The 72,089-nt window shown below is 25.7% G+C and overlaps 5 protein-coding genes across 9 annotated transcripts; 3 read left to right on the top strand and 2 right to left on the bottom strand.

The window, feature by feature from the left end:
• Positions 1–3,279: 3,279 nt before the first annotated feature.
• Positions 3,280–8,060, bottom strand: LOC112593583 (serine/threonine-protein kinase fused). The gene is made up of 10 exons (XM_025338053.1): positions 7,672–8,060; positions 7,490–7,591; positions 6,730–6,875; positions 6,451–6,648; positions 5,939–6,388; positions 5,709–5,871; positions 4,785–4,958; positions 4,354–4,723; positions 4,086–4,276; positions 3,280–3,420 (listed from the first exon to the last, which is right to left on the bottom strand). Exons 1-10 carry the CDS (start codon positions 7,915–7,917, stop codon positions 3,355–3,357), a joined length of 2,106 nt encoding a protein of 701 aa, XP_025193838.1. The 5' UTR covers positions 7,918–8,060; the 3' UTR covers positions 3,280–3,354.
• A 599-nt stretch (positions 8,061–8,659) lies between these two features.
• LOC112593581 lies at positions 8,660–12,376 on the top strand. 2 transcript variants are annotated; one of them, XM_025338052.1, is made up of 8 exons: positions 8,660–8,918; positions 9,069–9,375; positions 10,205–10,439; positions 10,505–10,713; positions 10,780–10,856; positions 11,596–11,734; positions 11,910–12,062; positions 12,234–12,342. In XM_025338052.1, exons 1-8 carry the CDS (start codon positions 8,869–8,871, stop codon positions 12,243–12,245), a joined length of 1,182 nt encoding a protein of 393 aa, XP_025193837.1. In that variant the 5' UTR covers positions 8,660–8,868; the 3' UTR covers positions 12,246–12,342. The 2 variants fall into 2 exon arrangements, with proteins under 2 accessions (XP_025193837.1, XP_025193836.1); XM_025338051.1 differs by having other exon boundaries at positions 8,869–8,918; positions 11,910–12,106; positions 12,234–12,376.
• Positions 12,377–14,966: 2,590 nt separating this feature from the next.
• On the top strand, positions 14,967–16,462 carry LOC112593831. The gene is made up of 3 exons (XM_025338417.1): positions 14,967–15,068; positions 15,150–16,349; positions 16,430–16,462. Exons 1-3 carry the CDS (start codon positions 14,967–14,969, stop codon positions 16,460–16,462), a joined length of 1,335 nt encoding a protein of 444 aa, XP_025194202.1.
• Positions 16,463–18,556: 2,094 nt separating this feature from the next.
• Positions 18,557–55,688, bottom strand: LOC112593502 (cerebellar degeneration-related protein 2). Of its 4 annotated transcripts, XM_025337901.1 has the most exons (8): positions 29,075–29,682; positions 26,704–26,895; positions 24,802–24,914; positions 23,636–23,784; positions 23,296–23,542; positions 23,011–23,108; positions 21,900–22,053; positions 18,557–20,282 (listed from the first exon to the last, which is right to left on the bottom strand). In XM_025337901.1, exons 2-8 carry the CDS (start codon positions 26,792–26,794, stop codon positions 18,960–18,962), a joined length of 2,175 nt encoding a protein of 724 aa, XP_025193686.1. In that variant the 5' UTR covers positions 26,795–26,895; positions 29,075–29,682; the 3' UTR covers positions 18,557–18,959. The 4 variants fall into 4 exon arrangements, with proteins under 4 accessions (XP_025193686.1, XP_025193687.1, XP_025193685.1 ...); XM_025337902.1 differs by lacking the exons at positions 26,704–26,895; positions 29,075–29,682 and adding an exon at positions 55,292–55,688; XM_025337900.1 differs by lacking the exons at positions 26,704–26,895; positions 29,075–29,682 and adding an exon at positions 47,419–47,632.
• A 3,668-nt stretch (positions 55,689–59,356) lies between these two features.
• On the top strand, positions 59,357–71,684 carry LOC112593641. Its single transcript, XM_025338142.1, has 7 exons — positions 59,357–59,442; positions 64,817–64,902; positions 67,789–67,989; positions 69,446–70,118; positions 70,347–70,669; positions 71,129–71,280; positions 71,369–71,684. The coding sequence occupies exons 2-7, from the start codon at positions 64,819–64,821 to the stop codon at positions 71,592–71,594; spliced, it is 1,659 nt and encodes a 552-aa protein (XP_025193927.1). The 5' UTR covers positions 59,357–59,442; positions 64,817–64,818; the 3' UTR covers positions 71,595–71,684.
• Positions 71,685–72,089: the final 405 nt, after the last annotated feature.

Raw genomic sequence — 72,089 nt, 5'->3', positions numbered from 1 at the left:
TATACGTACACGACTTATATTGTTATCACACTTGTTATCAGTTATATACGTACTCGGCTTATATTTTACCGCCGTTATTGTTATCGATCATACATTTGAATTTATTCGTGCATATACATATATTTTTTGTGTATCACCTGCTACCGTATTTAAATAAATGACTATTTATACAACATCCATATTCAATTCATCGATAATCAATTAAGAACGTACGTCGCCAGAATGTCGCACACGAATGATATTAAAATGTCTAGGTTATAGTGAATAACACACATTAATAATCGATATAAAATGTCATGTTCGATCATCTCGCCAGGTTGTCGCCGACTCCCTAATCATATAAATATTCTCACAATGTATAGTTTTGGGGAAATAATATACAAAAATGTACATTAAACCTTGATAACGATCTGCTTAGGATCGTGTCGCCAGGATCATGTCGCGCGCAGGACGTCGCTGACTCATAATAGCCGCTATATATTTAATACACCTGCAAAATCCATTAATATAGAAAAATGTCTTATTATTGTCCCCATAGCCACCCCTGGTCTATAGTCTATAGATACTTGATTATACTTTATATAAGTTAAGAAAATGAGTTGGTGGCGATCAGGCAACATCCGTTTGTCACCTACACCGAGAATTTGTATCTACGCTTGCCGTATAGTTAAGTCATGTGCCGGCACACAAGTCATCCTCAATTTTGTCTTTTGAACTTGAATATATTATTATTATAATAGTTACTAGCTACTATATATTTAGATCTTGGTAAAATTTTAAAATCTACCTATATTTTAAGGAATAGCTAGGACCTCAGCAGTTAGAATCTGGTTGGCCTATGAATTCACCAAATTTTCTGTTTAATTATTTAACTATCTGATACTAATGATTTATAAGCACTTTATTGTATGTTTTATACTATCTCACTATTGCCACTATAAATGTTATAGTGCATTGAGCGAGTTTGTATGGCATCTTAATATGAATAGTAGGTATGTGATATATATAATGTAAATAATATTATATATAAATGTGAATATCAGACTATAAAATATTACTTATAGTTATCATAGTCAAGTGTTAAATTTTCAAGTGTATGGTATTGAATGTAGGTACCTACTAGTATTACTACAGTATAGGTGCCTAGTTATTATACATCTCTATTCCAACTATGTTGGTTGAAAATATTAAATGCTTTAAAAATCTCAAAATATACAGATTTAAAAAGTATTTGTTTACCTATATATAAATAGGTAATTATTTATAGGTATATATTACTTAAAAATTGTAATTTCAAACCGTTTTATAAAAATATACTTATACTATACTTAACTCACTTTTATAATATTTTAATTGACACCACTAATATATGCTAAAGGTCGGAAGTAATTTATATCAATTACATTTTCAACAATTTTATGAGATAATAATTGTGCGTTTTTGTCTTTGAAAATTGTATCTTGAATTGTTGTGTTTTGAATACATAAAAAAGTATGAAGTAATATAACTAGTAATTACTAAGTAAACAACAAAAAGTAAAGTATCAAGAGATAGGGTCAAAATACAATTTTGGTAATTTATTTGTGAAATCATAAAACACTTTTCTGACATTATTTTATCAAAAATTAAAACAAAACAAATACTAAAAATATACCAAATTATTATTACAAGTATTATATTAACAAAATATAATCAGTACATATAATAATATATTTCGTTAAAAAATTTCATAGGCAATTTTTTTATAGTTGTAATGCTGTTAGATACTTATATAATATGATATACCTATTGCCTTATGCCAAGTACATACAAAATTAAAATATTATTATTATTCGTTGTTTTTTTGCAAAAAGTTACCTTAAATTCTCTAATCTATTATTCTTTCATAACAACTAGATAATTTTTATTACACTTTTTTATGTATACATATTACCATATATTACTATCTATGAATTATAAAGTAATCGGATTTTTGCTTTCTAAGTTTAAACTCCCATTTAAATATTTAATTTGAAGTGTTTTTAGTTTAAGCTGGAAGACTTTAAAAGATAAAAATATAATGGTCAGATCAATAACTGACGTATTCTTTCAAAAAATATAGGTACTTGTAATAAGCTCATTAATTTATAAGCGTAGTTGTAAGATTGAAAAGCAATAAAATTGTTATATAATGTTAATCCAATATACCGCGAATTAAACGGTCAAGATAATAGGACATACCCTGGATTTATACAAGATTAACTCAAGTTTGTCTTATCTCCACATCAATAATTTATAAAAATCGAAAATTAAAAAAAAAATTAAACCAAATAAAATGGTATCTTGAAATATACTCGTAGCATTAATTTTAGAATATTGGTATGATAGGGATGGTAAGGCACATAATCACTGATTAGATGTATTGGGATGTGATAAAATGATAAAAAAAAGTAAAAAGTTGAAAGTGTAAAAAGTTAAAAAGGATAATAAAAAAATCAAAATACTAATAAACTTAAGGAAAATAAAAAGTAACTATATTATGTTGAATTAAACATATTATTTAAATATAAAAACATATATGGACTGATTAATTAGATAAATATTTAATATACTTAGATCTAATGTAATAATTTAATAACAGTACCATTACATGGCTGTATCTTTTAGTGCAAGAATGATTGTGTTTATAGTTCTGTTAGTTGTGAAGTCGATGAGTTACCATATAAAAATAAACTATTTAATGAGAAACATACAACTTTTATAATCATAAATTGTTATGAAACTTGTTAAATAATGATTTGCATGTACTTGAAAATGAATTAAGAAGGGAAATTATTATTATATGTTATGGATGATTCAATTTAGACCTCTATAATATTCCGTTTGAATAAACATTTGTCTTTCAAAACTGAATAAATATTATTTTATACTCGTGCTATAATTTCCTTTGAGTATGTTCGTATAATATTGAAAAACAGTTTATCTTATCTGTCAAAAGTATTTGTCTCGTATATCTTTTATTTTTGGTGAACAAAACTGTATTATTGTTATACTATTATTATATAATTTACATCATATTTCATTTTATTATATTTATTATCTTGCTTATGAGCTTATAAAAAAACAGATGATTTAATTATCATGACTATTTAGCATATAGTATTTTCATCATATATCTTAACATTAAATAATATTTATGTTTAAGTGTTAATTATTGCTACTTATTGTTTATGACTATTTTTAAAACTCAGTTCTTATTTAAATTTAACTTTTTATTTCATACACAATATTCAATAATGTTTCATAATACTTAGTCTTAAAATACATACAAATAAAAACAAAAACAATTTATTGATTTAATTATGATTATATACTCTATTGTTCCGTTTCCACTTGGTAGAATTGTGTTTTTTTCAATAGCTCAGATGTATAAATAGCAGCCTAAAACAGTTATAAAGTTATATTAAAACACTTAATATAAAGAGTTAATGTACAATGTGAGAAATTAGAACAAACATCTAATTACTACTGCTTTCGCGATTATAATATTTTAAATAAAATTATTGCCAGTAGATTATACATTTATTTGAATTAAATAAGAATATTTATAAAGTACAATAAAAATAATATAAATATAAACAACATTTAAATTGTAATTTGTTTAGTTTTATAATTAAATTTCTTTTTATTATTACTCATTAATTGGAATATTCAAGTGAATATTATATATTATTAGCATAGTTTGTTTTCAATTTTAAAGTTATTTAGGTTAAATAAAAAGTTTCCTATAGTTCCTTTATACTTTTTTCTTTAAAATTGATCAAAATTAAACAATAAATACAGGATAACAAAATTATTTCAGTTTGTAAAGTATAAATATTAAATAACAAAATATAAAATCATATCTTAACTTTATAGAAAACCTATTATATGTTAATATTTTTTAGTTATTTACATTTTTTTTTAAATTAACTATATAGGATTTTGCTTTAAATAATTTATTAATAATTTTAACTAAGTAAATATATAATTTCTTATTTTTGATTTAAGAAATTATTAAGGTACATTTTAAATATAAATAAATAATAATCTTGATTTATATGTACCTGAACAACATTGGGGCATGGATCATTTTTTAAAAATTCAATATCGTTGGTAAGGGTTTGGTGCCAAATTTCTGAAAGACAATTAGGATTTAGTCTAGTCATATGCAATAAAAGAACACATGTTCTTTCTCTTATAGATGGGTCTTCATTATTTCTAAGCAATTTATGTAGCTCAACATTTGAAATCCTACCTGAAAGGCAGTTATTATGATATTATATTAAAATATAACAATACTTTTAAATAAATATATAAAAACAATTACTGTACCTTCTAAATGTTTGCCAATAACTATATCTTGTACTAAACTAATATTGCATGGTAAATATAATAAAGTTAATATTAATACGGCAAGTGTATTAGTAACCAAATTTGTATTACCGTGACTCAACGACAAACATTTTTGTAATAGTGGTAGAATTTTCAAAAAATAGATACTCTCAGTAAATTGCTTAAGACATTCAATAGGTTTATCTAAGCATAGTCCTTCTACTAATAGAAGCACCGATCCTAAACTATCTAATTCTTGAATGCCGATATTGTCTGGTGGTACAGGTGATACACAATTACGAGCAGTAGATTTGAAAGCATTAGAAAATGCTTGCATTAAACACGGTATGACTTTAGTTTCAATATAAATCTACAACAAAAATGTAACATAAATTATACAAAAATAAATAAAATGTAATAATTATATATACTTGAGTAATTAAGTCTTTCTCAGTTTGTTGAACATTCGGAGTAACAAAAGGTATTGCCAAAACAGTAACAACATAGTGTAATAATTTGGAAGGCATGGTACCACTTTTTAAAGGAGACAATATTACTAGAATAAAACTTTTTTGAGTCATAGATGTTATATTACCAGAAACAACCTTGAAAAAAAATTATATTGAATTAGCTGTTATATACCGATTACAAAATAAAATGAATACAAATATACAATATGATATAAAAAATTAATATTATGATATAATATTTTATTTAGTTTAGTTCTCTTCACAAATTTAATAAAATTAATGGTATTAACCTAACAATTTATAGTAATTTAATTAAACCAAAAATTAATTTGATAAAAATGTATGATTTGTTACAATGTTTTATGAAAAATGAACAAGTATAAACACTGTTAAGTGAGTAGTTACATAGAAAACAATTTAAAATATTTCTGAGAAACTATACTGATGTAGTTGTTACTTGTACAATATTTTAAAGGGTGAGAGGGAAAATTTAGTAGCATGACATAAAAATTGTTATAATCTTTTTATCAAAGACAGTCCAAAGCCAAGTATATTTTAGATTTTATACTTGTTATATTTTAAAACTATAATAATAATTTATTATAATATATACTATTAATAATTACTATAAAAATATTTATGTATTAAAAGAAATCATCAAAGTTCTTTATCACCCCTTAAAACCAAAATAAGTTTATTCATATTTTATCTTTCAATTTTCTTGGGCAGAAGTTGAATCTATGAAACTTAACTTAAAACTTTGCTTTTACAATTTAATTGTAACAACTCCATTTGAATCCATTGAGTGATTTTCAAGAGTAGTAACACAAAAAGCATTTTTTATTTATAAGTAGAATAGATATAAAATAATAATAAAAATTTTACTTCAGAAGCACTTTGCTTTAGAAATACTATCCATTCTTCACTCATAAAATCATTAGATTTTGTATCATTAGTTGAAGAGTTAGTTTTATCACAATCCACATCTAACTCTTGACAAGTTTCAGAACACCAACCAGACTGACTTGAACGCAAGTCTTCTTCAGTTCTATATATATATAAAAAAAATAGGATTGTTAATCTTAAAATATTAATAATATTTTAATAATAAATACGTTTCTTCTATAGAAGTAAAATCATGACTAGTAGAACAAGCCGAGTGTTCTTTATCTTCTTCTTCTTCTTCATCTTCTTCTTCTTCTTCATTTTCTTCTTCATCTTCTTCTTCATCTTCCTCATCTTCTGCTTCCTCATTTATTTTCATTGATTTTAAGGGTGACACAATATCATCAAATTCTGTTAAGATATCAACTTCCTCATTTTGTTCCATATCCATTATATATACTTTGTTTTTTAAAAATTCATGTTCTAATAAGCCAGGCCACGTTAACCTTTGTAATGGATTTTTTTGCAACAGTTGTTCTAAAAAGTTCTGACAAACAGCTGACACAGTATTTGGCCAAATTATTGGTTGATCTTTCATCATTTGAACTAAATGCATTAAACACTTTGTATCAAATGGAGGTTTTCCACAGAGTAAATGATATGCTATACATCCCAATGACCTAAATTAATAATTGATATAAATGTAACAGTATTTTATTTAAAATAAATCATTGATTTATACCATAAATCTGCATTATGATTGTATATTGGAGGTATAACAGGAGAATTTATCACTTCAGGAGCCATATAAAGAGGGGTTCCTTTGAGTGATGCTTGAGTTAATACTTGAGTACCAGTTAACATAAACCTGGCTAAACCAAAATCACATAATTTTGCAACATCATTGTTGTCTAATAAAATATTTGGTGGTTTTAAATCCCTAAATATTAAAATTATAATTTATTTATTAAAGAGCATTGTGTTAAAAAAAAAAAAAAAAAAAGATTAATAATTTAGGTACCTGTGTAAAATATTTTTCTTGTGTAAATAATGTAAAGCAGATACGAGATGACATATAATTCCCTGTGTTCTTTCTTCACTCAATATACCTTCAGTTTCTATGATTTCTTTAAGGGATCTAGGCACAAACTCCATGACCAAAGCAATCTATCATTAAGAAAATAGCCAAAATATTAACACTATTAAAACTGGTTAGATATTTAATTGATGATAGGAAGCTTACTCCAGCTATCAACATTTTTTCTGGTTATTATTTGGGCATTATAGTAAATGTATTATGTGAGCATGAGACAAATAAAGGTTTCATCTTAAACAAATACTATTGGGTAAGTTGAAGGCAAGACATATTGTTAGTTATTTATGTTATCACTTATAATCGTACAACTTCTGTTTTGTTTAGAAGAACAGTGGCACACAGAAAATTTTTAAAAAAATATACACTTAATAAAAATATTCTCACTCAACTACCCACCTTATATAAATAAAAAATAAATTAGAAGCTGTGGTTCAAAATTATGCTTGCAAAAAATATACTTATTTAAAAATACACTTTAAATAGAATATTGCAGAGCAGCTTAGTGTATCAATAATTACATTTTTAAAAAAATTAGTAAATTATTATAGTTTATATATATATGCTTCCCCATGACAACATTAATTTACATCCACCACTTTGAGATAATGTGCAGTTGCAGTACTTAGTTTTATGTCAAAGCGCTACTGGTAGAGAGTTAAGTAAACAAATAAAACTAATATCTCACCCCATTTTCATTTCCAAATGATTCGATCATTTTAACAATGTTTGGATGGTGTAATTTTTGTTGAATTTCAACTTCTTGTTGTAATGTTTTTAATTTGTCAAGCTAAGTCAATGGACACATTAAAAAAAATATTAAAAAACAAATAAATGAACAAACTAAGCACATAACTAAAGTAACTATACCTTGAAAATAAATTTGAAGGCAACTATTGTGTTTGTTTTTGTATGCAAAGCTTTGAAAACTTTTCCAAATGAGCCTTCACCTATCTTATCGCTTAATTGATAGTTATGACAATGAGCCCAATACGCGAGTCGCTCGTCAGCCATCATCATTGGATACTGTATTTCATTTGCTGTATAAATAGAAGACTCTCGTCGCCAAAGATTACCATTCATATTGATTGATAACCAAGAGCTTAATTCAGTCATAAATCATTAGGTTTAACATTATAAATCTTTACTTTAGACAACCCCTATACAATGTACAGAAGACCCACTCCATTTTATTTTTTTTTGAGCGGGTGTTAAATTAATTATTATCATTATATATTTATATATATATAAATATAAATTTAAATAAAATTGAAAAGAAAAACTAAAAACTAATAAATAATAATAAAAATTGATAATTCAAAGTAAAAATAAAAAACTAAAAAAACTTATAAAATACTATTCGTTACAAAATCGAAAATGATATATCAGTAATATCTAATATCATTCATCGCGTTATCATTAAATTATCATTTACGGATTATACTTTGTTTTGTTAATGTTGTTCAGGACGTTCAGGTTGGCCGTTAAAACTTAAAAGCATAAAACATTTATTACATTTTATTTAGATTTTCAAAGTCAATATTATCGAATTTTGAACTAAATACCGATCCCAGTTGACCCATTTACAAATTGTATGCACATAACCAAGAAAACAATACATTTAAAAAAATTAATTTTAGAGTAGCATTTAAAGACTAAAGTACCTTGTCTTATAGTGTCCATATGTGTTAACGAGTAAACAATATAAAATTTTTGGTTTTGTTGGCCACACTGTTTAACATTCGTCTTGTTTATGCAATTTATTAATTTGGGTCTATCAAAATATAATAATATTAATAATATTATATAACAACTATAACAACCATTTAGTATTTACTGTTTACTGCTTTATTAAATGGTTTTTTTCCTAAAAATATTTTTTTGTTTCTAATCTGATTTTTTAGAAACAGAGTTACAGTTTTTTTTTTTACGCGATTTCGACTCCCGCAAGCATTGTTGTCCATTTTTGTTCACATGGTCAATAATTGTAAACTTGAGGAGTCTTAATTCAGTGTTTCAATACAACAGGACGGTATTATTCGGTTTCAAAAACGCAGATATAACAATATGAAATTCATAAAAGGAAAGAGACCTCAAAATGCCCAGGATCGTGGAGGGTAAATTAAATTTATTTATTTACTGTTCTAAGTGAATTCCAAAACTTATATTACATGATGATGAATAGTTTAAAATAAATATGCATAGTTTGTAAAACAAAATTTTCTGAAATTCCTAATTGATAGTTTATTTGTTTAATTATGTTCCAGACGTTTTAGAGTTCAGCAATCTGGTCCTCATAATCGTTTACGTGTAGCAGCAGCCAACAAAGCAGCCAAGGTGAAACGTTTAAGAGCTATTGAAAAACAGTCTGCCAATGGCAAACGATACAATAAAAATAAGATGTCAAAGAATAATGCTAGAGTAGTAATGGATGTAGTTGATGCTCGTGTTAAACTTTTGCAAAAGGCTTTAGAAAAACCAACTGTGTTAGTAGATGCTAGACAAAAGTTAACAAAACAAAAAGATGCTCGTGAAAAAATTCAGGAACGTCGTTTACATTCAACATCATATAATGTAAGTAATTGTTAATGACCAACTTTTATCATTGAAAAAAGTTGTAGTAAAATACAAAAATTACTGTTATTGAATAATTTAAGACTATAATAATTAATCAATATTCAATACTCGATTATTATCATTTGTGTTAAAATTTATAAAATTTATAATTTATTTTCAACACTTGTTTTTTTTTTTTTTTAATTTTTGTTATTGCTTGTTTTTACTAGTTTCTTTTATACCTCTTTATATTTTTTGTTTTTGGATAATGCATTTCTGGTTATGTTTATTTTGTTAGTAGGTTTGATGTATTTAATTGTTGTTAGATATTCAGACTAATTGAGTAACTACCATATTTTAAAGTTAGAAAGTGGGTTTTTTTAAAACTAATGTTAATAATACTCAAGAAGGACATGTATGGTATTTTTGAATTACCTATAATGGTTTAGTTGGACTTTATGCTTGAATTTTTTTTTTTTTGGTCTGTTTAGAATCAACTTTAGATTGATGTAAATCCTTTGTTTTGGACTATGCTTGAGCTTAAGTAGAGAACCGAATCAATATTAGTTATTAAAATATATATAATCAAACAGATTTTGTACTATAGAAAGGACATGTTCTATTTAAATTATGTATACTTACCCATAAATAATTTATCCTATTAGTGTTAAAATTGATTGCTGTTAGGTGTTCAATTTATTAACTACTATATTGAATATATTTTATGATTTATCAATTACTAGGTACTTATAAATTGCTGCTTAACATTTAATAGACAACGCTTAATTTTATGTGACTAGTTCTAAATTTTATTAAAAACTAACATTTTCATTGTTTTTCATATTAGCCAACGCAAAATATGGGTACCTCAAGAGGCCATTCCAATAACTTGGGTCGTGTAAAAATTGATAGCCGTGGTATTCTTACTGTCAAGTCTATTTTGAATGAAAGATCACTTTCATTTCATTCTGGTTACAGAAGACCTGAAAACAGACTGCCTTCTGTAAATAAAAGAAATTTTGATGGCGTAGAAAAAAGACGCAGTAGTAACACTTTCAATTCAGAGCTTAATACATTTAGAAGTAATATTTTTATAGTTTTATACTGTTTCTTTCCTTGTTAACGAGTATGTATTTAATTATTTTAGGTGACAGACCTATTGAAGACATTAGACCAGTAAGACGGGATGTGAGAATACCAAGACATCCAATACCAAACACACAATCTATAAGACGACCACCAGAGCGTCCTACAAGACCAATGCGAGTTAATGATAAACCATATAATAGACCTATGGCAATGGATTATGAGGATTCAATGGAATGGGAAGATACAAATAGATACTCTCCTACACCAGTAAATAAGAAATATATTAAACTTAAATTTAAAATGCAACTAAATGCATTTTTAAATTTACTATAGGTGATGAGACGAAATGTCGGGAACTCAATGTTCAATCATGATGGATATCAAGATGATTTATCAGATAGAAGTTCAAGGTAAAATAAATAAATATATTATTTATAACTAAAATATTAATTTAAAAATATGATCCTTAAATAAAAATGGAATACAATGATGGGAATATTTTTTCAATACTTTGGAATTATTCGAAATAATCTCAGAACTTTAGATATGAACTATTTTTCAGTTTATCAGACTATTTTACAAATCGGTTATGTAAAACTGATCAAATATATGTTATATAGTAAAATATTTTTCTAATACTTATTACTATATAGAATAAAAATACTTAAATTTTATTCAAAAAATAATTATGTTTATATATTATTGCTATTATAAAATATGAAGTTGGATTGTTTATATGGATTTTGTTATAATTGAAATGGGAGACCTGGGCACCTAGCTAAAAGAGTGGGTGGTATTAGTAATAGTATTAGTCAGTGTCGCTTAGTTATATAATGTTCTTGATGTTTTATTTTGTCTAATATAACAATAATTTATTTTTTTCAATCTATTAAGTAAATAAATGAGTGTTACAGCATTATTGTATTTATTAAGAATACACTTTGTGATATGACCTCACTTAAATAATTTAGGAGAGTATAAAATAACTAGATAACTTTTAAGCTATATTAAAAATACCGAAATTGATTTTATGAACAGCTAGTGTCTTGTAAATTTTAATGGTTTTTTTTAGTTTCTCTTAAAAATTTCTCCTAAATTTTACTAATTTTATTAACTTATTAATATTATTTATATGTATTTTTGTTATAGGAATCATAGAGGGTTGAGTGAAACATTACGTTCAAGATTGGATTCACATCAAGTAACCTCAGCTAAACGTTCACGACCTATGGGCCATAAAATTATTATTTCTAACTTAGAACCATCTGTAACATGTGAAGATATAAGAGTATGTACTCATGTTTAACATATTATTTTTAGTATTTAATAAAATAAATGAATAAGCTGATTAGAATTTTTTTGGTAGTATTTAATAATTTATTGCCAATTATTTTTGTAACAAATCTAAGATTAATCTATTTACTGTTTGTTTTATTAATTTGATTATCTATATTTTTATTTAGGAACTTTTTGCAGACATAGGGGATTTATTAGAGTCTAAAGTGATTCGACCAGGTGTTGCTGAAGTGATTTACAGTCGTCGAGCTGATGCTATTCAAGCAGTAGATGTATATCACAACCGACAGTTGGATGGGAGGCCTATGAAATGTGACATGGTGAGGAATGCTGGTTCTAACACTGGGCCAGTATCTGTATCTGGGTAAATAATCAATATTAAAAAAATAATTTATTTTATTATTACATTAAGGGGTTTATGTCACACTATTGGTCATTATTTGAAAAAAAAAACATTGACATTAAATTATATATATTTTTTTTTTTTTTAGAACAAGTCGTAGAATGCCTACACGTGGTGCTGATTTGTATAAACCATCAGCATATGTCACTTATGATATAGATGCTGTACATACTGCATTGTTTAATAAATAAATATTTGTTTATACTAGTATTAATGTATGCAATTTTACTAGATTCATGTACTATATTTTTTTATCAGCAATTTATGATTTGGTTTTTATTATTGACATTTCACTAAAATGCATATATCTATTTTCAAATTATGTAAATTTTAAATAAAATATTTAATACTCTTAACCTTGGTAAAAAAATGTTTAAATAAATTGTTTTGGAAATAATAAATACTTTCTTATTGGCCATTTAAGTAAAGAAAACTATTTATTGATTATTTAACAGTTGATTTGAGATAATCAAGATTTAATAAAGAAATAAATTTATTATTTTTGTTTTGAAATGATAAATGTACACTTATTGATTTTTTTAATTATGACTGTAACATCTTAGGGTAAATGTTAGCCAACATGGCATTGTAAAATGTTAATGTATTTACAAATATCAAGCATATGGATTATTAGAATAATTAGAATATTTATTTAATTTTTTTTATTAAGTTTTTATTAATAAATTACAATCTATAGGATTAGAGAAGAAATGAATTGTTTGATTTTTAAAAGTCAATCTTAGAATTTAGAATTTACAAGAGATAACATATTAAACTAACAATGTTTTGTGTAATAATATAATAAAATTGTTTGTAAAATAAATGTTTCTCATGTATTTTTATAATTATCTATGTTTTAAGATACATTTATTGAGTTAAGTAATAAAGTACTTTTATTAAATGAATTGCATTTTTTTAATGAGTACAATATTTATATAGTTAAATACATTTATTTATTTTAAATGTTTTAACATTAAATATAGTCATTCTGCTTTTAAACTATTTGAAATTTTGTTACTTGGTCATATACTAAACAAATTTCATTGTAGGTAGTTGGGTAATAGCATTGATTATGGAATATTCTATAATCAATTGTAGTAGGTACATTTTTTAACACAAATTAATATACACAACTACTGTCCATTGATAGCTGGTTAATTAAATTCTAGAATTTTATTATTGATTTAAGTACGTTTTATACTTTGAAAAATTATAGAAAATATGGTAGTACTTTTTGATTGTATTATCTTGGAAAAAAGACAAAAAGTTTCTCCTGATGAAATTTAATATGGCTAGTTTTGTAGATGGTTGATTTCTGGGTAATTTAAGAATTAAAAGCTAATATGGTTTTAATCTTGTTGCTGGTTTAAAATAATATCTATAAATTGAATGAACCTATCCGTTAGGTATATTTACAAAATACCTATTACTATTGTCTACTAGTAGAATTTGTAAATAACTGTGATAGTTAAAGTGTCACATTAATAAAATAATATAAAATGCTATTTTTATACATTTATTATTTAGCGCATTAATCGTTTGTGTAAACAATTATTTACTATTACTCATTCTTAAGTCAATCGCTACTATTGATTATTGAAATGTACTAGGTACCTATATTAGTGATATTTTAAAATGTTTAAACTCTAAGCTGGTTACCTAGAATGAGCAGATAGAAATGTATAATTAGAGTATTGAGATATAATTAAAGAAAATAAAGTAATTGAATAGTCTCAGACCAGGGTTGGACTGGCCCACCGGGCTACCGGGCGAAGCCCGGTGGGCCGGTGTTATAAATTGGTAATAGGGCCGAATTCATAAATGGATTATTAATATCTACATTTTTTTTGAGAAATTTTAAAAATATTGTAAAAGAACAACAATTCTTAAATTATTTCAATTATAAAAAAAAAAACAGATTTAATAATTAAACTTTCCTAATAATAAAAATAGATGACATATTATTTATCTTACATATTATGTAATAATTTTGATGATAATCGTGATGGTTTATTTTTAAATTTGTTATCGAATATAAAAAAATACATGCTGTATGTTGCGTCGAGTCAACTATTGTATTATGACGTTATGGCTATGGAAATAATTATTGTACCCATTGTACGATTCCGATTTTAGATTTCTGATAAGCGATTTCTTCGTTTCTACGTGGAATTATTCGGTCTGTTTTTAGTATTTACAATTTATTTTATTCATTTATTGGCCACGGTGTTGTGCGGACCTGCGGACTTTCCAAGTGAGCATATTACTGCATGTAAGTATCAAATCTGTTTTGTATTGTTTTCAGTGCCAGCTCGTGCATAATATGTGCGATCTACCTACCTACCAATTTATAACCTACGTTTAAGTGTATTTTGTAATTTATTTTGTACGTATGTGGTATGTCAGGTATGTGGTGTGTTTTATATACTAAAAACATTAGTGAAACCAGAATTGTTCAAGTATTTAGATTTTTGAAATATTTAAAATCTTATAAAAGTAGTTTTTATTACGTACTCGCACCATGCACTCCATATTTTAGTATTTTTAATATGAAAAAAAAAAAAATAACATTAAATTGATATTCTGATACGTCTATTGTCTTGAGCACAAAAATCACATATTTCTATATAAATCTAATATCAAAAATAAAATGTTTGTATTGGTAAATAATTGTGAACATCGAATAACTTTTCACTAGTAAAATTAAGTTTCAAAATATAAAAATAGAAATATTGAATTTCGGGATATAGAAATAATACAGTGCGATTCTACATTTTTAATTATATCATATTTATTTATATTATTATTATTTGATAGTAAAATGGAAGATCATTCGAATAACTATAAGAGAAAATCTAAAGGTGGCGCTGAAAAAATTAGAGAAAAAAAACAAAAAAAACTACAAATAGAGGCAGGCAGTTGTGTTAAAATTATAGATATGTTTCAAAAATCTTTTACTACAATAAATGCATTAAATAAAAATACTAATGACGATCTGCCAAAGCTTAAAGAAATAGATAATGACCAAAATAACCTCAAGACAAATGAAACAGATATTTTAAATACACTAAACAAGATAGATGTAATAGATGTTAAAAATATAAAAAGTATAAAAGTTGATTCTCAAAATTTAGATGTCGATAACAAGGTAGTTTCCGATGACTTAAGTAATATTACAACTAATGTTGACTTTTATGAAAAACCTTCCAAGGAATTAATTCACCAATTTTTAAATTATCACCCTTGTCAACCCAATGATATTGATTTTAATACGGATAAAGTATATTTTACAAATAAGAAAATGGGAGATACTAGAAAATGGATAAGTTATAGTCGTGATCGAAAATCATTTTTTTGTTGGATTTGTATAGGATTTGGGTTAAAAGACGATCAAAGTATTTTTGTAACTGGTTATAGTGGTGTAACTAAGCATTTTTATGACAGAATTAAGGAACACGAAATTAGCAAAACCCATATTAACAATTTAGAATCATTTTTGATGTTTGAAAGCAATAAAGATATCATAAGTTATTTCAGTAAAGCAAGAGAAATAAAACTCAGAGAAATACAAAATAATAGAAATATTTTGGAACGTGTTATCGAGACAATCAAAATGATTGGCAAGAGGGGTCTTAGTTATCGTGGTGCTAATGAAGCAGCGTATACTTTGGATAATAATTCATTAGATCATGGAAATTTACTTGAAATATTAATGTTAATTTCAAAATTTGATCCTATACTAAACAACCACGTGCAAAAATGCATCGATAAGAGTAAAAAAATACACAAAAACCAAAATACAAAAGGACGAGGCGATCTTGTTAGTTTTTTTTCGAAAACTACTGCCAACGTAATAATTGAAGGAATAACTAAACTAATAAAACAGAAAATATCTGAGGAAATTAATCGAGCCAATTTTTTTACAATTCAAATTGATACCACGCAGGATATCAATGTAGTCGACCAGTGTTCCATTGTAGTTAGATACGTAAATAACCAAGTTCATGAGCGAGTTGTAAGCATTGTTAATTGTAAATCGGGCAAAGGTAAAGATATGCACGAACTTGTTTCAAATGAGTTAAACAAATTAAATATAGATATTACAAAGTGTATTGGGAACTCAACTGACGGTGCAGCTAACATGCAAGGCCAATATAAAGGATTCACTAAGTGGTTAACTGATGATGCACCCAAACAACTTCATGTATGGTGCTATGCACACGTATTAAATTTGGTTATATCGGATGTAACTCAGAAAACGAATGAATCTATTTCACTTTTTAGTCTATTGAACAAAGTTGCAGTATTCGTTCGTGAATCATATTTACGAATGAATTTTTGGAAAAATACGACAGAAGGTAAAAATATTAATTTCATAAGTACGTTAGGTGAGACAAGATGGTGGTCGAAAGAAAAATCGTTAAGGAAAGTTTTTGGATCTTTAAATGACTCTCAAAATTCAATATTTGTCCAAATATGTCAAACGTTGTTTAATATTTCGACATCAGAGAGTATGAATTCTGATACACGGTTTAATGCTAACGTGTACTTACAAATGTTAATAATAATTTGTAGACATTTTATATTTTATATTTAATAAAGGGTTGATAATTATTTATTGTTTAACCAATCTTTTAAGTTTTAAATTTTAATGAATGTAATAAATTCAATTTTGAAATAAAAATTGAGATTGGTGTCCTCCAGACCATTTTCTCTGTTTTAGTATGAATGTAAAATAATTTTACTTTGGTAGGGCCGGTAAAATTTTTCAGCCCGGGCCGATTTAAAGACTCAGTCCAACCCTGTCTCAGACTACAGTGGATCAGAATATTTGAAAGATAAACGCTTAAAAAGTAGTCAGTGTTCATGCGTGATTTATCAAATGTTTAATAATCATTTTTAAGAATTAATCATAGGTAAATTAAAAAAAGACGGCTTTTAATTGTATGCGATCATGGAATATAATATACTATGATGATTAATAAATAATTAGGTTCTCATTTTCAAGTTCACGTATAGAGTACTGTTTGATTTTAACAAAATTATTTTATAATCGATATTTTGGAAATTGGTAGACTGTTAAAATTGTTATCGAAGTAATTCCTATAAGATGTCACTCAGGTAAATATTATATTATTTAATTTTAGATTTTTAGTAACGTACTAACGTCATATGCGACTTCTAGTATTAGTTATCAAAAAAATAAATAAATTAAGAAATTTCATACCTACTAAAATACGGATTGTTATAATTTTAAACTTCGGTCCAATTAAATATATTTTTATATTTATAACGAAGAAACCAATGTTGATCTAATGTAAATTTTTAAAAGTTTGTGTTAGCTGTAAGTATAATATAATATAATTATTAGCATAGCAAATAATGAAGATGTTTAAAATGGCCTTGTCGGTTATTCAATTGTCTTATAAAACATGCATACATTAATTAATGTCAATTGGCAATTTTAAATCATTGAATTTTCTGAACACGAAATTCAACTACGACTGTAATCAATTTAAATTAGTTAAGATACATATTTTTACAATATTGAACGACGTCTTTACAATAAAATCGATTGTTTAAAATGTATAAAATATAACAGCTGTAAAGTACGATTCTTGCAACTCATAATAATATATTTTATAAATATTAGGTTGGTAATTATTTTAGATTTTTTTTGTTGTGTCTGTAAACACTTTAGGAAAGTAAAATAACTATAATTAAAATGTATAGGTACATAGTAAGAAGATCAGTTAAAATTATGAACACTAAATTATATTTTTTGCATTTAAGTTAATATCTTATATGCATTGATAAGTTTATAAAACCATTTAACATTTTAACGATTAAAACATGAGTCATGACTGGTGTATAGGTGTATATTATACATATCTACTTTGTAAATGTAATTAAACAGATAAACGGCAAAGCAAAGCAACTCTCTGAAATTAATTATCGTTTCAATATTAATTTTACTTCATGTCTTCACTCTCTACTTAGTTTTTTGCACATATTTCTTTTAATTTATGAAAATGTTCATTTTTATTAGCACTTCAATATTGTTTTAAATTATGTTAAATGTCGTACAAATTCAAATAATTTGAAATTATCTTGTAATTTTTTTTATATATCACCGTAGTATTATGTTGAATGGCTGAAGGTTGAAGTGTAAAAAAAGGTTTGTAAAATAATAACTGAAATTATCGTTTAAAACAATATGTTAAGTTCAATTTTCTTTTCAAACTTATTTATGTACATAATAATAATAGTTTTTATCATTTTAAAGGTTATTAAAAAAACAAAATTAAATATTATTTCATCAAAGTTATATTAAGTAAATAAATATACCAAAAACACAAATCTTTTTTATATGACGCATGCATCACAATATAATAATATAACTTAATTTTTGTCTCAAAGAATAAAAAAAATGTTTAAGTAATATCGTTATTAATATTATGAATACAAAAAAACCAACGGTGGAAACAAATTTAGTAGAGGTACGCTAATACTATATATATATATATATATAGGTTTCATAATTATCAACATTAATAATAATAATAAAATTAAAAAAAAAAATTTAAATAACAATATTATTAATGGAGCAATCAAAATCCCACTGGATCACAAATTATCGGGGAGATTTTTCAATAGTCTTAAATTAATTTTTTTATTTTTTTTTTGTTCAACCCCTTGACGGGCTTATAATATTATAGGAATAAAGGATTTGAAAAAACAAATTTAAATACGTAGTAGAGTTAACAAATTATCATAACCCATATTAGCGAAAAATCATCATCACACGATCCAGTTAATGTAGGTACTGCGATTGCGGTCTGTTGGACGACGTCGGTGGCACTTTCCTCAGTCTTAACACCTCGGCGTACGACTTCTCCAGTAGCTTGAGTTTGGCCACTTCCTGAGACGCGGCGCTGGCGTACGGCTGGACCGCGGCGGGCGACGATTCCGCGTCGTCCTTCGGGGCGGCGCACCACGTAGACCTGTGCGACGACGACGGCCTGTCGCCGCTGCCGCTCCTGGGCTGTCGGCGCGTCACCTGGTCGGTCCACTTGAAGTCCAACAAGTGGCTGATGTCCTTGGACTGTTGACTGGCCGCGGTCGACTTGCGGTGCCGGACGTGTTTCTTGTGCTTGACCGTGGACGCCAGCTCCTCGATGATGTCCCGACGGCGACGGCGTGGTTCCTGTTGCTGCTGCTGCTGCTGTTCCTGTTGCTGTTGGTGCTGTTGCTGTTGCTGCTGTTGCTGTTGGTGCTGTGGCTGCTGTTCGGCCGCGGTAGCCGGTGGTCGCTGCTGTTGGTCATCCACCCGTTGCCTTCGCTGTGCTGGCGGCGGCGTGGTCGGGCGCCGTTCGACCGTCTCCGACTCTATGGTCGACATCAACGGGTTGTGCTCGCAGGCCGGCGTGGCCGGTGGCACTCGCGGCGTCGCAGCCGTCGACGCGGACGAGCGGCCGCAGGTGGGCGTGTCGGTAGCGTCGTCGCCGTCGTCGCCCTCGTATCCGCGGTCGTCGTCCTGGAGCAGCGGCAGTTTCTCGCCCTCGTCCTTGGCCTCGGCCGCCCGTTTGAGTACGGCGAATATCTCACGGAAAAGTTGACGGTACTCGGGCGTCTTCCGGAACCGGCTCTCCACGGGGCTGGCGTCGTCGTAGATGCTGAACCGGCAGTCGTCGCCGTCCGAAATGGTGCACAGGAACGAACCGGTGAAGAACGTTTCGGTCTGCGTGCCCTTGTTGCTCGTCTCGTCCGAGAAGCCCGACGACGACGTCGTCTCTGCCTCGGAATACTTACACGCGGCCCCCCCGTCCCCGGTAGTTCCGGATCCGGGTGCCGCCCGTCCGCTGGTCGGTAGGCCGCCATCGTCGCTGCTGTCGTCGCTATCCGACGCGTTGCCATTGAACGACGAGAACTGCCCAGACATCTGTAGCTCTTCGTGCAACGATATGCCTCGGTTCTGGACGTCCTTATTGTTGCCCACGTTGTTGTTGTTGACGTTGGTCGACGGCACCATCGGCGTGAACGCGTTGTGCTTCTGTTGGATCTTCAACAGTGCCTCGTATTTGTCCACCAATATTCGGTAAGGATTGTCCTCTGAATAGTTCTCACCCAACGTCTCCTTCGCCGCGATAAAAACAAACAGTAAAAACACATTAGTAGATATGGTTCTATATATGGTCTATCACTTTTAAGGCGTATGTTCGGACCGCCTAGAATGATTTAAGTCAGTGGGTGTGGGGTAAAAATATTACTAGAATACCTGCGATGTATAAATATCGTAATAGGTTATCGACACAGTTTTATCATAATCCTATTATTTGCTTATTCATTTTCGTGGTTGTAACCCATTTACGCCAAATATGACCCAAACGCAATTAAAAAGCTCAAAAATAAATATAACATAAGCGCGTAAAAAAAAAAAAAAAATATCTTTTTAACAAACCATAAGCGCAAATAAATTTTACAAAAATAAAGTGTACTCTATTAAAATCATATAGTTATTAATAGTTATCTGATAATATACGATTTAAAATATTTCACTTGAATTTCCAACAATATGTTTCAATTAAAAATAAATCTTAAGTCATAAAATAATCTATATTGTTATAACGTATATCAACTATCAAGTCAAATACCATTTTTTATAATTTTAAAGTTTATACTGTATATATTGTGTAGTTATCTTAAATGATTATCAACCTTCACCGTAATTCGTTACAATAAAATACGATACGATAATACTAAACTTCAACTAAACTAGATCACTGTTGATGTATTTTTGAATTATAAAAATATTATATATTTAATTTAATTTAATAATTAATATTTTTTTAATGAAACTTTTAGTGAAACGGCCATCGGATACAATATTTATTTTTCTGCTTTTATTCCACTACTAAGGTACAAAAGCGCAAAATGAATTCGCGCTCTTGGTCTATCGAAAAAAATAGACGATTTGCGTTTTTGGATTTCACCGATTTCCAGCAGTAAAAATCGTATAGGTACATTATTGATTACATTATTGATTAGGTCATGAAGTTGACTTTATCATTAATCCACCTTTTAAATTGATCACGATGGTATTGAGCTTTGTTAAACGATCTCCTAATAACGAGTTGTGATTTATTAATTGGCGAGGGCATGGGTATAACTGTTTTTGGTTTTCTTTCGGCATACGAGTTTGAATATATATTTACCTATTGTAATATATACACTATGAGTCTATGACTATTAGCCTAAAATTGTCTAACACGTCGTGACCCGATTTAAAATGTCAAAGAGTCTGGATCTTAGAACCTCGATATAACACAATTATCGTCGTTAGGCGTTTTATTTCAGGCGAAATGCCAAATATTCTATTAAGATTTTACGTTTGAATTGTTCACGTTAGAAAATTAAAATGAGGAATGCATCATAATCGTTTACGGTTTATTCAAACGTATGTGGTTAATTTTTATTTTTAATTCGACTTCACGTTTATTATTATAACAATAAATGTTTTAGGTCTAAAGAACATTGTATTCAAAACTCAAACGCGACCATCTAAGCTGACCATATTAATATCACGGAATAAAACGCACATACATTCAAAGTCAGCAGTTATTGTGTAGGTACCAACTCGTAATTTAAAACGTTTATGTTTTACATTATGAACAACATGTCTTATAAGTTATAACAATGCACCCGTATCGGAGTATCACGTTTAATTCTTTTCAGTTTAAGAATAAAAACATACTTGTAACTGTTGCAAGACTTCGTGTTTGTGAGTTTCGACATATGATCCTATAGCACTAATATCATCGGTGTCATCATCGTCATCGTACACTGAATACTCGTCGAATAGGTTTGGGTCAGTACTACGCTGACAACGCCGACATAGGTTTCCTTGCCTAAAAGATAAATCAATTTTATAAAACATTGGGTACTCAAATAACATTTGAATCTATTGAAATGTGTCATGTGTGGATAGGTATATACAATAATGAATATGGCATACATTTGATACTAATATATAATTACATTTTTATTACATAAAGACTTGAAGAATGCTATACTATACTTAAGCTATACCTACTCTATGATTTAAAAAAATAAGTTCTTCTAGAATGTATTACATCTATAATTTATAATGTAAATACACAATAGTTTGTTTAAAACGGCAAACAAAAGTTGAAAATATAAAAATAAAAATAATAATAATATTTATGATTTGCACTAAACAGTGTTATAAATTGAGAAACTATTAATTGTTATTCATTTAGTATATTTTTTAATTTTTATCTATAAAATTTAAATTTGAATCTATACGACTATACCTATGGTACAGTTTAAGAGTTAGAATCGAATTATTTTTCTAGTAACTAGTATGTAATAAAACATAAATAATAACTAATAACTAGTTTATATTAAATAATCATTAAATTTCTTTCATCCAAAAGTTACCCGTAATGCGTAGGTAGGTATGATTGTTTATTTTTTATTTCCGTGTTGAACCCAGAAATATAGGTAGGTAAATCATTTTTCAAGGATAATCATTAATAAAGAACCGGTAGGTGAATACTGTACCGTCTGTACTTGCACCTATATTATTGTCGAAAACATTTTTTTATTATTTTGTAAATAAACCATTTTTATGTATTTACGAACTTTTCAATAGTAATTTATGTTATAAATCAAAATATTCAATTTTGTCTATGAACATTTTACATAAGTACCTACCTATATAGTCTTAAAATATTTTGTTATTCGATTTAATTTTAAATGTATTAATAGTTTTCGTTGACTATTATTTTATTCAATTGTATATATAACACACTGTGTCTGTTTTAATTTATCTGTTGACCCACCTAATTTCTTCTAAATAGACGATTTGATCTTGGAGCGTTTTCAGTTCTTCGTCTTTTTGTTGCATTACACTCACTTTTTCTTCTAGATTAGTGTTCTCCTATAAATAAAAAATTAAAAAATTGTAAAACCAATCTATTATAATTTAGTATGTAGTGTGTACAACGTATTTCTGTGATGATAGGTAAAATATAATATTGCAGTAACACGTTCATAATCTTTATATATTTATATTGTATTTATTATTAGTATTGTACTATTCCTTTCGCACGACTCATAGTTTTTACCTGTATAAGTAAAGACACGTTTTGTTCTAGTTCAGACACTTTTCTCTGTTCCTTGACTCTTAGATTTTTCGCATGCTCCAATTGTGAAGCAAGTTTAGCATATTCATCTTGATCTTCGATTACAGCTACTCCATTACCATTGCCTTCGCTGACTACGCTGTCGTCTTTTTTCAAATGACCCATGTCGTCGACCAGGTGCTGCAAATCTTCGCAGCGACTTTCCAAACTTTCGATTGTGTCGTATAAACTAAGTATGATAATAATATAATATAATACAATTGAATACCGATCGGTGTTTCATACAAATAAAATTATATTATGCAGAACGCAGATACATTACCTTTTTATTTGTTTTTTGTCATTTATGTTTTCTTGAACGAGCCTCTGGTTATTTCTCTCTAGATCCTGGATACTGATTTCCAGTTGCTCGTAAATACGTAGCCTGGAGTCGTTCACTTCTCTCAGAGCGGCCGTTTGTTTGGTAAGATACTGCCAACATATTAAACAGTCGGTTACGACCAGTTCATATAAATTCAAACCAATAGCTTGTTCGTTGGCCTTTTGAAAGTTTGGCCATTCGGTCAAATTTTCAATAGAATTCATTATGTGCACAAAACGTATATTGTACGTAACAAAATATTTTTTTTAAACCTTAAACACTGATATCGTTTCGATGCACGCGAGGATTAAGACTGATAAAATGCGCCCAGTGACTAACATGCCCGACCTCATGCCGAAAGGTCTCTGGCTGAGCATCCGTTACATCGTTGGAACATTGCCACAGCCCACAGCTATATAAAAATAATGCCTATGGCGTCTTTCAAAACCAGACGAAACACGATTATCGTTGATGATTTAAAATATTAACCAGAAGGTTTGAATTGTTATTTATTTTTTATTTCATCTATTTATTTGTATACACAAGTATACACAACGATTGCAGTACACTATAATTATTTTAAGTCACGTTTAATTAATTAGTAAATGTCAGCGGAAAAAACTCTGGTTTGAGCACCTGTTATTCGTTTGTAAAATTATTGCAAAATATAGAGAACTGATTGATCGATATACATAGCTCTTTTTCTAATGCTATACATATTAAATTTATATTATTAAGCGTTGCATATGGCAACAAAAATGAATGTTAAAATGCATAATTAACTGAAATGAAATATTATTATATGTCATGAACGAAATATGTTACATACAGGATGACAAGTCATTACAATCTATTTTTATTATCAACTAACACATATTATTATTGTAGCCAGACGTGGTCATAATTTGAACTTAGAGACAAAACGCATTCTTTGCGTGTTATGTGCGTATATGCGCTGTGAATAAGAAATAACCCGGGTATTGTCGTTTTTAGGTTACCTACTGTAAAAATGTAAAAGAAACACACGTTTTGAAATTTAAGATTTTTTCACATACCTATTATACATACTTAGTCCTTAAACTATGCATATTATTACGGTTTAATATTTAAATCATTTAATCTATTACCTCAATCTCTTGATTGCGATCTTCCACGACATTTTGTTGTTGTCTCAAGTTTGTTTCCAATTCTTTATTTCTCTCTAGCAGAGTTTTGCCTAGTTCAGCAGCTAGCTGTAAGTCTGCAACACCATATAATCGATTATAAGACGTAAGTTATGAAAGTAATCAATTTACACTATGTTACGTATAATAATAAATAATAATACACTTCATACATTTTTAGTGAACAATAATAACAAAGATTTATGTTTGAATTCAAGATTTCCACTTAGAAATCGAAGAATAATTATATTATTACGTCGAGTACTTACTACAACGCTTCTTTATTAACTTAAATGATTTGTCAAAGACCAAGATTTATTCTAATTATATCGATCGGTCGTGATCTTCGGGAGTAATCATCTCATCCGGTGTTTGTAATAGTGTAATATCTACATAAGAAGGTATTTCGAAAGCGTCGCAATTCCATAGAAGGAAGGTAAGAAGGTTCTTTGGCGAAACTTCGTGATCAAACGGAGAAAATAATTTTTTTTTGATTTTCGTTCCGATTTGGTTTTTACATTGAAAGCTTATTTAACTGGGTTGTTTATCAGGTTAACCTAGATTGTAATACAACTGAATACACGAATTGGTTTTCGTTAAAGCTATATAATATATTATAGCGAAGTTACGTACTCAGCTGGGTTGGTCTTGACAGTAATTCGTATTGCATAAAACGTTACTTTATTTATTTATTTCTTATTTTGTAGCTTTTTGATAATCATCAAAACCGTACAAAAAACATATTATAGGTATACATGTAGATATGTACACTTTCAACCAATTTATTATGACAAAAATAAATTTTTATATTTTATACATAAAACCTACATTGCAGTCGCAATCAGTTCTTTTGAAAGTTAGAAAGACATAAAGGTAGGTATTAAAGATTGAAATGAAATGATATTTAAGGTACCTATCTTATAATAACCACTTATATGGCCATACATTTATAAATGTATTATACCTATGTACCTATAGAATATATATATGAATATACATTTCACAGTTAATATATCATTAATATAGACTACACCATATTATTATGTCAATTTTTGAGTTCAAATACTATTTAATTTTCAATTAGTTATGAAAAGTTGTATAGTCTACTTGTTGGAATCAATGACTCGGAACACATTTTATAATTATCTAATTATTTAATCACTTATAGTTCCAATTTCATCGCATTATTTTAATTAAAAATTATTATTTAAATGCATGATAGAACAAAATATATCATATAATTTTCTATTCAAATTACACATTTTATACTATAATAAAATACGTCTATTGTAAGTGTATACCCATATCAATAAATGAGTAATAATTATATACAAGATTGATTTAATTTAAAATAAGATTTATGATGTGAATTGTACTTATATCAAGAGGTAACCAATTGATTGCACTTTTTTTTATTACTTATCATTAAAAATTGATTATTTACTAAACAAATTAGAACCAAAATAACTTTCTAAAAAAATTATATTTTCATCTATCAGCTTAAACCAATAATTATAATTTAAAATATAATATAGGTATGAGAATTAAATTATTTATTATGTTTAGGTATATTTTTGAAGATTATAATTTTTTTAGAGAAGAAAAGTTTATGATTGATTCATAAGAAACTGATAACATGTAATATATAATTAGTAAGCAAGTCTATAGAACAGTTATTTTAACATCATATTTTTTTTAATCATTCATTAATCATAATATTAATGTAAACACGTAATAAAAACACAAAAATAAGTTTTTTTTAAATTTAAAAAGGTAATAGGTATGTTAAATAAGTAATAAAATAATACTATAAGATCCAAACGATCTGATATATTTTGTCAAATGTGTTTAGTATAATGTTTATACCTTGTGGACCACGAAGACATTCCAACTCGATAGTATAATCCCAGCAGTCCAAAGAAGCTAAATCTGACGTAGAAGTAATATTTTTATCCATATTCGTGATTTTAATGCATATTTTTTTGCATAATAAACGTATTTCACTTCTTTATTTCAAATTATCCATAATTGTGAAATTAGGAATTATAAATGTGTGACCTGGGAAATGTATGCATATATAGGTATATGATATATAAATGTATAGCATTAAGTAGGTAGGTACATTAAGTAAAAAATCTCAAAGTTTTTGTTTTTCACGTCACGTTATGCATACTAATAAACAAATAATATTGTTACTCAACGAACAATAGACATTCAAAAATTGTTTAAAGAATAACTAATTATTATATCGACGGTGTTGTATATATGAAATATAGATACTTTTAATATTCTGAGGTCGGTACATATATTAACCCTAAAGTATAAATACATTAAAAGAAGTTTGATTGATTTGACTTGCTATTTGAATTAATGAATATTAAGTAAAAAATAAAATAAATTATGAAAATTTATGTCTCGAACATTACTCATTTTCAATTGTGAAAATGTCAACTACTGTGAGGAATTTTTGAGAAATATACGATTTTGAATATTTAGTTTAGTCTATTATTTAACTACATTCAATGTTCTTTTAAAGAAACAAAGAAAAATATAGTATTGTGTAATTTTAAACCTTTAATCAGTTTATAATTTTATACATAAACATTTTAATCATTTTATTTTTACATAATTTCTTAATGTACAGTATTTATCTTTTTAAATCAACGTAATGGTAGTTGTTCTAAAATTGAATAGCGTTTATTTTAATCGTTGTAGGAAAGTAAAACATACCATTTTGAGAATATTAATATTTAAATAAAGTTAACAAAATATAAGATAAAAATTAATTTGATAAAAAATAAATTTTAATTGTTATTTACATTTGTTGTATAGTAAACGGTTATCTATGAATAATTAAAATATGTAGATTGTCAATAGTCTACATCTATATTCTATGCAAATATTTATAAAAAAAAAAAATTAAGAATTAAAATATACTTATAATAATATACATATTATGCACAGAAAATTTGATTCAATAAAACACAGCGATAAAAATGGGCGGTGATTCGGTATAAATGACCTAATAACTAGTTAATCAACAAAAATTCGTTTTTTTTAACTCATACTATCAGGTCATACAAGTAAATCGTAATAATTTATTATTTTATTTTTGAAATCAATATATTAAGTTATTATTATTTTATTTTGAAAAATGATTCGATAACATTGAAATATTTTTTGGTTTAATTTTAGTGTAAGTCAGTACTGTTACAAATTTCTATATTTATCGACTAATTTTGTGTTTTATAAAATATTGTAATCGAATGTAAAATTAAGTTTAGAAAAACATATTTTGAATTTAGATACATTATTATTTATTATGCATTTATACTCGTAGATAAATATTTATTGCATAATAAAGAATAATATAAACGCTGATATAATTTCTATTAGATAAAGTCTATAAAAGGATGGAATATAAGCATTTAAATTTTAAATAGATAATAATTTATAAAGAGAAATTATAGGTAATTGATTGATTTATTTTTCAGCGAAGGAAAAGTAATGTTTTGTTATGACCGACCCCGTGTATATTATACCAAAACATGTGCATCACGAATGTATGACACTTGTAAATTAAAATATGTCAAACCTTTATGATACGTCCCATGTAAATACAGATCGTGTAATTGTACAAACATACAGTGTATAATGTACAAATACATGTTAATATTGTGTCTACTTATACGATCAAATGATTATTTGAAAGAATCATAGATACCACCTTCCTTTATACGATTATGTTTGAAGATAAACGAGTATAATAAATAATAATAATATATTCGGCAATTGGATAATGTTAAATTACGCATATAAAGGAGAAGTGCGCTAAAGATTAATCTGTGATATTCGATGTACCAACATGCGGTTGAAACATTATGATATAACAAGTCGTGGATATAATAGAGTAGACGATAATATGGTCATTTTATAGTTATTTCGTACTGAAAATAAGTAATGGCATTTTGATAGATCGATTTACTATTATAATACGTATATTTTCGTATAGAGTGATTTTTCCGTCGACAATGTTAAACTTATAAGTGTGGAGGCTTTGTTGATCAATCACCGTGTTACAGTTTACACCCCGGAAGAGCGGTTTCGACGAAAATCTCGAAATGCCCGCGAAAAAACCAACCACCCCCGCAAAGTTTGAATGTCGTAATGTCGTCGTATGCAATCGTGGCCCGAAAAACGTGAGGTCTCACAGCACGTGTTCAGAAAAACGTCATACCCTTTACGCATTTGATCCGAGCGAATAACGCGTCGTAACGTTGTACTTTACGACCTGTTCGGCGGCCGCGGGTCGAGGAGGAAAAATCGAAAAACGTATCTTATACCGGGCAGAAGCCTTTGCACGCCGCGCGTCGCGCACGGGAAACGTCACCGCGAAAGGTCGGCAAAAAAGAAAAAAATGAAAAAAGAAAAAAAGCGTGCGCACAATGTTTACGAGATTATGTCAACGATAGTACTGTAGTTTAGTGGAGCCGCACGGCAAGTGTGATGCGTTGTACGCAGTTGTCGCGTCGACCGCGGCGAATCATCGGTACAACCGTCGTCGTCTCGATATCGGTACCGCGAGTGTCGGGCGAACGGTCCGGCGTGCACGCGCCAAGAGACTGTTCCGCGGGAGAGCCCGGGCGAGCAGCTCTGGATCGGCAGTTCGTCGGCGGCGGCGGCGGCGGCGGCGCAGGTGTGCGTTGCGTATTAGGCGTACGGAGAGCCTGCTGGTACCTGTAGGCCGGCCGGCCGAGGGGACCGGAGCGCTGGAGTGGCCGAAGCTACTGCGTGCGGACGACCCGCAAACCGGTTGTTACCTGCACCGATCGACGTGGTCGCCGGGCGGCCGGCACACGGTCTCGGCGACTGGAATTTTTCGTCGATCGCATTCCGCGGCGGCACCGTCGTAGTAATCGTCGGTCGTCGTCGTCGTGACGCAGTAATAACAACTAACAACAATATTGTGTTATAACCATGATACGAGAGCTATTAGTACGTCGTGTCGCGCTCTGTACGCGTACGCGCCATGCTGCATTTCGACACGTTTCAAAACAGACGAAAATTTAATACACACACCCATACCGTGTATTAATAATATTATAATTAATAGGTGTAACAATAAAAATGTACGATTAAAAATTGGAAATTACGCCATCCACTTTATCTATCTGTATTGCGATGCTAGAAAATTCCTAAATATTCCATTACTAACGAATTTATCATAATATGATGATGATCTGTGTTGCTATATTATGCCACTGTCGCAACTCGCAGTGTATTCTACAGTGTGATGACATGAATACTCCGAGTGGTTTGCTATAGTGAGCAATAGATATTCCCCGGAGAGCTCAATAGAGTGCGATTAAAATAATTTTGAACAAACCCGGGACATATTCTACTAGTAAAGTATCCTTCGAAGAATTCAAAGTTTTCACTGTATAACAAATTATCTCATAGACATTTATTTAACTTATTCGTATATTATAGTAGGTACTTTTCAAAAAGATAGTTTAAATATTCCTACTAACCGAACATTAAAATCTAGCCAATCTCTTTCACAGGTAAGTTTAAGCTTATTAAATTAAGTTCCAATTCAAATTATTAAATACAATTTATTAAGATAATAATATAGTAGATTAATAGTCTAAATAACTTAAAGTTTCCGTAACATGTAATGTGGACCCGATTGTATAAATATTGTTAATTGTATTTTTTTTCTTTATTTTTTTTATTATATTTCGAAATAATATAATACATATTATTAAGTAATTTACAAAAATGTTTAATTTGTTTTTGTTAGTACTCCAACTTCACCGATAAGATTTCCTCAGTGATGGTTTCGACCATTTTATTGTACTTATTAATGTGATCATTTAGATGATTGATAATAATAAATCATTATTATTATCTACTCTTAAATAAAACAATATATAACCTATACTTAAAAACAAAACAAATAATTGGATTGAAGTTTTTCAATTTGCATTCATAAAATATACTGTCTCTCTATTCTAAATTTGCCCTCTGAGAAAGTTATTTAAACAATAATGTAACGACGTTAAAATTTATAAACTATAAGATAATACCGTAATGGAAAATTTTGGTCTTAACTCTTAATATTATATCATGTAAGTTACGGTCCGATAATTATTTTAGTATAATATGTTAATATCAAGTCTTAGTTCTCTCCTTTCAGATAGATAATCATCATTATAAATATCATATCTAATATCTATAGATACTTCCAATACCCCCTGAATTAAATAACTGAAATATTATGTTTCAAAACCAGCCTTTCTCAAACAACTTAACGGCTTATTTAATATTTGTAAGTTTTAGAGTTAAAATGGCTTAGAGGCTAAAAAATGTACACTAATACTAAATGTGAATGTCAACAATTAAAATGAAAACAAAACAATTCATTTTTAATTCGTAAGTTAATTTGTAGGTAAATATTTTCCAACGTTTAATTAAAAATAAATTTATATCTACACTTGAACTATGTTGAGGTCATTTGTTTTAGTACTATTTTGATAATAATTTTTTTTTTATTTATTAACTATTACACTGCCTTTCATGAACACCTAGGTAAATTAAATGTCATTGCATATATTTACAAAAAATATATAAAAAATGTGTATATTTTTTTAGAAATGATAATTATTAGTAAAAATCTTCTGTTTGAAAGAATCGAACACGAAAAAAATATACATATTATCTCACATTCACGCTGTATACACTTCCGAGGTCCATTCATCGTAATAATATCTCGCGGTCATGTTTGCCGTTAATTGGCTATGCATTAACTGGGCCGCGGGGAAGGGGGAATCTGCCGTGACGCACTTGGGTCCTCGGACGTTACGAAATCGTCTGTAGAGTACATTATAGGTAGTAAGTACGTATATATATTTATGTATATTATACCAGCGGCATGTGTCTCGATTTTCAAGAAAGCTATACGAAATAATATAATAATAAATATTATTGTAAATAATTACGTTTAAAGTACTATGAACTCTCATTTAGCTATACTTGAATGGTGCTTCGACACGTAGACACGTAGAGTTAAACGTACCTATAGAGAGGTAGTTAATATTATTATTATTAACTATATAATAAAATATTTCTGTTATAGGTGAATATGGCTGCGTAGTACCTACATGATGTGGAAGACATAGGATTTGCACGTTTTACTTTTTGTCATATCAGTTATTCATCTATAACTAAATATATACCTAGATATATTTACATATTGCATATTTTATCTATATGACCGTTAAAATAAATATAATTATGTCTTTTTTTTTATATCTTTTTTAAATAATCATTAGGTATGTTTTTTTCTACAACTTGTTTCGTCTGAAAACACAAAAAACCGACTTGATATGAAATAATTTATCATAACTGTCGCAGAATTACAAGAAAACCAGTATGCAGTACTACATATGTATTATATAATGTTGTATTATATTTTGTTAATTGCTAACGCACCAGTCATCAGGTTTTAAATTTTCTAAAATTTAAAAAAAATTATTAAAAGAAATAAAATTATGAATATTATATAATATAAACGTTTCAAATTTCTATTATTAAATGTAACATTAAAGTTTTGATTTTAATCATAACTTTACTTTAGGTATTTGTGTATAATTATTAATGTATACATTATCACGAAACAATTTGACATTGTCAAGTGTCAACCATTTTGTATTTTATTTTCATAATACAAAGCCAGAACGAGTAAATAGTTGAAAAATTAACTAAACTTTATACAGCTGATAGTTCAAATTATTTTGACGTTATTGACAGTACAAATACAAACAGATGGAACAGAATAATAAAATAATAAATTTATAGTTTTTAAAACTACCGTTCTTAGAATATTATATTAGTTCTATATTTCAGTTAAGGTGTTTATAGGTATTTATTTCAAGTATTATTGAGGTGGATAATATTTCATTTGAAAACATTCTAAATATATCCATCGCTATGCAAATTAGAATCACCTCAAGTTTTCCATAGCCATTATTGAAACCTATTCAGTTGTAATATTTCGGAAATATCGGGTATACTTATACTTGTTCACATGTATGTTCTTTAATAATTAACGTCTAGCATGTTTTAATATTCTAATTTCTAATATTTACTATACTTTATTAGATTATCATTAAACATTATTCATTTGAATTAACATCAATCATGATTAGTCGTAACTAATAAATATGTAATAAATATTATAAATTGAAAACGTAGGATACAAACTATATTTTTTAAACTTATTACGTTTCATTGTTACACATATACACGCATATATGTAGTGCATTCTGTGAAGCATTCTAACTTAAAATTAGACGTTTTTGTTTTATTTAGGCCGTGAGATACTAATTATAATACATATATGTGTATAGTGATACAGTGTTATGAATATTTAAACCTTAAGCCTGAATGATACTTAAATACATATAAACACAAATTAAAGGGTGCAGCTGAATGAAATTTAAAATATTTAACACCATATGGTACTGTGGAGATTATTATGTTTTAGAAATAGAGCATACATAGGCGTGGTTAGTATATTTTATACTTATGGCTTTTGTGTATAAGATAGATTTTTCTAGTGAAATTTCAACACTATAAATGTCAAATAAACACATATACCTATCATATATTATGTCATCAAAGACATAGATAATATTGAACAATTTATAGTATGTTATCAAGTAAATGTGTGTATACAATTAAAAATATACTACGCATATTATTTCAGATAAAATAAATACACACGTATATAATATAAATGTATGTTTTGAGAAAATTAAAATTTTTAGGCCTGGCCATCAAGCATTAAACATGCCTATGTCTACATAAAATTATTACTCATCATCAGATATTATTAAATAATTATACAACATGCCTACCTATTTATAGTAGAAATTAAAGCTACGAGTCGAATAATAATACCTAATTATTGATTAATCAAAAATAATAATATATAATATTATAAAGTAGCTTACTAATTAGTTTATAAGTTATAGACTATATGTATATAAAATAACTAAGTATAAAATGTAATCACTACTAATATACTTTCTATATAACTATATTAATCGTGTGTGTAAATTAGTTAGAATTATTAATGTTTAAGTGAAGGGTTGATAATTTTTAAAAAGTTGTATTTATTAACATAGTAAATAAATATAAAATAATTTAGATTATTTATTTGTAGATTTGTAGGTATACTTAGTGGTTACCGATAAGAAATTAATTCTAATGACGGGATTCTTTGATATATTAACATATGATTTGTTTGAAATTAATTAATGATTAATAAAAGACTTGTTAAAGCATAAAATTAATATAAATATTAAATAAGTAACATTTTTGAAAAACGCTATACCAGTAAGGCATAAATACGGTTACAATATTTATCAAAAATTATCTCTTTTTTCTTGTTTATAAAATGCTAAAATTAAATCGATCATGGTGAATAAAACTTGGTTACTTCTATTTAGACAAATTTATAATAATTTAATAGCTAGTTGATTATTAAATCTTGAACAGAAAACGACATTAATAAATTAATTTCACATATTAAAATTATAGTTAAATGTTTTTTTTAACCGTAATATTAATCCGGAAATGTACATTCTTATTTTATATTTTTCACTTCCTATTACCAAACAATGATGCAGGTAACCCTATAATGTACATTCGTTTTTTTATAATTTTATCACGTGTAAAGATGTATTGAAGATTGTTACGGTGGGATTTATATTTACTTAACAAATGGACAGTTGGTATTTTAAATTCTGTAGTATGCCATTTTACATGTCAATTACAATGATTATTGTTTGTTTCATTTTTTATACATCATCGAAAACCTATGATAACTATGAAATTATCGCATAACATTATATAAACTCATGCAAGTATAATAAATATCTTTCAGGTTTTAAAATACAAACAAGAATACCCAGATACCTATTATAATCATATATTCATACACACGGTAATCTATTATCTTTAATCTAGCGATGATTTTTAAAAATGTGTAGCTTATTGCTTATATAATATTTTTATTTTTGTTTTTAACCAGTATTAAAAATATAAGTATATAGTCGTATACAAATAAAAATTCAAGTTTTCTAAAATCTCTCTTACTCTATTTTATACATTAAAATAACTCGAGCTTTGGACTTTCGAACAGCCGTGGTTATTTTTTGAATGGGAAATTATTTCCAGTAAATATAAATTTAAAAAGAATAATAAGTTGCCATACATTCTATTCACACGAAATCATTAATTTTTTTATGTTTAAGACAATAAGCAATATTCAAAACATTACACTAATACGCTATGTTGTCGAAAAACAAATACTCATTATAATTGACAGCATGCATTAGTAAATGCTACAGCTATACAAATGTCGTTTCGTAACGAATCCTAAATATGTAAATAAAACTTAAGAATTATCTGCAGAGTGTGGATGATTTGAAGACACACATAGTCCATTATTTTATAACAAGTCTTGTTTGCAAAGTGCATCGAACTATCGAGATTCCCCCTTGAGCAATTTGCGTATGGAAAGTATTTCTTTTACTTATTGTATAGTCAATATATACACTTAAGTAACAATCATAACCACTTGGTTATTATGATGCACGAAGAAAAATCTCACCCATGAGGCAATACTTTAATAATTATAATAAAAAATGTTGTATTGAATGCTTATATTGTAGATAAAGGTGGCGCACGACTGGGAAATTTTAAGCTATTGTTTCAAAATCAAAATGTGATATATTTGAAAAGTGAAGGTATTCGTGCAAAATATATATTATATATACATATATACGTGTAAAATGTAACAAGAAAATAATTATTAAGATATAGTCTAACCCTAACGAAACAGGAAATCCGAATTTGGAGATAAATATTTTAGTTACATAAGACAAAATATGTATGAAACATTTTATTTGTAAAGTAAATTTATAAATTTATAATATTACATAGTTTTAGTGAAATTAAAAGTCCTTAGCACATAGCATATTTATAAGAAGTTCTTAATAAGAATTTTGTAGTGTAAATAATTTAAATTTATCTAACAGTTTAACATTCTATCATCTAGCTGCTTGAGTGTTATCTTGAATACCGTCTAAGCAGGGAGTAAATATCAGAATTGTAACGACAATACTTAATTATGATTTGATGGTTGGACTACAATCATTGATAATTAGTTATTTTTTCTCGATTATTTCAATCGCTGATTGATGTTTATGTGCATATAAATAGATATACAACATAAATTAATGAAGGTCTAATAGTTATAGTTATACACACGCAACTTTTTAGATATCAATAACAAAGCACATGGTATATATACAATGTATTAATCAGAATACAGATATACAAAGTTCTGAAACCGTCATTTGAATAATATGCTTATTCGCGTTAATGTACTAATTATTGGAGTAATAGGAGTCATAATAGACTTAAGTATATAAGTTTGTATTTCCAAATATCCGTAGATAGAATAAGGGTATTTAAATTTCAAATTGGAAATGGAAATCATACAACCGATAAACCAGAAAAATAATGTTTGATTTTATACATAATTAGCTATATTACCCGACGTTGCCTAGAGATAAATGAAACCTAGATGGGTATTTCACTTTTAGCAGATAGTAATAGGTAACTTGTTTTTTCTTACGTGCATGTAATCAATTGACCAATAACAAACGGTAATAAAGGAATATGTGGTTATGATTTGTATGTTGTTAATAGCGAGTTAATAGCTCTAAAATAACGGATTTATTCTATTATCTAAATCTTCTTCCTTGAATCATCAAAATTGGTTGAGTATTATTAACAATATTTGGTATAAGCCTAAATCTATTACAATTTATCTATTGTTTCCGTTTTGTTTCTGTTAAAATATTTAAAATTATTTTTGTCGAAAGTAGTCAACATTTTTTTTAGTATAGATATAAACTTCAAGTTTATGTATTGCTTCTAATATATAATATCTGTTTAGTCAATTTTATATGTATTGTAGCTTTATTAGTTTACATGAAATAATATGATACAATAAAGAAAATTATAAACAATCATGATAAATATTTTATTGTCTGTAACCTATGGCAACCCTATACACATATATACCTACAATATATACAAACAGATAATCTAATTTCGTAAACTGAAACGAAATGCATGACTGAACCACCCTATAGCGGCATATAGAGCTTGATAGAAGTTGTAAAACAAAATGACAACCCCTCCCTGATTTATAAAAATCTATTGATATAACTTTTATTGAAATCGGTCCAGTAGTTTTTTAGTCTATATTGGACTAAGACTGAGGGAATATTCATTCTTATAAATTATATAGAATATAGATAAGTGTATAAATTTTGGTTTTTAACACACCTTATAGACTAAGAAAATTATACTAGTTAAAAATTTTATGGAAATTAAACAGAATTCATTATCGTAACTTGTATAGTTAAAATACGAACGATAGAAAATTTTATGAAGCATAATACATATAATTTATAACTTAAGAAATAGGAAATTAATTATGCTCGAAGATTGTGCTTGTTTTTATTTGTTTAATTATAATATTTAAAGTTGATTTTTATTTAAGTAAAATAAATTTAAAAAAATAAAACAAGAAATATGTGTGTATACGAACACAAATTTTGCTTTTAGTTTTAAAATATATAGTATTTAAATATTAAAATTAGTAATTTTATCACACCTAAATAGTGATTTATAAGTAAATGTATATGAACTGTATAGATATTATTTTTATACGGTATTACCGTTTATAAAATACTATATTTTATGGATTTCAGATCTGAGTATAATGAGAACTATATATCATATTATTAAGCACCTAATCTATTTAACAAACTTTTTTTAACATAGTAAGTTAGTTGTTGGTCAAATTATTTATTTTTAATTTGTGTTCAATATCAAAGTTTACAAAATCATATCAGATTTATAAACATGTTTTTTTCTTAAAAATATATCTCTGATTTGAGACCAATACTAGGTATTAGTTTTATTGTTGTTATGAATACTATAACTTATAACTATTTATTATTAATAAAAATTACACGTAATTTTTAAGTGAAAAAACGTGATTGTAAAATTGAAATAGAAAAAACCAAGTGGATAGTGAAGGTTTTATTAAATTATCAACTAATATTGTTTGGATGTATTGTAAAATAATTCAATGTTGTTATTCAAATGTCTACTTTTATGTTGAATTAGGTTGTTCGCTTATTGTCAATTTTGAAATAATACTTAGTGTATTATATCCATTATATTTTATTTTTTTTTTAACAAAACTTCTTGATGGCTTCAGCTAGTTTTACACGATTCAATAATTGTTACTTATTGCATGATAAATATAAAATATATTGGTCATGGTTCGTGGGTCATTTGATGATGAATAATAACATGATTGTTTTCAAAACATGCTGGATGAACATCTTACTTAATTTATACATGTATATTGGACTATATCAAAATCAATTACTATAATCAAAATCAAAATAATAAAAATAAGTAAACTAGAAATATAGAATTATGATTAGTTATTAATTATCGTAGGTTAGTAATAAGTACAGCTATTCATTTTCAACAGTGTAATAGGTACAATAGTACAATATATGTGTGTTATATATATATACACGTGTGTGTTATTTCTTATCATTAAATAATATTAATAATTATAGTAATAAAATAAAATTTATTATTTTATTTTTTAAATTGGTGCATCTTTATTTGCAATCAAAATATTGTTTTATTTAAAGTCTGGTTGTTTAATTTTGTGACGCTACTAAATGTATGCTTCATTTATATTGATTTAAATGTTGATAAATTTAATTGTATATATGTGTGTTTTTGCGAATATCAAACATAATTTCTTTACATGTATATTATTTAAGAGTTGATCATTTTATAACCGTTATAAATATAGATGATAGAACTTAATTGACATAAATATATTAGTTAAAAAATATTGAAATTTATTATTAAATATTATATTTTATTATTGTGATCATGGTATTGTAATACGATTTTATTAAATGCAGGTATATTTATTTATTTATTTATTTTGTATATACTATTATTTCGTATGGTGAGTTATAATCAATGTTTAGTTGTATAGACTGTTAAAATTCTTCACGAAGTATAGAAAGTGTAAGTACATGATAGAAGTAGGAAACATGCTTAACCTTCATTCAAGGTTATGGATTGACTTTTTTTGTTCACTTTTACCACACAGGATATGCCATAGACCAACGGATCAATTTAAAGAATCTGGAGATACATTTATGATAGGATTTAAAAAATACAAGTACAATATATAAAACAATGGTATTTCATAATTTTCTTTCGTACATTGTTAAATTAAGAAATGTTTAAAAAAATCTGTACACAAAGGTATTGGAACTAAAATATAGATATGATATATAAAAAAACAACATATTTTTTTTAATTGATGCATCTTGTATTTAACAAAATTGTTAAATGTTACTTGAATCAGTCTATTTAGTTTTCTTATTTTTAGTAAATTATTCGATTTTTTAAGTGTGATTTTTTTGAAACATTTTAGTTTTAGTTTTAAGAAAATTTACTTATATATGATATGATATAATTTATAAATAAATTAAATGCATATTATATTACAAGTATAAAGTATTATTTTTCTAACTAATGTACTCGAAGTCTTGATCACTGTATTTTCAATACCTTTTCTACAATTTTATTATCTACGTAGTAGAGAAAATAATATTTCATAGTGATATAAATTATTATAATTATTAATTACTTAAATGTTCTAAGTAAATGCATAAAAACACACATAATTGTAAGTACTAAAAAAATAAAGAAATTCATTTACAAAAATGTATTATATTATCTAGGAAATTATTATAAGTTTAAACATTACAAAAAACAATTTAGATGTTGAATTATTATTATGGTTTTATTCAAGAACGTACAATATTTTTAATTTATTCAAGTAGTAAACCAATTATATTTAATATATTTTGTATGAGATAGGTACTTCGGGTCTTGGTAATATGTACTAGGTATATAGATCATTTAATAAATAACTATGAACGTTAAAAAATCTACGAATGGTGGTTACTGATTTTATCGTTGTTAGTTTTGATCAAGTTATGTCATAGATTTATTACTTGGCTTATTTTTATTTTTTATTTATACCTTATCTTATATATACATAAACTATATGTTATTCCCTTTGTTGTAATATAAAACTAACAATATTGCATTTGCAATGTTAATAACGAGAAACCGGTTCTCTTGTCAAGGAAGTTAAGGTATACACAAACGTTTGAAAGTAAAAATATAACAACTGGTTTTGATCAGTGAACTCGAAACCGAAGTGAATCACTTAAAGTACCATAAGGCTTACAGAGCTTACACGCTGTGGGTACATATTATTACGATAACATGATGCAATTGATCGAATCCCCAATTTCTAAAAAAACAATTGACATAAAAAAAATGTTGTGCACATCAATGCATGTGTGCAACACTCAATCCAAAAGAATAAAACTCACTAAGATTCAATATCCATGACACAGTTTAAAATACTTTACAGAGTCTGAACGAACGGAAAACGAAACCTTGAAATAAGATAGGAAGATGATCACATTATTGTCATGCATTATTACAATAGAAGTCAAAGAAAGTATCATATAAACATAAGTTTTCAGTTTATATAATTATAAATCGTAGGTCTTAAATTATTAAATATCAATCTAGTATTTTCTAAGCCATTAGATTAGGTGTTAAATTTAAATAAGTCATTTTCTTTTAATAGGCCGATTTATAGTATAATATAATATTTAAGAACATTGGAGAAGGATTTTTTTTATTTAAAGCATTAATGAGGTATGTTAAATTTTATTTGCTGACATTTTTATAACTGTACGTCTGTACCGAGAAAAATATCAAATAATCTCCAAATACGGTACAATTTAAAGCACAGAACTAATAAAATAAAAATACGTTATTTGGAAATCAATTACAAATATCTACAATTTTGTGCTTCAGAAACCAATATAACAAAATGTGTGGTAATTATTGAACTTATTTAAAATGTCGGTACCAGTGTGATATACACAAGCTATACTTTAATAACTTGACTATTATAAGAATATCAGATTTAATACAAGATACTAAAATCTTTAAGGTTTTTATCTTTATTGTAGGTACATAAATTAAGTTTTTGTTAACTAAAAATGTGTACAGAATTAATGAAGGTAGGAAACTATTACATTAAAACTGATGTGAAAGAGCACACGAATATGCAGAATAGTTAACCCGAGTGAATACCACTTTAGTTTACCTGTGGAATAATTGAGAATTCATATTTTTAACGTTCACATTATTAAAGAATTAATGATGCACAATGGGTTATGCAGGATCTTCACCTTTCAATAATAACATTAATAATGGGATAACTGATTATTAAACTCGACATATTTCACCTTTGAATGAGGCAAATTATTTAGTTGGCACAGATTCACATAGTAAGTAACTGTATAAAATTAATTCTTGCGGCACTTTTAAATTAGCCTCGTTCAAGATTAATATCGTGTAGAAAAAATTATCAATGACAATATAAAATATTCAACATAAACAATATTGCAGTATAATTAATTCAAATGCTTCGTATTTTAATACCTATACATAATATTATACAATTTTAAAGTTAATGTTTAATATTTTGAACATTATGATTATTTTGAATAGGCTTGAACGAATAAGTTTTATTAAATCAAAAATCAAACGATATTAGTCCTAACATATAAAGTATATTAAAATAGTTGGTTAAAAGAAATTATTATCGTATAATGTTTTTAATGATATTCAAAACGAAATCATTTAAACTTTGGAATTTAATCTTCAAAGTTTAAAACGTTCATATTCTCGTACGTTATATTATTTCGATATGTCCCAATTAAATAAATTATTGTTTAACTAATGTGTACATAAAGCACATTTATTATTTAAATCGCTGCTAATAGGTATTATACAGAATATATTACTTATCATGTTTTAGATTTTATGAATATATATTTAATTGTTTTGATATAATAATTATTAATTTATGTTTTTTTTTTGCGACTAATACAAAAAAAACTGACTGCCCATGCATTTTACTTGTTAATTTTGTGAGTTTTCACTGCAGGTTCCACAGAAAAAAAAGGAACATTAAAATACATAGTTATCAATACGTAAAAAAGAAACGATTGGACATAATATTGTATTCAATGATAATAATATGACTTTTATTAATCGTGAGCAATTATATTTTTTCAAACTAATTATTGTCTTCCGTTTATGACATAATAGTCTGTTGTATATTAATTATTATAAATGGTCGTATTATGCTTTCCATTTCTCTGGCCCAATAATAAATAAGCGGTATAATATTTTATCAATATTTAATATTGCTCGAATTTAAATAGAAGGGCAGTATTTTATTTATATTCGTATATATAACATATTCCCAAATAACGGTAAAGGAAACCACGCAAAAAAACTTTGACATAAGACAAACGAACCAGTTAGAAACTTCCAAATCGTGTTTAGCCTCAAACAATATTTATGCATTATTATATTTTTTTTAACTTATAGATACATTAGTTAGACCGAAAGTAAAAGTAGTCACGACCGTTTTCACGTATATATATATATACTTATTCATCTTAACGTAAACTTTTCATTGATTCAGGCTTACCGTTTAGAACACAAAACGAATCTTCAAATTCCATGCTGAGACATCGGTGCCGAACTCGTTGCATGATATTATTACTTGTCAAACAGTATAATATAATATGTACTATTATTATATGCTTAATACTAATAATTCAAACACGAACGAAATTCGGTCGTTCAACAAATAGATTTCAATGAGAATATTTAAAATAAATAAAAAAATCACGTGTGTTATTATTATTACATAAAATAAACATCTACCGTTTTGTGCCGACCCTTGCCACGCTGCATCGCGATCAAGACTGAATTTAAACTATTATAAGTATTGATAACCTGGCCACATGCGAGCCCATACGCACGCGATTATGTTCAAGGCAAACGTATAATATTTCATTTATACAACTCGTTTACAGACCTGACCAAGCAATAAAATTATATTATAAAGCAAAAGCCGATCGTCATGAGTTACCTCGTTAAATATTACTTAAGTGCGGACAATTTAATTTTTGATTTTCATTCTATTTTGACATTGAAAATGAAAATGCGGAAAATGCGTGTACTAACAAAAGAAAAATAAATAATTTTCTAAATTGAATACATCAACGAATTTGTACATACGATAAAATCATTAAACATTTTCGGGGAAAAAATTATACTGAAGTTAATTGATTTTTAATACCACTGTAAAATATTTCATGATATGTAATAATTGTAATATGTACTATATGTCTAATGTCTATATATAGTACTACACTATTAAGTCATGTACTAATGTAAACTTATAAATTATAAGTAATAAAAACTTTTTTTTTTTTAAACAAACATGTATTTACAATTTGTAATTTAACAAAACAATAAGTAAATTTGATAATTTTTTTTTTTACAAGGTTTGGAGGCTTGAAAGTAAATGGGACGTCCATTGATACAACTTCAAATATAATAAAAACTTAAAATAATTCAATTAGTTCCATAGGCAGAACAATATTGAAACCTTTTAAGTATTGAAGTTACGTAAATAATGAAAAGTAATACACACACACACACACACACACACACACACACACATATATATGTATGTGTGTATTTTTTATTATAATATTTGTAATTTATCTTATTGCATATCTACTTCATTAGTATTCACTAATAATTATAATTTATATCAGAAATATTTAATTAATAATTATAAAATATTTAAAAACTTAATTTTTGATGGATAATATTTTATAAAAAAACATAAATAATTTATGATGAAATACGTGATGTACAGTAATAGATAATTATGAAGTGTTTCAAAAAATTTATTATTTCTGGGAAAAATTATATTATGTTATTTTAAATAAAATATAAATAGTGAAGTTTAGTATAAGGATATTTTCAAGCTTGCATATAATTATACGTGTAACAGTATGTTTATTACATAACTATGAAAAGTTTAATTTTAGTTTTAAAATTAGACTTCTCATTTTTAATTATTCTGTTTAATAATGATTTATGAACGCCCAAATTAATACTTAAGGGATCAAATGTGTATTTATATTTCTTTGTTTACTCGAGGAGAAATTTAAGAAATGTGTATCCCACGCTACCTTATAAAACATTTATCGTTCAAGTAGTATTATGATAAAAGTAAATAAATTTCTCATCGCTTAATATAAGTAGTAATATGTAATTAATAAATACTATTTAACGTCCGCGTATACATATTTTGTACTCTGAGGCGAAAAGGCAAATAGAATCTCCAAAGACGACTTCAAAATAAATATTTTTTGTCAAAGATAACAATGGATGGTTCGACGAGTTTGATTTTTATTATTTTTCACACATTTTACCTGAGGTGATATTTGCTCCCATTAATACACATATAATACTGTACAATATTAATTAATTTTATTATCTACAGACCGTTATATGTGCCTTGTAGCATCTATTTTACGAATGAATAACATTCGAAATATATGATATAACATTTGTCGACAAATTGAACATATAGGTCAAGAGTTAAGACTTATCAATATGGCCACAATTGAAAATGTCTACAAAATTAAAAAAAATCTATAATTTGTAGAAAAACAACCAACAAATTTAAAAAAATCAATCTTGTAAAAATATAGGAAACGTCGTTGCTTTTAATTCATTGTGATTACCTAATGCAAAAGTAAATTTTGTTCAGTTTGTTTCGTTTGATTTAGCTTTCACGGCGATTTGAATGAAAAAACCTAGAAATTTGATATAGATCAGATTATAGTTTAAAATGGCCGGTAACTTATGCCTTTCTCCGACATACAGGGTCATACTTTCTACGAACTTGGTGTAGTATAATCAGGCCTATTGTCTTTTTATTTTTAACATACCTCTCCAAAGTACCTATTTAGCATACTCTAACGACTAACATAATATATAAATATATAATAAATAATAATGAAATACATATCACAATTAAAAATAATGATCAGATTTTAATCTTATATAAGATGGATTATAGAACTGGTTATTGGAGTATGATTTCTATAATAATAAGAGTATTTTACAATTATACTTCAAAATAAAATAGGAAGTATAGGTGTAATAAAGTTAAATGTGAATATTAACACCTAAAATATATTTTAAGTCACTATTTTTCAAAAGAGTTTCGGACCTATAACTAGTTTTACATTTAAAGATCCTAAAACATTAATTGTCTATTAATATATAATTAGTATTATTTTATATAATTATATCAAGAATTATAAAATCTCTATCAAGATACATTTTTTAACCTCTAAATTGTATAAATTTTTTGTTATTAATAGGTATGCTAAACTCTTAATTTAATTTTTAATGACTTGAAGTGAAGGTATAATGTTAGACTATAATAAAATATACTATAGTCTATAGTCTAATAATAAAATTTAAATCACTAAGTATAAATAAACTTTTTAAACGCCAAAATGTAAGCAGAAACTGAATGTGTTATAAACACTATAAACCATACTTTTAAAATAACTTAACTATTGAAATTATTTATTTTTTCATGTTCTTAATTAGTTTTATTAAATACATTTTATAAACAATTTTACGTATTATTATACTATACCATATATTATAGATGAAGAGTGAGATATTAAACTCTAAGATGAACATTAATTAAATATGCCAATACAATGTAGTAAATTAACTTAATTAAAACTAAAGAAGAAATTTACTTTCATTGCAAATATAAAGTATATGAAATTTTTTTTATATATTAATACTTTTATGAATATATCTAATATATCAACCCTTATTAGACTATTATAATGAAATAATTACTAGGTACCTATATATAATCTTACTCATAAATTTTACAATGAAGTTTTAATTAATATAATTTTATAGGTTTAAAATAATATTCAATAACTTTAAGTATTGAGTGAGATATCAATCAATCACTGAATATAACAGATCATTATTGTCTAATTATTAAATAATATATAAATGTATTTAAATTTACCTTTAATAATTAATGGATTTGACATTTTTCGTGAACACTCAATGATTGAATTATATATCTATTTAATAAATATTATTTATCAAAATTATCAACTTATATTATTATGCTTTTTTTATAATACCTACGTCGTTTTTATTTTTTTTTTAACTTCAAAGTTTAAACGAACTAAAAAAATAAAGAATAACTCTTATGATTAATACTACGATATATAACGTACGTTAATATTTTGTTAAAATAAATAAATATTATTTATAAATAGTGTTATAGAAATAAAATAATAAAATATATAATTAATAATAATTTAGGGAAACTAGTAATTTTAAAACAAAAAGCCAGCATAGAAAATGGAGAATATTGTGGTGAACATAATATTATAATATCTTGTCTGTAATAAATATTAACTCCAATAATATTTTAGTAACAATGTAAATTGCGTTATTTTTTTATAAAAAAAAACACAAAACACCATTTTATACAAAACGGAAACATTTAATATAATATTAAGTACCTATAGTTAATTTATCGTGCAGGTAAAGTGTTATGCCTGGAACTAGTTTAATAGTAGTAATTAAAATTACGTATTAATTCAACTTTCTAAAAAAAAAATTGTTTTACTTTTAATTATGAATTATTATACAAGTTATACATATTTGAGTAATCAAACAATAAAAAAAAATATAACTTTGTTGAATTAGAAATCTTAATTTGATATTAAAATCAATTTCATTTGGAACTAATTTTGTCAGTTTTGCATTCGGAATTTCGTGTTCTATACACTGAAACAATGTTTTGAATCATGTACTCTGTTTTTTTATTATAGAAAATTATTTAATTACATAAAATTTAATTTTTAAAGACTATTTTTGAGATTAATGATTATGTTTACTAAATATTACAATCTAGGATTTAAACTAAAAGTTTAATTTTTAAAATATATTATTAATTTATGTAGTTGTATAAGGTTAACCAAACAAGTTTCTAAATAAGATTACTCAAATAAATAACATATTTAATAATTAGTAATACATACATAAATTACAGTTTGATTGTTCGAAGATTTTCCTACATTTTTCTGTTCTGTACACATTAAAAGACAAAAATAATAAAATGTTAAATAATTCTAAGAAATACTTAGATTAAACTGTAAACAAATGTAACAAACTTTATTTATTAATAATAATATATTGGTGATTCATATGACCATATTGAAATATCAAACTGTACTAAATTAACGATAATATGTAACACTTAATTTATACATACGAGTATTACATAAACAGTCCAAATAAGAATAAAATAAACAATTGTTTATTAATGCAATAAAATATTAATTAAATTCTAACCTGCAAAGCTACAATGTGAATTTCCATTATTAGTAATGCAAGCCCATTCTGCTGTTAATTCTTTAAACGTTGCCATAGATAATTTAAAATTATTTTTATTCATTTCTGTACACTACTAAAAGAACAAAAAATTTTATAGTAAATTAATCATAAACAATCATTTCTACTAGCATTTTACCAAAATAGGTCTGGTATTCGGAGTTAAGGCGTCGACTGCCAGCAGAAAACTAATTTAGAATCAAATAACCAAAAGCTATTGGATTTTCTAAAATTTGTTGCTGATATGATAAAAGTTATTATAATGGTAAAAATAAAACAGTAAAATCAACAAAAACCTGTACAAAAGATAACTGATAAGCAATCCGCATCGGAGAGTATAAAGTTTAATAATACTTATGACTCTTTATATTGTATTTATATTCTAACAATTATTGGTGTAGCGCCTAAGATTAAAAGTTATACGAGATACTGAACGTCGATAATTGTCATGAATATATTTTGTTAGTAACTCATTAATATAATAATTTCGTTTTTGTAAATAATTAAATTGATGAATTATCGTTTCTAAAATGTGATATAACTATATAAATCGTAATATCATATTATAATATCACGTATAAAATATGAATGTTTAAATATATTGTTTAATTGCTATCAAAGAGAATTGAATTAATCAATTGGTTACTGTTATAATTAGGTAAAATATTTATTTAATAATTAAGTACAGTAAGCTCCTTACTATATAGGTGTATGCAATTTATTGTACACGGTGCCATGTAATAATATCAATATTTTCGAATAAAGGGAAATGCTGTGGCAATGTTGTAGTAACCAAATTGCTTAATATGGTAAAAAAAAAACATAAATTGCGCTCTTATTTTCTGAAGCATTTTTAATTTTCTTTGAGGTTGATTTAATTGTTTTGTTTTAAATACATTAAAACAATTAAATTAAAAATATAATCTAACAATGATGGCATATAAAACAAAAAATTCTAACATTTCGGTTTCGAAACGTTTTTCGACACAATCTTCAGCTCTGTCAAACATTTTGTTTTTTATTCTGTTAAGAAGAGGCTTTAGATGATTAAGCGTTTTAAAGTTTTTCTATGTCGAATTTAATTGCTGCGGTGTTACCATTTTCTTTAAGAAATCGTATAAATTTACAATAGTTAAAAAGTATGATAACCAATTTAAATTATTGAATTCAAAATATTTAAAAAATGTGGTATTTTGTTAATATCTACCACTTTGGGTATACCTAGGTTTAATATGGATTATGGAAACTTGACGCATAAAATATAAATTTTATATTATAATTTTAAAAATATTAAAGCAAAAATAAATTGCAGAATTCGATAAACTATTTTAGGTCGAACTAAGTTTACTGTTTTGGATGATTCTGCTAAAATAGGTAGGTAGTTCAATTTATTGTATGTAATAATAGAACTGATAATGAGGACTATACAATTTATGTTGTACTTAATTAGAAATTTAAATTGTCATATAAGCAAGAGCGGCCAGTAAGAATGTGCTCATTTCAAAATAGGTGATGTATTTGCAAAGAATTGTATAATAATCCATTCAGTTTAATTTTCTTAAAAAAATGTTGATGATAAATATATAAAACAAGTTGTAGTTTGTTTATTAAATCAATAAAAATAAACCAGCGACAGGTAGAATTGAAAGTTTAAACAAAGTAAGGCCCAGTATCACTAATGCACGTAATCCCGATCTATCACAAGCATATCCTCATCGTGTATATTGTATAAATATTTTTAATATATTACTCCTTTGGAAGGTAATTTCCTAGTGGCTTTACAGTAAAGTAGGTTTAAGAGTAAGACCCTTATTTTTTTGCATGTTTTATGAAGTGTTGCCTACTCTAGTTCATGAACGATACATCATAATATTACGTTTAGTATTTTTAAAGGGGTTAGCATCACGCACTTGTATATACGCGCCTATACACTTTCTTATCCGGAAAATTATTACTTAAATGCTCACGTTTTCTTCAGGAAAAAAAAATATTTTCCTTATATCTGTCACTTGTTATGTTGTTTAAATATAGTTTTATTATTACAGTATTAATTATTTGTTCTAAACTACCAACTTATGGCATACATAAATTAATATAAAACTGAAATTTATGCGTTTTAACTATATTCGTTATACAGCTATGTAATCCTATAGTATATTTAATAGTTATACGGTTATAGTAAATTTTGTAGCTATATGCACTTTATAAAGTGTTATTTTCAATAACCTACAAAATATTATATGGTTGGTTTTTTTCGGAATGTTTCGTTGTTTATCTTATCATGATATAATATTAAAATTCTTAGTTTCTTGGTATTCCAATCATTACAAACAATGGGATTAACCACAATTTGCAATCGATAATCGTACAGTAACCACCGATAAAACCTGTTGTTTCAATAGCATACGTTATATAGAACACAGCGATAGTGCAATCATTGGTTATAACTTATAATTGTTATAGTTTTATAAATACCAGTATTTACTAAGTACAACCAATGATATATTACATACGTAATATTATTGAATATGTATAATGACATGAAACAATACAAACAAAATTAAATTAACATATAATCATTGGTAATATATTATAAATTATACATTATTATTATTATTTTGTTATTATTTAATGAAACCGTCAGCATCGGTGTTATTCGATGTAGATTTACTGAGCATATGTAATGTACGCTATGTACTTATTATAAGTTTAAGTAATATTGTATATTGTATATTATATTATACTGTTATAATATACCTAATATGGAAATCGCAAGTATAGTTTAGATTAAGACTCTTTGATCATTAAAAAAGTATGATATATTTTGATGAGGCTGATTCTAGAGATTTTGCATCTGCAGTATTGTTTAAAATATAAGTAATGTATAATGTATTTGAGTACAGAAATTACTATAAAATATGATATATTTATCTGCTATTTTTTTTTTTTTTTTAATGTTACATAGTTTTACACGAAAATTAAATTATGTTAGGTAGATTAGTAGGTACCTACCTACCTACCCAGTATTAAACATGATATTGTTAAAAAAAAACTGCAGTATTTATAGTATTATGCTAAGTTTTTAGTACAGCCAGTACAGGTAATTGAGCAGCATTTATCGTTGTCTAGTTAATGAAATTTACACTTTTTTGTATAATAATTTTATAGATCAATATAATAATAATATATAGGCTCCAATAATTTAGTTATGTTGTAATAGAATAATGTATAGATACTATAGATATATACTAGTTAATATCTCTGTTATATAAACTCGTATATTATGTTTTCTTACATACATAAGAATAACGAAAAGATTCGTTAAGTTTATATATTATATATTTAGTATTTACTACTGCGTTTGAATTCTCTAGGTTTGATGAAGTTAATGTGTAGTGGTGTTAAATTATTGAAAAATTCAATTATATCAAAACACATAATATAGTAGTTTACTTTGAGAAATATATGAGAAATACTATATATAATAAATATATATAAGCGATAAAACTAATTAAATAAATAGAAATAAGTAATAAATGTGTTGTACAAAATATAGGTAAATATTTTTTTTAAATAAATGACCAAACGAGATATCGAGTTTATAAAGTAGTCAATACTACGGTAATTTAAGAGTCATATGCAACAATAAATTGTGTATCAACCTAATACCAAACTACATTTGTTTTTTTTAATTTATAAGTTTTAATTAAAAAAAAAAAAAAAAAAACTTACTGCATAACAATTAAATTGAATTATTAAATACTACTATTGTTTTTTATAAAACTGCTAATAATAATATTAGGTAATTATATGCATTTTCATTAGAGATTAAGAAAAATAGAAACATATTATACGTATATTAAGAAATTTCTTGATGGATCTAATGATAATTATTACGGTAATTTTGAAGCGAAAATATATTTTAAATATAAGTGTGAAATGTAGATATAGTCGGCTGACCATATTTTTGAAAATTTGAAATGCTCCAGCCTCCAAGAGTATTGTTCTTAGTTGGATTGGGTTCGACACATTGACGGATAGTAACATGTTGTGATGTTCGCACATGTTTAGTATGTAATACAGGTATTTGTAATAATAAACTATATTATTGATATTGTGAAAACTGAGGGTCCTTTGGCTATGTGCGAGTCTAATTGTCTTAACTTTGATGATAATTTAAATTTTTTTATAAGAGACTTATAAACAGTGCATCCTTTAAATTGGTCATGTGATCTTTTGAATAGAACGTGTATTTAATAGGACTACTGTTGTGTTTTTAAACTGATTCAATGGATAATTATTTCGTCACTAAACGTATCGACCAATGAAAAATAAAATAACAGAAATTATGGGCATACCCGTATAAGCTTGGCGATTTTGACATCGTGGCAGAAATAGGTGGTTTTAAATGATTTTTCGACTTCAAGGTTAATATTTAATTAAGTGGTGATTTTGTAAATGACTAGCTTAATATTGCTAAGTTTTTAGCACGTTGGACCATATAACACAGCTTATAAGGATTTTTTTTTTTAATATTCATGAAATATTTTTAATTATAGACATAACCCAGTCAGAGTATTGTAGGTGACATTTTAGAGAAGGTGTTAAGTAGGAGATTTCTTAAAACTTTTCTAAAGATTAAAAATATATAAATGAGCAGTAAGGAAGGTATTGAGAACTGTGTTTGTTCCATTTGGTCGGGCTCATACTAGTTGTCTCCCAAAACACACACATTACCTTCCATTATACTTATCGTAAATAAAAAAAATCAATTTACACTAGTTGCTTCCAATGGTCGAGTAATTCAAAATTATATACGAGTTTCTCTCATTTAGGAGTTTTAAAATTATTTTATACAGTAATTTCTAATCATCTGAACAATTAAAACATAAGTGTTTATAGATAGGTATGTATGAAAAACTTTAAATATAATTAGTTGTGTTAAGCTTTCATACCTTAATAATTAAGGTTATATAACTACATAAAACATCGAGTAGTTAATAATATTTATATAACTTGAATTTCATTAAATTCACATAGGTGTCTTGTGAATGAAAATAGATTTGTTAAGTACACAAATATTTTGTGAGCTTAAATTCTTGGTCTTTTTTATCAAGCTCAGGCTATTTATATCTTTTTTATTTGATTAATTACGTCAACTAGTTGAAATGATATTTTTAGTAAAATGAGATATATTTTTGATCATAGTATCTCCAGAAAAATACTTTTTTCGCACCAGTATAGACGTATGGGTTTCACGAGCATTGTTTTAACTTTTAACTGAAGTATGAATATGCAGGTTAGGACTGTAATAATAAGTATGTTTTTGTATGTTACCAATTGACACTAAATTCAAAAATATCTTTAAGTTTATTACATACCAACGTTTTTTTACATACAAATATTGAACTTCAAAAATAACAATATCTTTTTTTTTTATTGTTACGATATGACTAATATGTTTGATAATGATAAGATATAGTTTTAAATTATTACTATTTTTAATGCCCACCCCTCCTTTAAAAGTAAAACACTAAAAGTATTCTGAAATATATCTTTCCTCTTGCGGTTTTACGTCAGTATTTACAAATAATTTGTAACATAAAAGTTAATGACAATAATATAATACAGTACATATCTAAATTAAAAATATTATAACCTAACTTTACCAAGTTATGTTCATAATTTATATAAAGGTGCATTTACTGGTGTGTAATAATATATCTAATCCAGAACTTAAAAAGTCAGACTTTTTTACAACTGCCAACTCATATTTATAAAAGAAATTAGTATTTTAAAAACGTCGTTCGATACAAATATATTTTAAATAGGTAGGTATGTAAGTTTTTTATTGCGTTATTTTTTTTCTTCATATTTTCATATTATTATTATTATTATATCAAAATAATTTAATTATTCGATTTATATATGTATTATCAAAACGCTGTAATACGACTATCAGCACGTATAGTGTATAGATTTTGCTGGTGAAGTTAGGTTTATGATGAAGACGATAAAAAAAAATTAAAACGCTATGTGTAGTGAAAAATATGGTGATGGTAATAGAGATATTTTCAATTTTTAAAACACTATTGTAAATTTTATAAGAATAAATTAATATGATTTATAAATACATTTTGAAATGTTTTTTTATATTGATATTAATACATATTATTTATTATTTAGTTAAATTAATAATATAAAAACGATTTTTTAATTTTTTTTTAAATTTTGATATTTTTTTCATGGATATTCTTTTGTAAGATATTTTAAACTAGAATATTAGTGACAATGAACAGTGTTTGAATATAGTTACGAGAGTAAATGAAGATGCATTTTGAAGTCTATGGAAAAGTAACTGCTATTCCTCATGCAGAAGTCAACGGGATACTATTACATTTAGATATACATGCAATGTTTTTTATTATCTTTACTCCAATAAATTTAATATAAATATAGGGATTAGCCAAAAAATTGCAATATTGTAAAACTAAAAAACTAATTATTTTATATGTATATTGTCAGTTTTTCAGTGTATTTACTTTTATCTAAGTGGTTATCCTTTTCTTCCAGTTAGCTACATTATCATTTTCTTTTTTGATTTATAATGATTTTATGGTTATTATGTTTTTAGATTTTACCGATTATTTTAAAAAGTATAGATAATTTTCAATTTTAACCTCCAAAAATTATCATTTAGATTTAATTTGCTATAAGTAATTTCAATTCTTTGTTGATTATCAGAAAAGTATTTCATCTATTACAAAATGTTCAACATTGTTTTTAGTACAAAAAAATTAATAATAAAAATACATATAACGTTAAAACCAATAAATAAAGAACTTAATAACAATAATAATATCTATTAAATATCAATAAAACTATCAACTAGGAAAATATGTTATAAAAATACAATTTCCTCACGTTGAATTTTCAAACTATAAAGTTATCAATGCATTTTTAAGACTATTAATCAGTTAATTTTGAAAGATAGTATAATATTTGACTTGAAACATGCTAATTTTATGAATTAATAAATAAAAACCCTAGATAGGTTTAATGCAGTACTAAGTATTTTGAATTCTTTGATAAGATGTGTCACATATTTCCTTAAACTCTTCTAAAAAATAATTCCATCACATAAGTTATCTTTCTATTCTTTATACATGGGTTGTTTTATTGAAGGTAAAGGAGTAAAATATATATTTATTTAATTTCAAATCATGTATCATAGACTTTTTACCAAAATAATTTATAAAAAACACACTGTTCTACTAAACTGAATATGACAACATTTATTTTCAAACTATGAATATTGTTAAATTTTCAGTCGTTATTTTTGAAAAAAGTCTTTAAATTCAATTATTTTAACTTACTATAAAATTTTAATTTAATTTCTGTGTTTAAAATTTATTGTGTTTAATGATGTAAAATAAATTTTAAGTATATATCAAAAATGTATTACAAAAAAAAAAAAAAAAAACCTTCAAATTGATCCATGATTATTGATTACGTAATACTCGTACTATTGGATATAGTAGTAAAATTAAATTAGTAAGCATGTGGTATGGCGACATGACGTATGTAACATGTAACGCCAACTATTTTATGTTTATGCATTTGCATTCATAACTCATATAATACCTACATTTATTATCAGTAATAGTAATCATACTCCCTTCCAAAATATTTTATAACGCATGATACTTTCACCTATTCCAGTTCATGTCATGCTATCTTATCATATATTCTTATCACATAAACTCGTAAAATGTTATACTACACATCTTATTGTTTAGGATTAAAAAACTATTAAACCACAAACTGTTATTACCTTTTTCGTAGGATGTATGACAGTAGAAACACGTGTATCCGTCGTTTATGTAGTCGTTGTGTTCCATTTTTATTTTTATTCCAAGCTAATGCGATTAACTTAAAATAACAGTCTTGACGAGAGCACAAATCGAATCCCCGAAAACACACGGCCACAGAATTGACGATATTCGTCCGTTGCTACCTACATTTACGTTCGGTTTATCGATCGAAATTTTATTAAATCTAATTTGTACATAAACGATATATTTACAACGTAAACAACAACAACAATCGCGTTAAGTTTAATGACTAGACTGTACACTGGATGGCACAAAATGTTGTTAGACAGCAGCTGTTGTGCAATTGTGTGTCACGCACGACGGTGGCGGGGACCGTAGTGTAGACTGTAGACTAGACGCTCGGAGAATGACTACTGTGAGCGCGGTCGGAAAAAAATCAATACCTCATGCTCGCAAGTGGCGCGCAAATGCACGGACCGTGGTCCGCGTGTGGTGCATAAATTATTATTATTATTATATCGTCTGGCGGACTGTATTGTTTCGTTTTTTACAAACTGTACTTTGGTTACAGATTTTAACATCCCCGCGAATCGACGCGAATAGAAAGATCACACACCAAGTACAACGCTATGTGTACCAAATATCATGCTTTATTTTAGTGATATCGAGACCCACTGCAAAGCCGGATTGACGCGAAATATTACTCTGGGTATAAAGACGTTTCAGTGGCACCCTTTCATCGCGAATCTCGTTCATACGCCATGTACGTAAATCGTCGTCGTGTCGTTGCGTCACCGCGATCAGGACATCACATGACATTATTTTTTAATCAAATTTCTGTGTATTTTTGGTAAACTAAAAACCACAGATTATAATAATATAATAACAATAATAATAGTATAATATATACTGTTTATTCGCAGCAATAACGTCTGGACACATCACAGCAATCTATAGACAAAATTTAATATTTAAATTGTTAGTAAATATAATCTGTAAAGGACAAAGGTTTACTAAAAATAGTATAATTTATTTTATATAAAAGATATACATTTTATGCTAAGGATACAATAAGTATATGGTATACGAGTAAGATATATTATAGTAAGTAAATTTAAAAAATAAATTTAATACTAAAAAACAATATACAAAATACATAGATATACAAATAAGTAGGTGAACTTCTAGGAGGAAAACATCCATTTATAATTAATAATGCTTAATTTTTTTGATTTGATTATATTTAATAAATTGTAATAAATTATTAATTATTATTTTGTATTTAAAAAATTAATAAATTATATTGAAAATTAAAAGTGATATAAATAAGATATTTGTATAGTATACCTATAGGTACAATGAATTGCATTTACGAAGATTTAGTATTTTAAAATAACAAAGTAATTTAGTTTATGTACATATAATTATATTAAAACATATAATTTTTTTAATAAATTATTAAAGATATAACACAGACAATATTTCTGAGACACTCAAATAAAAAATACTCCTATAATTACAGAAGATAACACGAGCTTAAAATTATGAAGTAGAAATTGTATTTTTCAATTATTGATTCTTTGTTACCTCAATATAAGTGATTAATAACGACAGTAATTACATGTTAATGATTTTCTTTGGAAACAATGCAAATGTTATAAGGTTCAATAAAGCGAAGCTTATTTGAAATACACACTATTAAATGTAACTAATTTAAATGTAAAATAAATATAATTTTTCTTATTTTCAAAGCGAATGAAATTTACACGATTTAGATTGTTTACAAACAAAATATTGACAAAATTAAGTTATTTAAATTAATGAAAAATGTCAGCCTCGATAAATTGTGTTCGCGTCTTACCATAATTTTTTCGGATATTATTAAGTATTATTATTAGTATTTAATTAATTTTTAATGCATACTAATATAGTAATATTATATATATCTTATAATTATTAGTTTTAATTATGTATACATACCTATGTTATATCATATTAAAAAAATATTAATTAAAATATTTAATATAAGTAATAATCATATAATATATTTATGCATAAACATATATTTATTTGAAAATGAGAAATTGAGAAAAGTTTGGCAATACTTTGTACGACGCAGATAATAAACCCATTTACAATTCGATGAGCATTTATAATTGATACTGGCCGAAAGCACATCACAGCTATAAGACATTTGTCATTTGGTTCTATTAAAAGTAAATTTGTTATAAAATACACATAAACAAAGATAATATATAGATTTGTGACGTTTTAATGATAAATTATATTAGTAAGTTTGTAAGAAATTAATATGAATTATTATATAACCTGAGTGTATAATGTATGTCAGTGAATGGATTTTAAATTAATAATTTTTATTAGTATGAAGAATATAGTATTAAGTTGTTGATGAAAATTTCTTTTTTTTTTTTATAAAAAATAAATCATAACTCTCTTTACGTATAAATAATACCTATGAATTTAAATTTTAAGTTGAATCAATAAGCTTTATTCGTAAAGGTATTATAATTAGTTGAATATGAAAAAAAGAATGACAACTTTGATAATTTTTTCAATTGTATTCGATAAAAAAATAGGTATTGTAAAATGTCATTTTTTATATGAAATTTTGTACCACATATAACTATAAAATATTAAACCCTGAAGAAGATAAAAAAAAAAGTAGTGGTGTGTTACAGTGTGATCGTCGTTGTTTGGTTATATTGCGTCATCTGCTAACGTGAAATTATGAAAATCACATTTGTTTTACAACATTACTTTTATGGTATAAAATTACCCCAATCAAACTGTCGATGTACAAAGACATAGGTAATTATACTATGGACATTTCTGTCGAATCATCAGTAATGCATATAATACTCTACGTTCTGTAAGTAATTTATAAAACTAGTTATTATATGACTATTAAATCTATTCGGAAGGAACGCATAATAATTTTGTGTATCAACATAATTTTTTTACTGTAATTTTTCGATCTATTGAATCTAAGTCTATAACTTCAACGAGGTCAAGTGGAATATGATTTTTATTTATTTGTTTTGTTTTCGATTTGTTTTTAGATATTTTATAACATAATGGATACCAACTAATAAAATTAAGTACCTAAAACAGTTACTCATTTGAATATTTTTATTCAACATAAAGTTCAAAGCCAATGCATTTTTAGTGTTTAATCTACTCATTTATATTAAATTAGAAATATTTTAATATTATTACTGGTGAATAGTATAGCTTACATGATCAGTTTAAACTTTAATTGACATTTTATATCATATCAATGTAATTTTTACAATTGCCGATTATTTCATATAGATACATATTCTGTTATTAATACGATATAATGTGTACAAGGTTTTTTAAAATCTCTATTTTAAAAAAATAAATGAAAGTATATATTTATTTTAATTTATATTTAAATAATTTAAATAGGTGACAATTTTTTAATTAAGATAATTAATTTTTGAAATTGTTTAGATACTTGTTATTTTATAAATAAAAAATGTAATTTATACTCTTAAGTATTGAAAATGTATAATATACGTGTAGGTATGTATATTAGTATTTTTAGTATTTGAGTATTTCATTAAAAATTATGGTTTTAAAAAGATTTAGTAAAAAATATTCATTTTTTAGATAGATATGAATAATTTAGAATTATAATATAGTCTTTTATAGATATAATAAATTACATACTGTAATATTTTGGTTGATTAAATAAATTAAATTTATTTTTAACCTAATTAATTCTATGTTACGTATATAAATAAAAACAATACGAGTATATAACAATCTCAATTTCTATTAACTATTATAAGTTATTTTATACATTATATTGTTTATTCCGTAATTGTAAAAACAGTTAGGTTACTAAAAATAAATAAATAATTCAGAACATTGTTTCATTATGGAGTAAATATAAATGTTTATAAAAATGCTTCAAATGCATTATTATGTTCCGGTAGAGCGCGGATTTGTACGAATCCACACCAGCCACCAGTATCAAATGTGTGCATGTTCTGTATGAGTTTCATAGTGAACTAAGCGGGAGTACGAGCTACATGTGTTATACTCTGCTCAAAGTAACTGTTTCGTCTTTTCCAAATTTAGTGCCAATCCACAATTATAAACAGTAAGTAAACACAGTTTATAATAAACAATATTAATTTTTTTTGTTTACAAATTGTTTTTTTTTTATATATAAGTAGTAGTCTTAAATTATTAATTATTCAATATTTTAGATCATTTAACAGTAATTTTATTTGTTATGAAACAATATCTCTGATTAAAATGCATACATAATGTAAAAACAATAATTGATTTGTCAACAAAAATATTATCCTATAACTTAATCAGTCAAACCTAGTTAAATCATTTTGATAATAAAAAAAAAAGGAGAAAGCTTTTTAAGTTTTATAAAAACTTTACTAAAAGCCTAAATACTATACTAAATGATATACCTATTATAAATAAGTTAAATTATATTAAGTTAAGTATAATGATTTAAATTTAAGCACTTTTAAATATTATTTGGTACACTTTACAAGAATGTCATTTTTAATGCACTAGTAATTCAAACAATTATGTATTTCTTTAACTCTATGACAATGGAAAATACTCGTATTAAAATAATTCTTGAAATATTATATGACTTATTTCTTCCGTGATGAAGATTCATGAAATAATATTTTTATCCATTGTCTTACATGTAACTTGTAAGTATACTTAATATTTCTAAATAATATAAAAACAACAACTACAACATTTTTCTCTTAATTAATTTAATTTTATCTTGTGTTAAACATATTATATATTGTAATTTAATACTTTAGAATAATATTTAAATGCACCATCAACAGTTTTATAAAATATGTTTATAATAATATTTGTTTTTTTGTTGATTCTTTTGTTTCAAACAATATAAATAAGAGGTATTATTAATACCCTAACACATTATTGTAAACAACTAAGTTAAATAGTTCAATAGATCATAGATCACTTTTAATGACTGTTTATATTAAAAAATGTATTAATACAACGTTTGTTTATATATTATTAGGTAAAATAAACTTATTTCGTGTGCTACTGAGTGGATAAAAACCATAGTATTTGCGTTGTACTTTTGTTACGAGAATTAAAGTCTACGATTTATTGTTTATTAAGGGCTCTACACTTACAGTATAATATGTTGTATTTGTTTTATAAATATAAAAAATATGTGTTCAGTAGAATCATTTTCTTTAGTCGATATTTTAATTTTTGTATCTAATACAAATTCATGTATCTAATATTTAACATAATCATATCTTATTTAAAAAATGAAATATTAATGTATCAAAAAAAATCATCACTTAAGTATTGATTATACTTTTACTTTAAATTTTTATAATATACTAATTCACTCTAATATACAACATAAAATCGATATTTCTGAACGTAAATTTGCTACATTGTATGTTTGTAAGACAGACACAACACATGCAAGTGTAGTATCCTCTAAATCAAATTGGTATTTAGATTATTCAGAGTTTAAACAGTCATTAGTTCGCAAAAGTAATTTAATTTCTGTAATTTTTTATATAACAATGATTTAATAAAAATATTAAACAATTTTAATACACATATTACATAATATATCATATATTTTTATATACTTACAATAAATATACCTGTTTATTATTTTTGTTTTATTCTTGTAAACATTCAGTAAGTATATAATATTTATGGCCTGTAGGTGATTAATATCTAAGAAAATAATTAAAAAAATTATTGATTGATTTTGGTATATTTTATTATTTTATTTAGGTAGTATTTATCTATTCTTTGGATGAAAAATTTAACAATTTTGTTCTTATAAGATAAAATAAACTATATAAAAGCATAATTAATTTAAAATATTTCAAGTATCGAAGGTTCTCTATATTTTTGACCATCATCGCAGGTATACCTATATTATACACGGTACCTTAATCGTTTTATAATAATTATTTTTACTTGAAGTCTATTCTAAATTGTAACGCATAAAATAATAATACTGACAGTAAACAATAGGCAGTTTATCATTTAGCTTAAAATTTAAATTAAATATTTCATATGAATTTAACAAATTAGAATGGTTGAAGTGTATTAATAATTATACAGTGGAACTACATGTCGTATATTGACTATTTAGTAAATAAATTATGTATATTCAAACACTCTATCAAAGATTAGTACATATTTAAGGTAATTATTGTGAAGTATAATTTAGGTCTAAATTTACTGAAACTGAAATTAGTTAAGCAATAGGTTTGTCATTTAAATAGACTTTTAATAGATTATTGATAATTTAAATTAAGTTAATGATTAATCAAAGTATTTATTTAAAATAATTAAAAAAACATTTATAATATAACAATTTTATTAATCACAAAAATGTATGTTATCACAAGATCCTTATTGAGTTTTTAAGTATTTGTTTTAAATAACTATACCTAATGTCAAATGTAATCACTATTTTTTGTGAGATACTTCAATTGTTATACTTCGTAATTAGTTATAAAGAAATAAAAAAAGTTCTTATTTTACATTTATTATATTCTTAAATTTTTTAATATGTACTCGTAAATAAAAAATGTAATTTTCATCAGTGAAAGACTACAATATTTTCTATTGGTATTTATTTTGGATCATTGATCTATTTTACATTTAAGGCAGGAAATTTGGTTAAATTTGTTCATCAATATATATGATATCTATATATGCCTATAAATGAGCTTAGGTTAGCAGATATCACACTAATACATGCCATGTCCGAATCTAATCAATAGTTTTGCTCTTCCTGTTTATTGTTGTTTATCATTTTGCCATTAATGTGATATGTATTTTTATTCTATTATGTAGTTCTGCAATAGTTTCTTTGTAATCGTTTTATTATTATTCATTATAATAATTTTTATGTATTATATGCATAGTATTAAACACCTCACAAATGATTCATGTGAAAGATGCGGTTAAATTGTAAAGTGATTAGGAATACTGAATAATAACTATAGGTAAGTTATAATGTATAAGTAAAAAAAAAGGTTTCGGTTGAGAGATTTCTCTCTCCCCGAATAATCGTGACTTCATAATTCATAGAAGTATAGAACAAAGTAAAATAACAATAATTTTATTTAATTGAAACTAAAGAGTAAAAATATAAATAGTAAATAAAATCAAGATATTCTTGTTTAATATTACTAAAACCAGTGAAACCTAATAAAAAGTAATTAAGTATAGTTATATAATAGTTTTAATGGACGTAATGACGAAAATTATATTAAAATATATCTATAACAATAGCAGTAAAAAAATAATATGGTATTTAATAATTTTCAAAATTGTTAATGGTCAATTTAATCAGGTGTATGTAAAAGCTACTGTGGAAAAAAATGTGATTGAGTAGATAAAAATATAACTATTACTTTGTACAACATTCATTAATTTAATATTAAACATTTAAACCAAGTACCTATGCATCTACCACCAAATCAAACTTAGGTATAGATTTAACGACAATATTAGCCTTTAACATAGGTACACGTATACTTATGTTATTAACCTAAAATTTTGTGTTAACACATTTAATTTAATTACATTATATTTAATTGTTAACGTGTTTGCACATATGTATACTTTATAGTATTGTACAAAATAGGACTTGTGTGCAATTTCTTTATCTCTCGTTTTGTACATATCTACTAGTCAATTTAATTAGAAAGTGTTAAATGTATTAGCGCAAGATTTATAGAACACAATTTTTATTACTCCCATATTGAGAAAGTCGCATATTTAGCATTTTATAATCACATATATGAGCATATATGTCACATTATCGATTGCCTTTTTTATTTTAATCTGGTTGTTTGTATTTTATTAATCATTTAATATGGTTTTTATGTTCATAAATGTACATATTATGTTTAAAGTTTTTGCGTAGAAATAGTTGCGAATCGTACATTAACAAGAACACTATTGTGATTTCCCTGCATGGGTACATTATTACTAACAATTTATAACTACTAGTTAGAATAAATTGATGTTCATAAAAATGACATTGTTTAAATTATATTATGCATTTATGTGGGAGGATAAAAATATATGATACATTAATTTACTATACTTTTCAGTATAGGATAGAATAATCGACAACCTCATTATAATTTAATTATCTTCATTAAGCAAGTAAAATTTTCATTAAAAAATATTGTTTTCATGTTTTCATGTTTTCAATGTTTCAATAATTGTTTGAAAACGCAATTGATCTTGGTTATTTTATTAGTCATAAACTCATAAAAAATCTTTACGAGTTGGGTTAGATTAAGTTAGCTTATTATTTTTTAAATTATTGTTAAACTAATTAAATATGTATTATTCAAATAAAATATTCTTGATTTTATTGCTGAACAACGAAAAACATCTGATGCTTAACGTAAGAAATTATTTTATATTACCTACATTGCTCTACTTAGTTATTATACATACATACCCATTACAGAAGTGTGTTAAGCAGACCGTAATTAATATAACTCAAAAAGAAAACGGATATTGTATAGTATTAAGTATGATGCGTTTAAGAACTAGGCTATGAATAACAATATTATGTTTGACGAAGAGAAATTCAAAATTTTATAATTTTTTTAAAAAGCATTAAATGTTGTCAGTATAAATCTATTCACTTTTAATTTCAATAAATCAACATTATTTTATTAATTATTGCATTTTAATAGTAAGTAAATATCGTAAAGTAGTTGTATAACATTAATTTGGTTTTATCATATGATATTATCCGATCCAAATCTTCAGTGTTTTAACCATTAAAATTCGATTAACGGTTTTTATGGTATATGGATGGAAATTACGGTAGGTGGCTTCTAAATTAATGTTTCCTATATTTTATTTGAAGGAAAAAAGATACGGAGTAATTGGTATAGTTAAACACTCAGTGGCTTAAAAAGGTTACATGGGCATGGTCATTGGCAATAAAGAGGTTTAATTTCGTAGCTTGATATATAATCATTATTATCACGTAGTTTGATTAAAACGTATTAAATATTTTAGACATGTATGTGAATAAATATGTTTTTGCTGATCATTGGTGTTACAGAAAAGTGTTAGAACCCACTTATACGGGTGCAGTTCTCAATATAAAGAGACGCCAAATTAGGGTTCTCTAAGTCTGACCTTTTCTATTGTATTTATCTCTTTGAGTTGTAGCGCAGTAAAAACGCATATTGTATTATTATAGCTGTAAGTAGGTAGGTACAATGAAATTTTATTTGATGTGTAGAAGATAAATAGCCAAATGTACCTATAAATAGAAATAAACATTTTTGAAAAAAAAGTATCAAAATAATTTTTATGACACATTGACAGCACTTGTCACAGTAACAGCTTATGGGATATTTTATTCCAATGAGTAATGATTGTATACTTAACCTAACCTATTCATCATCATATTTACTACATTTTTGTGTTTGTCATAGACATGCAGCCGGACGTTGTAGATAAGAAGCATGATAAGCAACTGATTATTAAAATGGCTGGCTATTTAGAAAAAAAGGGCAGAATGGTTAGTAATGAACTCTATATATTTGATATAGAATAAATTTTACATGTGTCAATAAATTAATATAAAAACTGTATACTTTACTCTTAACAAACTAAACAAAATTGATTAAATCTTGTTTTGTATATAATTCACGAGTTATTAATTTTATTATGTTAGTTTTTAATGTTTTTATATTATGGTGTAGAATATTATTGATGGTTAACTGAAAATGAGTATATTATACATATATTTTAACTTTTTAGTAAACCTGAGTTTTTGAATAATATTTTTAATAATATATGATAATTAATAATGTGATATTAAATATTCAAAATCTATATAAAATTATAAAATTAAAAAAAAAGGAATATAAACGACGGTATATAGTAAGTTTTGACTGTAACTGATCAAAAACTAATGAATAAATCACTCTAATGAAAATATTAAGATTAAATTCAAGAATAATAAATGCACACTAAAAACTTTTTGAGTAAACAATGTGTAATGTGTGTTTTTAATAATACGGTTTATTAAACTTAATTTTTCAAAAAAAAAAATTATATATTATAAAATAATTTTTAAAATATTATATATTGTATCTAGTTATTAAATTATTAGTCAATACCTATGAACATTAGCATGTATAAGCAGCTTAAAATTAGTCATTTGATTATACAAAATAAAAAAAAATAATATGTAATGTCAAATTGTTTAAAGTCTCTGCGATTAATAATTTTTAAATTACAACATAAAGATTTCATTTATTAAAGAAAAATCCTTATTTTAAATTTAAATATACAATTTTTGACCTGATTTGAATTGTGAATACAGTCAACATGCGAAATAACGAATTTCAAGGGACCGAGAAAAAAATTTGTTATATCGAAAGTTCGTTACATCAAGATATACCTATTAAATTCGATATAACGAAATTTTAAGAAAAATTCAAATTTAAATAAATAAAAAACAAATATATATTTATTAAATAATTGTATTTAATTGTATACATATGTATGAAATACATGAGTAATATTAGCATGTATTTATTGTTTAATTTCAATATAAATGTGTAATAATATTGCTGTGTATTATGCATGTTCATTTTTTGTTTTTTAAATACCTAGTAACATACTTATTTTTATATATTTTTCATAGAGTTATACAATAGATACATGTATCTTATCTTAATTAAAATTAAAAATTCGTAATAGCATGCTCCAGACTTGTAAAAATTTGTTACATCGCGAGAGTTTTGATAAAAAAAGCTTCGTTATATCGAGGGGACCAAAATACATTATATTTTTTCATTAAATCGCGATATTTTAAAGGGACCGGAAATTTCATTCATTATATTGAGATTTTCGTTACAGCGAATTTCGTTATATCACAAGTTGACTGTATCTATAAAAATAATTGTCCATAATATAGTAGGTACCTAGTATCAAAATTTTAGAAGACCGTTGGACTAATTTATGATGAATATATTGAACATTGTATTCAATTTTTAAGCAAATAATTTGAGTAACCGTATGGCGTATATTAAATTTCTATGTTTTTTAATTACATTCAAATATTTTTATCATCACAAACTAAAAAAAGAGAGAAATTTTATAATATAATTTACCATTCTGCTACATAGTTGAGTGTAACTCGTCATTAAGTAAGTCATTTTTATATTATATCTTTTAAATTTGAATTCAATAATAAATTATTACATACAAAAACAATTATACATGAATACGGTCTTTTATTCTTTTTAAACATTTTATAAATGTACTATTTACTAAATCATTTATTAGTATTCATAATTTTGAACTTCAAATGCTTAGAAAAAAATCATTCTTATTTATTATTAATATTTTTAAATAGCTATTAAAACAATTTAAAAAAGACATTTTTTATCACGTTTTTAAGATTTATGACCAAGCAAACATTTTTTTTTTATCTGCATGTTTATAAAAAAAACTTAAATGTCTAAGGGTTAAAAATAGCCAAAATATTTCTGTTTTTTTTTTTTTTTTAAGTTTTTTTCGGTTTTCTATGATATTTTGAAAAGTGCAGTAAATTATTTACTTTTAATTAAATACATTCTTTCAAATCGAAATTTAAGAAACATTGAAAACTAATAAATTGATTACTTCACTTACAATCTAAAATAAATGAATACATTTTTCATATAAAATCAGATTTAAAATTGATATGGTAAATTAATTGTTAGCAGAATGCACAGACACAATGATACGCTTATTTATATATATGGTGTATTTATATGTACAAAGTGATTTATCAAACATGCTCATTGCTCACTGCTTTTATTTCTTCAATAAATAATGCAGTTATTCAAAATTTAATTTTTTGAATTTTTAAATATACATAGGTAAAAAATTTCAAATTCTTGATAGTTTTTATGATATTCAAAAAATTGAACTGTGGTGATACAAATGTTTATTTTTTAAATGACAACATCTCTTTTATATTGTAAATTATGTATTGATTAATTTTTCTAAAAATGTTAACGTATCAACATCAAAATCAAAGTTCTTAATAATAAGTTTGAAAATATGCTAATATGTAAATTCGAAATCTTTAGTAATTTAAATTAATCTATTAATAGTTCATAAAAATTGTTTAAATATAATATATATACTAGATTTGATTTAACATCTATATTATAGCTTTGTAAAATTATTTTAAGTATACAAACAATTTTAAAAAAATTGGATGTTCATTTAAAATACAAAAGTTTTTACCACAGGACATTCTTAAAATAATACTAAAAATGTCAAGAACTTAAAAATATGATATTAAATATGTTGAGCATGCTTGATGAATTATACTGTGTTATACAAATAATTGTATTATTTTACTATACATATAATAATATTTTACATTTAATATCTCTTATAGAGAGTTGTTGGTGTACGTCGTTGGAAAAAAAGATGGTGTGTACTTGAAGGCAAACTGTTGCTGTATTTTAGAACTCAATTAGAGTATTCTCATCATTTATCACCTTGTAGAGGTTCAGTCAACATGGGCCTTGCATTGTCTATAACACTACGGGGTCCATGTCAATTTCAAATCGTCACTAGATCTCAAATTATAATCTTAGTGAGTATAGTTATTAATCACTGAATTCCCAAACTAAATTTAGATGTCTAATTTATTAAAATTAATTTGATATAAAATTAATAAATACTATCTAGGTATAAGCCAGTTATTATTATAATAAATACAAGTTTTGTTACAACTAATTTCAAAGTTTTTTGCTGAGCTATTCGTTTTCATATTTTAGTATACTCGTATTATTATTTATATAAACAATAAACATATTTATCGATGAAGTTAAATAGACACTATATGAGGTAGGTATTTTTAAATTTAATATTAAATGATTTAAACTATATATATTCAGAAAATGTTATTATAAACTGGAGTTTACTAGGTAATTATTAACATTTTATTGTCGTATTTCAGAATTTTTCATAGTATTATTAAATAAAATACTCAGTAGATACTAAAATAAAGTATATTTTTTTTATAGTTTCTAATATAATTATTGAGTACTGTAGATGAGGGTAATGGAAGACCGCATTATTTAGCATCAAATATATAATTATTAAAAATTAAAGGGAAATATCTTATCTGTTTAAAATATTATTGCTTTTCATAAACTTAAATTTACAGTAAAATTTGAAAATTAAAACATTAATTTAATGTTATAATTATTAATTTATTTTAAAAAAACAAAGAAGTAAATAATTATATAAATTGTATTCGAAGGTTTATTTATTGGGTTTTAAAGACATTTTATTTTTAGTCGATGAGTAGCATCAAATTAATCTAAATAAGATCAAATTCATATGAGAGAATTTTAATGGGTTTTTATGATGATGTAGCTAGTTTTGTAAGATATCGTTTGCGGTTTTGATGCTTATTAATTATTATAGTTAATAGTAGATTATTTTATTACCAAAACGAATTTTAAATTCTAAATATTTATGTAATTCTAAATTTTAATGCAATTTAAATGTTAAGAATCAGAGTATATAAGAAGATAATGCATTCGATTTATACTTAATAGTCTTAATATCATTAATAATTATATAGAATTATAATGTTTCTTTCAATTAAATTTAATATCATCATACACGTTTAAAAATAAAACTATGCATTATTAAAATACAGTTATAATAAACTAATATATAATTATAAACTAAGTAATAAGAATATCATATACATATTTAATGTAATTTTATTAGGTATAATAATCCCAAGATTTATAAAATACAATTCATGTAAAATATCTTACACGGTTAGGTTAAAGTTTAAGTAAATTATATTAATGTGATGAGAATCAAAAGTATGTAGAAATGTAGTGTAATATATTGAGATTTTTAGGTAGTTATAATATTATAATATAAATAGTAACACATAGTTAGAAAGAATCGTATATGATTAATTATTAATTTAGATTATATAATATATTCTGTATAGAAATTATTATAATTGGATTATCTTGATGATAAAAATGTATTAATTTTTTTATCATGATTTTATTTTTTAGAGAACGAAATCAAAATCTGATTTAGATGAATGGTTTGCTGCTTTGAAGGACGCTAAAAATAATAATCTGGCTTTTATTAAGGACCGAAATTCATCTTTTATGGAAACAAACTACCAGTTATCCTATCAAATACCTTTGGTGGAACCTAACTCTAATAACCGCAATATCATTAACGAAAATCATTTACGATTTTGTAGATCAGTTAAAGAGACTTTTAATGGCATATCCTTCGAGGAACACAATAAGCATAATGATATTCGTTATATTATGGCTCGCACCAATAGAAAATCTTCAACGTTGAAGAAATCTGAATCTGACAATCGAATAAGTTTCTACAGGAAAATTCACGGCCTCGTTCGCACCGAAACGATAGCTGGGACATCTCAGGTGAGCGATAAGGAGTCTTGTCGCTCGAGAAGTTTGTCATATGAAAGCATTTATTTTAAGCCACAAGAAAAGTGTACACCAATTGAGCCAGTGAAATCGCAAAGCTGTAGAGAACTTATGCCCAAGATCACAAGACAAATATCCAAAAAATGTACGAATAACTATGTATCTAAAAGGATCAGTAGATCGGTATCGTTTTTCGGTAAGCATCGCAAAGATTCGGATTCCGACGATTATGATTATGTTGAAATCGAACCAAACCACATCGATCAAAACTTTACGGAACGTAAGTTTACTATAGCTATATTGTTGATTATAAAACTTGATACTTATGAAATTATTTTTTTTTAATACAGCTTATTAATGCACTGATTACTCGTATTATTAAATATTTTAAAACAGAAATTGGTATTATGATAAAAATATAAATATAGATTATAATATGCAATATATATTTAATATTTATTATACATTAATAAAACTACATGCCTATATAATTAGTATATATTTTTAGCAATAGCAAAAGATGAGAAATCTGAACATCATCCAGAGGTACTTCCTCATTATAATGCGGAAAAAGACGAAGAAGTCACTTTGATGTCAACAGATGAAGAATTTCATAACCAAGAAGCAAATATAGATGTAATATATGTAAATAACGATCGTAAAACTTTTACAATGGAATCAGATTTAATACTTGAGTATGGTACCGAGCAATCAGTTAAAGTGGAAGACGAGCCGCCTCCTTTGCCAATAAAAAAAAAACATAAACAAAATGTTTTATTCGACGAGAATCTACAACATAAAATAATAGATGATGTTTACATTTTAAAAAATGTAAGTACCTTATAAATGTTCATGAACTATGTTTAAAAAACATTATTATGATCTATTATACTATACCTGTACAGTGTACATAATAGTTCTTTATTTAACTTCGGTATAGAAAAATAAAATATGACCACAAAATTTTCGTACTAAATAAAAAAGTGATTTCATAAGAGGGTATTTGTACAAATAAGTATATTAAATTAAATTTTAATTCATCGAAATAAAAAACTATGGTGGACAGGTATCAAAAAATGTTATGCGCCACTGCAGGTAAATTATATTACACATACACTGTACTACTATAATACACTAATGCAAAATAAAATTTTGATAAATTATGCTAATGTACGTATAAGTATTATTCGATTTTATTATTTATACATTAATTATTACAAATTTAAAACTACTTTATTTAAATATGCGAATAATCAAACACCTTTTCTAATTAAAAATTATCGATTTTAGGGATCTAAAGAAGTAATCTACGATGTTCCTATTCCACATGGAAAACTTATCGAACATTTTCGTCGGTTGACCATAACTTCTGTGTCTTCGCCGGTAAAACGTTACGCTGATAATACTACGTACCACGATTCATTGGAACCTTCGGTTTACGAGTAAGATATAGTGAATAACTTGAGACTATGTCTTATCAAAAGTCAAATAATTTTATTTAGAAAAATAATAATTTTTTCAAATTTTAAGAACGTTGCACATGACACCAGACTCGCTAGAAGTTTCCATGATGTTTCCTACGTACAAGAGATGGTCAAATGATTCGGGCTTTAATAATTACGAAGAACAAAATTCGCTTTTGCCCAGCCTGACCAATTTTGAAGATTCCTTAGAACCCGTCATAACCATGATACATCATGATCGTAAAATATGGCAAAACGTGCCAAGTATCAACTCAACTGACTACTTTCGTTGACTGTTGTAATACCTATTAAGTATTTATATAAGCATTAGAAAATGTATAAGTGTTGTGATTTTTTATTTTTTTAATCAACTTTCCATTGAAACCGGCATTATTGTTTTTTGTACATAATACATGATCTATATTATTCGAACAAATTTATTTTGCGAAATACATATTTTTTTCAAACCATATACCTAACAGCGAGGTGGTTGTGTTATGGTAATAAGTAATAACTATTTTAAGCATTGTATAAAATATCAATTTAATTTAACTATTATTTATTACGAAATTTTCTCAATATATTTAAACCATACTAAGTACATGGAAAATATTGCTACCAAAGCTACAAAACGAAACTAACCTGAAAACATATGAATATTTACGCTAGACTACATTATCAACTATAATAGATAAAATGTATAGTATACAAAGAAAAGATAATATAAAAATGGTTTATATTATACAATTATTTAAAATTGATTTTCACAATAGTTCACAATTGCCTTG

Source organism: Melanaphis sacchari, unplaced genomic scaffold (genome assembly GCF_002803265.2).
Source record: "Melanaphis sacchari strain LSU unplaced genomic scaffold, SCAv2.0 Contig20_pilon_pilon, whole genome shotgun sequence".
In the NCBI taxonomy this organism is placed as follows: domain Eukaryota; kingdom Metazoa; phylum Arthropoda; class Insecta; order Hemiptera; family Aphididae; genus Melanaphis; species Melanaphis sacchari.
The sequence above is the reverse complement of the archived record's forward strand: the minus strand, read 5'-3'. Positions and strand labels throughout refer to the sequence as shown.

Bases quoted from the DNA above. Each gene is read 5' to 3' on its own strand.
- LOC112593581 (XM_025338051.1), top strand. From the start codon at position 8,869: ATGAAATTCATAAAAGGAAAGAGACCTCAAAATGCCCAGGATCGTGGA. The intron at 8,919-9,068 runs GTAAATTAAATT...ATTATGTTCCAG, and splicing joins AATGCCCAGGATCGTGGAGG to ACGTTTTAGAGTTCAGCAAT. The intron at 9,376-10,204 runs GTAAGTAATTGT...TTTTCATATTAG, and splicing joins TACATTCAACATCATATAAT to CCAACGCAAAATATGGGTAC.
- LOC112593831 (XM_025338417.1), top strand. From the start codon at position 14,967: ATGGAAGATCATTCGAATAACTATAAGAGAAAATCTAAAGGTGGCGCT. The intron at 15,069-15,149 runs GTTAAAATTATA...GATCTGCCAAAG, and splicing joins AAATAGAGGCAGGCAGTTGT to CTTAAAGAAATAGATAATGA. The intron at 16,350-16,429 runs GTATGGTGCTAT...TTCACTTTTTAG, and splicing joins ATGCACCCAAACAACTTCAT to TCTATTGAACAAAGTTGCAG.
- LOC112593641 (XM_025338142.1), top strand. From the start codon at position 64,819: ATGCAGCCGGACGTTGTAGATAAGAAGCATGATAAGCAACTGATTATT. The intron at 64,903-67,788 runs GTTAGTAATGAA...TATCTCTTATAG, and splicing joins TAGAAAAAAAGGGCAGAATG to AGAGTTGTTGGTGTACGTCG. The intron at 70,119-70,346 runs GTAAGTTTACTA...ATATATTTTTAG, and splicing joins CGATCAAAACTTTACGGAAC to CAATAGCAAAAGATGAGAAA.
- LOC112593502 (XM_025337900.1), bottom strand. From the start codon at position 47,521: ATGAATAAAAATAATTTTAAATTATCTATGGCAACGTTTAAAGAATTA. The intron at 23,785-24,801 runs GTAATAGATTAA...ATATGTTGGCAG, and splicing joins ATCGCAATCAAGAGATTGAG to TATCTTACCAAACAAACGGC. The intron at 22,054-23,010 runs GTGGGTCAACAG...TTTATCTTTTAG, and splicing joins GTCTATTTAGAAGAAATTAG to GCAAGGAAACCTATGTCGGC.
- LOC112593583 (XM_025338053.1), bottom strand. From the start codon at position 7,917: ATGACTGAATTAAGCTCTTGGTTATCAATCAATATGAATGGTAATCTT. The intron at 6,876-7,489 runs GTGAGATATTAG...TCTTAATGATAG, and splicing joins CATTTGGAAATGAAAATGGG to ATTGCTTTGGTCATGGAGTT. The intron at 5,872-5,938 runs GTATTTATTATT...ATATATATATAG, and splicing joins TTTACTTCTATAGAAGAAAC to AACTGAAGAAGACTTGCGTT.